General features: G+C 41.4%; 3 protein-coding genes across 3 annotated transcripts in view; 1 reads left to right on the top strand and 2 right to left on the bottom strand.

Annotated features, from left to right (window-relative positions):
- Positions 1-7,657, top strand: part of LOC134624093 (histone deacetylase 11-like) — a 15,695-nt gene extending 8,038 nt beyond the window's left edge. Inside the window, exon 4 of the mRNA XM_063469074.1 lies at positions 7,415-7,657. Coding sequence (XP_063325144.1) covers positions 7,415-7,657 — 243 coding nt within the window. The remainder of the gene's footprint in view (positions 1-7,414) is intronic.
- Positions 7,658-35,458: 27,801 nt separating this feature from the next.
- LOC134624092 (uncharacterized) lies at positions 35,459-36,820 on the bottom strand. The gene is made up of 5 exons (XM_063469073.1): positions 36,778-36,820; positions 36,270-36,614; positions 36,048-36,158; positions 35,928-35,962; positions 35,459-35,611 (listed from the first exon to the last, which is right to left on the bottom strand). The coding sequence occupies exons 1-5, from the start codon at positions 36,818-36,820 to the stop codon at positions 35,459-35,461; spliced, it is 687 nt and encodes a 228-aa protein (XP_063325143.1).
- A 17,146-nt stretch (positions 36,821-53,966) lies between these two features.
- LOC134624091 (uncharacterized) lies at positions 53,967-55,264 on the bottom strand. The gene is made up of 5 exons (XM_063469072.1): positions 55,231-55,264; positions 54,739-55,071; positions 54,543-54,653; positions 54,427-54,461; positions 53,967-54,086 (listed from the first exon to the last, which is right to left on the bottom strand). Exons 1-5 carry the CDS (start codon positions 55,262-55,264, stop codon positions 53,967-53,969), a joined length of 633 nt encoding a protein of 210 aa, XP_063325142.1.
- Between the last annotated feature and the right edge of the window lie 16,825 nt (positions 55,265-72,089).

Genomic DNA, 72,089 nt, shown 5'->3' with positions numbered 1-72,089 from the left:
CAATGCAACACAGAGAATGAATGAAGCAGTTAAAAGATGTGAGGGTTAAAGCTAAAAATCATATTCATCTGGGCGCAGCATTTCTGTGTATCCCACCGTTTCTTAGAACCAGTTTATTAGAGCATCCAGCTGCCAATTGCATGCCTATCAGATGATTTTGGGACATTACAGGACACACAATGTTAAAAGTCTTTAGGCTCATAATTTTACATTGTATTATGTCTTATTCAGACATTGCGTCCGCTTATCAGATGAACTGTGTAGGTTGCTTTATTAAATAAATAATAATAGCTCTAAACAGCTTTCCTATTCACCACAACTAAGCAAAAGCATGGTTGGGTTTGACACAATTAGGACAACATTCATTGGATACACTACGCAACTTGGAGGTGCAAATTTTTATACAGATTTTCAGCCTCAAATATTTAAGTGTTACTTGCTCTCCCACCATCAGTCCTGTACACTGCCAGCCATAGCAGGGATTATTAGCTGAGACAACCATGACTTGGAGGGAAAACATCAGGATGTGATTAATTTGGGAACAAAAAACAATGAAGATTCAAGTTTCTAAGATTTATTAAGGTCACTGAAACGGTATATAAATTACAAGATGCAAAAACAAAAGGAAAGAAAGAAATTAAATATCTGATGTCATAGAATTTCAACAGCTTTCGTTTGTTTGTTAGGCTGATTTTGGTTTAAAATGGGAAACATACAAACTGTCTTATATGTGAAAAAAATGCGCCACTCAGTCCCTTCTCTCAAACAGGGTTTTCGCTGAGCCTGGATAGTCAGAAGTGACTCTGAGTATGCACTACATTTCACTGAATCGAGTCTCTATTAAATATGCTTGACTATGCTGGCAGTTTAAGTGGATGGGGTGAAGACAAGACAAGAGTCAAGACTGGACCTAGTGTGCTTTATTTGAGCAAAAATAACAATTATGTTTTGGTAAATAATTGTCACGTTAGTTATCCAACATGATTACTCATCAAATAAATAAAAATGCAACGTAAAAGAATATTTACAGATGACTTCCTTAAAACCTAAAGAGCCAAATTCAAAAGAAAATTGAATGGATGAAGAAAAAAAGATGGAGGTGGAGGCATTGTGTTGTATTCCAGGTATTGCTTTTGATGGCTGAATGGCTCTACCTTGCTAGAGAGTAAAACGTTACCTGTTTTTCTGACTAGTTCCACTGGAACATGGTCAACTCAAATGTGCCATTAATCTCAGCTCTGACATTAATAAACTGAGTGAGTTACAGCTTTGAGGGAGGGTTGAAAAAATGCACTGCTGAGAGAAAAAATGTGTACTTAAATTCTAAGACAAAAAGCAAAAGCTTGGTAGTGAAATGATTGCAAACTAATAATCACATTATTCTGATTTCTACTGGCACTGGTCTCTAAACAGCTTGTGTGGGCGTGACAGAAACATCAGGCAGGCACTATGACCAGTTGCTGACTGAAGATATGAAATTATCCATCCATCTTCTTCCACTTATCTGGGGCCTAGTCGCGGGGGCAGCAGCCTAAGCAGAGAAGCTCAGACCTCCCTCTCCCCAGCCAGCTCCGCCAGCTTGTCCAGGGGAACACCAAGGCGTTCCCAGGCCAGCCGAGAGATATAATGTCCTGGGTCTGCCCCGTGGCCTCCTCCCGATGGGACATGCCCAGGACACCTCGCCCAGGACACCTCGCCCAGGAGCCATCCTTGTCAGATGCCCGAACAACCTCAACGGCCTCCTTTCGATGTGGAGAAGCAGCGGCTCTACTCTGAGCCCCTCCCAGATGGCGGACCGATCCCCAGCTACCATGACTGGATATGAAAATATGTCCTACAAAATCCATTTGAAAGGCAGCTTTAGCTGGACAATCTCTGACTGCATTAATGCGTCATTAAGATATGAAGAAAGGATGTACACAGCCAAACGTACTGTATGCATCCTGTAAATGCCTTATTTGGTTTCCCATACTGCAAATCCATTGGAATAGATCCAACATAGACTGAAGCACACATAAAAGAATGAGAGCACGCTGTAGCTGCAGCTGATCACTGAGTATTGTACTTCATTTTGGCAATCAACAATTTGAATTCATGTGCTTGATATTCGTTGCATAGTGTATTAACTTTCCTAGAACCATTTTATTAGTGTATATCATTAAATGTGTGTACAGAGGCTTGTATAACTGTAAATCATTTGTTTTCACCAAGATCAATTTTAAATGCAGATGGAAGCCTTACTAATTTCCTCTAATTACTGAAATAAAAAACATGGTGTCAAGCATGTTTATTTAGTGCTAACTGGTTTATTATTTCTCCTGTCAGACCAGTATCAAGTGGTGTTTGTTAAGGATGTGCGTGGGTGTAGACAGTAAGTGATTAATCAATTAATTAAAAACACGTTTTGGATAGACTGGATGTATTTGCATTTGTTTGAGAGCTTGCATTAAGTCATATTAGAGTAAATGGGGGGCCGAGATACAAAACCAGCTGTTAACTGCTGTGCAGCTGTGTGAAGTTGAGCCGTGTAGCCTGAATCTAAGGTTTCACTGAAATGTATTTTGAAGCAAAGTAGTATTAACATGGTTAATACATGGTTAAACATTAAAGTCATTTTATACGTATTGAGTATGTTTGTCACTTGCACACCATGATGTCAACAGTTGGTTTTGAGCCCCACAATTTGAAGTTTTAGCGTTTGTGTTTTGGCTGCTGACATAATTTATGTGCTAACATTAGCTAGTTAGCAGATGCATTCATAAATCGTGTGGGTGGCACCAATTAGTCAGTATCTATATAAAGAAAAATTGAATTGAATTGTCCAGGTGGGAGGCCAAAACAGGGTTTTACTTTTGTTGTAACATAACACATTGTTACAGAATTTGTTGTTTTGGCCTTGGAGACCCCTGCATCTGTTCGCTTCCTTGTGTTCATTTTGCCTTTATGAATTTGCTATCTAACTATCAGAAAAAAAACTGTGAAAAAAATGATATGCCCCTGATCCAGGGCTTGTTTAATAGTTTTTGATTTAAGATCTGGGTTTGCTAGTATCTTTTAAGTTAGGCCTTGTGTACTGTAAGGCAGCGGTCCCCAACCTTTTTTGTGCCACGGACCGGTTTAATGTCAGACAATATTTTCACGGACCGGCAGGTGTCACGGATAAATACAACAAAATAAAATGATACGACCAAAACAAAAACTGTGGTATTTTGTAAATATAATATTACACGCGAATTCACTGTGTAATTGTGTAACTTTATTAGCAGCGTCCTCCTGAAATGCACCAACAACACTGAGAGTAACAGCCTCCTCTCTCCCCCTTAATACTCTGGTTGCTATGGTAACGCGTAAACATTTCTTTCAAAATAGGACACACAACTACAAAACAAATATAAAAGTACAAGAAAATATATAACTCACCATAACGCTCAATCAGTGAGAGCCCTGTACTTGTTTCTCTGCAACGAGACGGTCCCACCTGGGCGTAATGGGGGACAATGACACCCGAAGTGTGTTGCTTATGTTCAGTCTGCTCCTCAATTTTGTTTTCGTCGCTGTTACTGCAGAAAACCCCGCTTCACACAGATATGATGTTGGAAACGGCAACAGGGTTTTTAGTGCTTTTGTGGCAATCTCGGGGTATTCCGCCATGACTTTTCTCCTAAAAATTTTGTACCTAGTGTTATGGAAAACTTGGGTCCACTTGCTACATTTGCAAAACCGTCTATTAGGAGCCTTGGTGTTAGTATTGACTCAGCTCTGACTTTGGATGCCCATGTAAAATCTCTGGTTCGCTCCTGTTTTTGTCACTTGAGAAACATTGCTAAGCTGAGTCCCATTGTATCGCGCTCCGAATTAGAAATTGTCATTCATGCATTTGTTTCATCTCGTCTGGACTATTGTAATTCTTTGTTTACTTGTTTATGTAAAGCCTCTTTGGAGCATCTGCAAGTTGTTCAGAACGCTGCTGCAAAGCTTCTGACCAAGTCCTCCAAGTACTCCCATGTCACACCCCTGCTGATTCAGCTGCACTGGCTCCCCGTTAAATTCAGAATCCAGTTTAAGGTTTTGACCTTGACTTTCAGGGCTCTGCATGGACAAGCACCAACATATATAAGTGAACTTTTACATCCATACATTCCCAGCAGGTCCCTGAGGTCATGTGACCAGGGCTTGCTGGCTGTCCAGCATACGAGGCTGAAAACAAAAGGCGACAAAGCTTTTATAACTGTGGCCCCCAGATTGTGGAACTCTCTCCCTTTGAGCCTGAGATATGTGGACTCAGTGGTCGCTTTTAAAAAACAGCTAAAAACTCATCTTTTTAAACTTGCTTTTGGTTGATTTTTATTTTTAGGTTTTAGCTTCTGTGAAGCACTTTGTGATTTTTATCTTGAAAGGTGCTATATAAATAAAGTTTTACTTACTTACTTACTTTTATCCAGAATACCGGCAAAGCTGATGTCTCGAACATACTTTTAAGGCCGCCGTCATTTGTGATTTCCAACAGTTGATCTTCTTCTTGCAAAGACAAGCTAGATTCACCCGGTTTATTAACAAATGGGTCGCGGATCCATTCCTTGTCGGTTCGTGGGTCTTTTGTGATTGGGGAGTAGCGCTCGAACTCTTTTAAAAGCAAAGACAGGTGATCGTGCACTAGCTGGGAGAATGATTGCTCAGGCAGAGTCTCTTCCAAAAATCCAGCCAATGTATGAAACATGTCAAATATGCCTCTGTTTACGCATCGTCTCCACAAGTCCAGTTTGGGTTTAAATGCAGCTACCTTATCTGCCAACTTGAAGACAGTTGTCATTTTCCCCTGAAGGGACAGATTGAGTTCATTTAGTAGGCCGAATACGTCGCATATGTAAGCGAGTTTTGCGACCCACTCCTTGTCACTGAAATGTGCTGCCAGCGGTGACTTCTTTTCTGAGAAAAATCTCTGCAGCGGCTCTCGTAATTCAAAAACTCTGGCGAGTGATCTCCCTCGGGACAACCACCTTATTTTTGTGTGCAAGAGAAGGCGCCTGTGCTCCGCGTTCATCTCCTCACAAAGTTGCTCGAACAGGCGTGAGTTGAGGTCGTGTGCTTTGATGTGGTTAATAACTCCAACAACATCATTCAATACGCTGTGAAGTTCTGGTGGCATTTTTCTGCTTGCCAGCATTTCTCTGTGAATGACACAATGTGTAGATTCACATTCAGGTGCAACCTCCTTAATCCGAGTAGTCAAACCAGGCAGCCGTCCGGTCATGGCAGCAGCTCCGTCTGTGCATATGCCGACACAAAAAGACCATTTAAGTTTTCCTGATACATAATCATCCAGTGACCTGAATAGTTCTGCAGCTGTGGTTTTGGTTGTCAACGATAGTGCACACAACATATCCTCATGCACATCCTCCTGATAAAGGTATCGCACATAAACAAGTAGTATTGCCTTATTGTCCACATCTGTAGACTCATCAACCTGCAAAGCGTACCATGGTGATGTATTAATTCTCTCCAACAACTGTGTCTCAATGTCCTCTGCTATTTCATCAATGCGACGAGTAACGGTGCTAGCCGACAGAGGCACCTGTGCTATCTTTTCAGCCGCCACCTCCCCAAAAAGTTCACAGCAAATGTCTTTAGTGGCAGGAAGGATCAATTCTTCACCAATAATGAATGACCTTTTAGCCTTAGCAATACGGTTAGCCACCAAGTATGATGCTCTCAGTGCACCTGTATTTGTTGTTGTGGAGGCCCTCAGTAATTGCTTCTGTCCCTGTTGTTCCCGCTTTTTTCTTTCAAAATACTCCAAAGGCTTGTTTTTTAATGTTGGGTGCTTGGTCTCCAAGTGACAAAGCAGTTTTGAAGGCTTCATTGCCTCATTGGAGAGCCGGTCGCCGCATATTATGCAGAGCGGGCTTGGTGCGTGGGAATCGCCTGTCGCGATAAATCCATATTTCAAGTAGGTATTTTGGTATTGTCTGTTAATGCAGCTTTCTTTTTCTTAGTGGTGGTCATACACTCTTCTTCTATCTCCTCACTGGGTTGTCCTTGGGTTCAGATCAGGACTCTGGACTAGACATGTCGATGTCATCAGCATGTTTTATCAAATCTTTTACCAATGAGATGCACTGTCTTGCATAAAAAGTGGTAGCTGCTTGTTCCTATTCTGATATCAGCTTCCAGTGTGTTACTGAAGGAAGTTCTAATAAACATTAGTGTTCTGTGTTGGGTAGCTAAACTTATAATCACAGTTATCCTGGTTAGCAGTTGTAATGTTGAACAAAGCACAACTATTTGTTAACTTGAAAACCACCAAAGCAAGAGGACCTAGTTAAAATAATTGCACAAAAATGCATTTTTTCACATTTATTCTGTTTTCATAATTGCTGGAGGCCAAAATTGTCACTCAAGTTTGCCTTTGAAATGTAATTGCCAAGTCCTAGTTCACCCTGCCATGGAGGTTTGTCAGAGGCCAGGCCTTGCACTCTTTGCACAGATTGACTGTGAACATCATGGCTCAGCTAAATTAAATTTACTGTCATCACTTAAGGGAACTTTGGCCTGGGTGTTTTTGGTCCACACACCAGGCTCCCCAACATATTTTATTCTAGTCTTCTGTCTGTTTACGCTTTGAAGCTTGATCACTGCAGGTCATGCTTTTACTCATTTGCTTAAACAGAACCTTTTACCATTCAGCACAGAATTGGCAGGCAGTTTTAGCTACAGTGTTGAGTAGATTACCCCGTCATTATCTCCATATCATCCTGTTCATTGCACATTCGTCTTGCATGGGCATTTTTATGAGTATTTAAGTCGAACAAATCACATTTGCCACATTAATTTATTACAGTCATATACTAGAGTACAAGTTTGGTGTTTAGGTTCATTACTCCTGGCAAATATGACACAGAAGTTTAGGATTGATGAGTAAATATGAGTTGGGAGCTACAGGTGGAGGATGGGCAGCAGTGATGCAGGGCAGTGGCACAGGGAGATTTTATGGCTTATGTACACCTCCAAAGTGGACGGGAGGAGTATGAGGCATATGTGTGACACAGTGCTTCTTGAGTTCCATGCCTGCTCCATTAGCGTGATTGTAATGCTTCAATATTCTACAAATGAGGCTCTGGGACACTCATCGTCCTTTTGACCTTCACCTTAACATGTTGGTAGTTAAATAGCCTTTGTAAGATTCTTCCTGAAAGTGGCAAAAGATGGGAGAGTATCACCAATAACAAAAAACTCCACAAGTGTAGTTTTGTTTGCAGCTCTTTGTCTGTTCATGTTAGCGTGTGGTTTTGGGCCAGATCTTCCTGTTCTCTCAGGAGAAAAGAAGTCCAGAGAATCCAGAGAAGGTAGTGCTTGAAAGCATGGAGAGGCTGCCTCTTCTTCTACTTCTTACTTTCTTCTCCTTCTTCTCTGCCAGGGCATTATAAAGAGAGATGAGCTCGTGTTCAGGGCTGCGAAGCGTCGGGGGATCCCCGTACTCATGATGACATCTGGAGGATATCAGAAGAAAACAGCCCACATAATCGCCGACTCCATCCTCAACCTGCACCGGCAAGGTCTAATAGAAGGCAATGCCGCGGAAGGAGAGGGATCGACACCGCTGACGACCCACATGACGTCCACCTCTGGATCGGCGGGGTCAACATCCACAGCTGTCTGAGGAGCCTTAATCCTGGAGCTAACACTAACATAACTGACTTTAAAGCACTAAGTAACTTTATATTGTGCTGTGATCGTGTGACAGCTGTTGTAACATTCAACACTTGTCTAAACTCAGATTATGTAACAAGAAGTTTGCACATGTACACTTAAATATTCATAAGCTTTGGTAACATTTTCGCATTTGTTATGTGCAGGTTGACACATACTGAAAGGGAATAATCATTCAGAGGAAAAAAGCTGTCTTTAAACAACCGTGTTTTCACAGCTACGACTTTCATATGGCACAAAAGAGCTTTTTAAATGTTTAATCAGTAGGAGAGTTATGGGTTTTATGTGTAATGTGTGATCAGGTCAGCGTTTTGGCTAAAGGTAGTTTTTAATCTCAGGAAATGCAAAACTAATAATAACATATGAAGCATATGCTATATTAAGGCTTGATGTACTTAAATAATATACTTTGAATGTGTGTGTAAATAATGTCTCAAGTTATAAATATAAAACACATATAATATAAAAACAAACATAACCGCACATGAAAGTGTAATTATCTTAATCAGAAGTAATCTTTGGGTGAATTTTAACATTGAAAGAAGATCAAATCTATATATATAAGTAACTAGTGTCTTAATCGAGATGAGTTTTGTGCTTTAAATCCAATCTAATATGTACTGTTAATGTTTAAAGTTATTACAGGTACTAATTGTCCCTGTAACTGAAAAGATTTGAGACACTAAAACTTTTGACTGAGCACTTAAACTGCTTAAGAAACTCAAGTCCCCCAACATTTTAGACTCCTGAAATTCAGTCTGCTTGTTCCAGCGTTTTTTCCACCATGTCTAGATTTAAGTCTAAAACCCAGAGTGTTCAGTGATTAATGAGAAAGCCTGTACAGTAGGGTTTCCAGTGGCTTTCACTTTTGATTGGTTGTTTATAGTTAGACACAGAGCTTCCCTAATGATGTTTACACATGCAGAAACTTTGTAAAAGGAGCCACAAAAACACTCAGATCAATATGATTAATGCAGCAGCTGAAACAATATCACCGCTTCCAAAAGATACTAAAGACATCATCTGACACATACTGAATACAAGCTGTGTGCTGGGGTGTAATGATCACTACAACATTTTACTATAAATCCTATTAAAAACATTCAACTGAAGACTGATTCCACACACTTATATAAAAACAAATTAAGGTGCAATATGGAAATTATGGACCATGCTGGGCAGCCTCTGCACACGGCCATAAACAACCAGAGGAGTCTGTTCAGTGACAGGTTGCTTCTCCCAAAGTCAAGGACCAGCAGACTTAAAAAGTCCTTTGTCCCACACGCCATCAAACTGTTTAACTCCTCGCTGGAGGGGAAACGGGGACAGAGGAGGGGGGAACAAGTAGCTGTAGTGCCTTTTCACTGTGCAGTAGTTTTTGTTAATATCCAACGGTGTAATAGACTCACAATACTTAAAATGTGCTGTTCCCTTGTATTCTTATTCCTATTTATTCTATTTATCCCTTTTGTATTCTCTGCATTTATAAATGTGTATATTTGGCATATTTCTGCTCACATTCTGTAACTTTTCAATTCAATTCAATTCAATTTTATTTATATAGCGCCAAATCACAACAAAAGTCGCCTCAAGGCGCTTTATATTGTACAGTAGATCGCACAATAATAAATACAGAGAAAAACCCAACAATCATATGACCCCCTATGAGCAAGCACTTTGGCGACAGTGGGAAGGAAAAACTCCCTTTTAACAGGAAGAAACCTCCGGCAGAACCAGGCTCAGGGAGGGGCGGCCATCTGCTGCGACCCGTTGGGGTGAGAGAAGGAAAACAGGATAAAGACATGCTGTGGAAGAGAGACAGAGATTAATAACAGATATAATTCGATGCAGAGAGGTCTATTAACACATAGTGAGTGAGAAAGGTGACTGGAAAGGAAAAACTCAATGCATCATGGGAATCCCCAGCAGCCTACGTCTATTGCAGCATAACTAAGGGAGGATTCAGGGTCACCTGGTCCAGCCCTAACTATATGCTTTAGCAAAAAGGAAAGTTTTAAGCCTAATCTTGAAAGTAGAGATAGTGTCTGTCTCCCGAATCCAAACTGGAAGCTGGTTCCACAGAAGAGGGGCCTGAAAACTGAAGGCTCTCCCTCCCATTCTACTTTTAAATACTCTAGGAACAGCAAGTAGGCCTGCAGAGCGAGAGCGAAGTGCTCTAATAGGGTGATATGGTACTACAAGGTCATTAAGATAAGATGGCGCCTGATTATTTAAGACCTTGTATGTGAGGAGCAGGATTTTGAATTCAATTCTGGATTTAACAGGAAGCCAATGAAGGGAAGCCAAAACAGGAGAAATATGCTCTCTCTTTCTAGTCCCTGTCAGTACCATTGCTGCAGCATTTTGGATTAGCTGAAGACTTTTCAGTGAAGTTTTAGGACATCCTGATAATAGTGAATTACAGTAGTCCAGCCTGGAAGTAATAAATGCATGAACTAGTTTTTCAGCATCACTCTGAGACAGGATATTTCTAATTTTAGAGATGTTGCGCAAATGGAAGAAAGCAGTCTTACATATTTGTTTAATATGTGCGTTGAAGGACATGTCCTGGTCAAAAATGACTCCAAGGTTCCTCACAGCGTTACTGGAGGCCAAGGTAATGCCATCCAGAGTAAGAATCTGGTTAGATACCATATTTCTAAGATTTTCAGGGCCGAGTACAATAACCTCAGTTTTATCTGAATTAAGAAGCAGAAAGTTAGCGGCCATCCAGGTCTTTATGTCTTTAAGACATTCCTGCAGTTTAACTAATTTGTGTGTGTTACCTGGCTTCATGGATAGATAGAGCTGCGTATCATCTGCATAGCAGTGAAAATTTATGCTATGTCTTCTAATGATGCTGCCTAGGGGAAGCATGTATAATGTAAATAGAATTGGTCCTAGGACTGAACCCTGTGGAACACCATAATTGACCTTAGTGTGTGAAGAGGACTCTCCATTTACATGTACAAATTGGAGTCTATTAGATAGATATGATTTAAACCACTGCAGCACAGTACCTGTAATACCTACAGCATGTTCTAATCGCTCTAATAGGATATTATGGTCAACAGTATCGAACGCTGCACTAAGGTCTAGCAGGACAAGCACAGGGATGAGTCCACTGTCAGAGGCCATAAGAAGATCATTTGTAACCTTCACTAAAGCTGTTTCTGTGCTGTGATGAGCTCTGAAACCTGACTGAAACTCTTCAAATAAGCCATTCCTCTGCAGATGATCTGTTAGCTGTTTGACAACTACTCTTTCAAGGATTTTTGATATGAAAGGAAGTTTGGAGATTGGCCTATAATTAGCTAAGACAGCTGGGTCTAGAGATGGCTTTTTGAGTAAAGGTTTAACTACAGCCACCTTGAAGGCCTGTGGTACATAGCCGATTATTAGAGATAGGTTGATCATATTTAAGATTGAAGAATTAATTAATGGCAGGACTTCTTTGAGCAGTTTTGTAGGAATAAGGTCTAAAAGACACGTTGATGGTTTGGAGGAAGTAATTATTGAAGTTAACTCAGAAAGATCAATTGGAGAAAAAGAGTCTAACTTAACAGTGATGGTACTAAAAGTAGCTGTAGATAGTATTACATCTGTGGGATGATTATTGGTAATTTTTTCTCTAATGATAAAATTTTTATTTGTGAAGAAGTTCATGAAGTCATTACTAGTTAACGTTAAAGGGATTGTTGGCTCAACAGTGCTCTGACTTTTTGTCAGCCTGGCTACAGTGCTGAAGAGAAACCTGGGGTTGTTCTTATTTTCTTCAATCAGTGACGAATAGTAAGATGTTCTGGCTTTGCGGAGGGCTTTCTTATAAAGCAGCAAACTATTTCTCCAGGCTAAATGATGATCCTCTAAATTTGTGACACGCCATTTCCTCTCCAGCTTACGAGTTACCTGCTTTAGGCTACGTGTTTGAGAATTATATCACGGAGTCAGGTACTTCGGATTTGAGACCTTAGTTTTCACAGGAGCTACAGTATCCAGAGTTGTTTCTGGGACACCACTCAGACAGCCAGCAATTTAAGGAGAAAATGCGGCTAAACATGTCACTCCTGGTCTGATTGGGGAGGGGACCAGAGAAAACTACAGAGTCCGACATTGTTTTGGCAAAGTTGCACACCGATTCAATATTGATTTTAGTGACCTCCGATTGGCGTAACCGGGTGTCATTACTGCCGACGTGAATTATGATCTTACTGTATTTACGTTTACCCTTAGCCAGCAGTTTTAAATTTCCTTCAATGTCGCCTGCTCTGGTCCCTGGAAGACAATTGACTATGGTTGCCGGTGTCTCTAGCTTCACGTGTCTGAGAACAGAATCACCAATTACCAGAGTTTGACCCCCGGCGGGTGTGTCGCCGAGTGGGGAAAAACGGTTAGACACATGAACAGGTTGGTGGTGTACCTGGGGCTTCTGTTTAAGACTATGCTTCCTCCTCACCGTCACCCACCCACTGTGTTTGAGCAGGAACAGGAAGTGATACTCTACCACAAAGCGAGCGAACACCACGTGACAGCGCCACCAAGAGTCAGGCAAAAACCCCAAAACTTTCCTAGACCCGGCCCTGCACAGTTACCAGCTGTCAGCTACTTAGAAAAGGATCCTGATGTTATTTGTCTCTCAGAAACAGTTCATAACTTCCCTTCAAATCATTCATGTCACCTAAAAGGTAAACCCGTTTCTCCATCACCTGTTCAGCTCTGATGATTCAGTAAGGACATCTCCTGGTTTCATCTTCATTTTTTTCCTCTCACCACATATCCAAACCAACATCATGACCAGCAGCTTTTATAGCTGTGGCTCCAGCAAACATCAGCTGATACTAGAAATTACTATTAAATAAATTCTAACAACAGCTGATCAAGCTTAAACATGCTGCTGTTGTTTAGCATTTATCCGCTGGTTTCCTCTTCCTGGCGCAAAGTGGGCAATAAATAAACAAGAGAGAAAAGCCGATCAGCTGATCATTGATCAGTTTCATGATTGAAGTAGGAACAGGAGAGGGAGGGGAGAGAATGAGAGAAGAAGAGGCAGCTGTGCAGCATAACGACAGAATAAATCCAGCTTTGTGTCTTTTTTTCATTCTAGCTGAAGTACGGGACAAACTGCATCTCTTCTCAGCTCAATACGAAACGCGTAATATTTTCTCTGAATGAGGGACCGTTCCATTTTTTAAGGAGCCGTTGGTAACTCTACTAACTAACCTTATGAATAAAATAAAGTTCACTATCAATAACATCATAGCACCCACCCAGCTGTATAGAAACTCCGTCATGCTAGCTAGTACGCAGTACAAGTTATTGTAACTGACTGTAAAAAGTCAGCACAACGAAAATAAACTCCACCTAAACTTGGTTTATATCTGACCCAGATAGACTGCAGGTCATAACTTCTTATCTGAAGTTCAGTTCACCTGACACTCGGACCGGCGGCTCCTTCGGGTCTCTCCTCCTCCTGCCTCCCCGTTCCCTGATCCACCTGCTGGCCTTTATGGAAGCCATAGCCACCACCAAACAACTGAGTTATTTTTACACATCGGCCAGAATATGGACAATCCACCACCTCTCATTGTTCATGCCATTACAAAAAAAAAATAAATTCATCAGCCCACCGGGCAAATGCCCGGTATGCCCGGTGGCCAGTCCAGCTATGTTAACCTGTTAATCTTCACCGAAAAATTGTTTTCTTAAACTATATCCCACTTTTAAAGAAAGTAGAAGGCGATCTGGCTAGGTGGAAATGTCTACCCATATCACTCATGGGAAGGGTTGCCGCTATAAAAATGATGGTCTTACCAAAAATAAATTATTTATTCTCAATGATCCCAACTAAACCGCCACAAGATTGGTTCAGATCTCTAGATTCATATATGTCCAAATTCCTTTGGAAAAATAAGCCCCCACGTATAAGCTTAAAAACACTACAAAAGACCAAGGATAAAGGAGGATTAGAACTACCTAACTTTCAGCACTACTTCTTAGCCAACAGGCTCCAATTTATCTCAGGATGGCTAAAACATACCCTCTTAGATGAACCTTGGCTAGATGTAGAACAAGCACTTTGCAATAATCTAGAGATTTCAGATCTACCATTTATCAGCTCAAACATTCAACGACATGAATGCTTCAAAAGCGTCAACATTAGCTCCTCTCTGACAGCATGGTGGGAGTTTTTGAAGTTGACAGAGTCTTCATTAATCCCATGCAAACGTACACCTATCTGGAACAACCCTGACATATTACAAAACAATAATATGATAAACTTTTCAGATTGGAGTGGTAAAGGAATCAAATATTTAGAACATATACTAGAAGGAACAGAATTTATTTCAGACTAGTTACACAATATGGGATCAACAAGAAAAGATTTTTAGAATATCAACAAATTAAATCCATAGTAAAAAAGAAATTTAAACCGGGTCAAGTTGAACTACAAACACCACCAAGTGTGGTTCAATTTCTTACTCTTAAAACCCCCAAATTACTATCCAAAATATACAGAATGCTTTCTAAAATAGATGAATCAATATCACTTCCTATTGCAAAATGGGAAGCGGATTTATCAGTTAACTTAGACCAAAACTTTTGGTCTCAGATTTGCTTAAAAACCTTTCATCTAATTAGAAATCCCAGTCTTCAATTAATTCAATACAAAATACTACATAGAGTGCACTATACAGGTCATCGGATGTTCAAGATGGGCTTTACGTCTACCAACAACTGCTCACACTGCCAAACCAATTCACCGGACAATTATATCCACGCTCTTTGGTTCTGTCCACCAGTTCAGAAGTTTTGGCGCGAGATATGTGAAGACTTATCGAAGTGTCTGAAATGTAACATTCCAACTTCCCCTTTAGTGTGTTTGTTGGGCAGCTTAGATAATGTCACTTCAGAAAAGAATATAGCCCACATGGTTTTCACTGCCCTATGCATAGCCAAGAAAACAGTCCTCATGAACTGGAAAAATAAAAATAATCTTAATTCTAACCAGTATAGAAATTATCTATTAGATTACATTAGTCTTGATACAGCCTCTGCCACCACATCAGATCAATTGCTCTGGGCTCCTTTGATCAGCTCCATCACCTAGTGGGGGTGGGGGGTCATAGTTTGGTCCCACCTTCACTGTTGTGATTGGTGTGGGGGTAGGGACAGGCTTAGGGCGTCGGGGGGTTCCCCAGGAGCATCTTCCTTGGGGGGCTCAACCCGGGGTAGCGGTCATGGCCAATTAGGGGCTCTGTTGGCTCTTAGGTGACAGTTTCCTCATGGCTGCGTGCAGCGGGGCTAGGGGAGGGTCTGTGCTGACGGACGTGGGTTACTGACCTGGTAGCCTGGCTGCCCCTGGGTGGGTCCGGGACAGGCGTGAGGTTCTGGGGGCGCTCCGTCTCTGGGCTGGGGCCCTGGCCGGGCCTCGGGGGCTCGGGTCCTGGTTGGTGTGTTGCTGGGGTTGTGGGCGGGTGGGTATATGGGGGCCCAGTCCTGGCGCAGGGCGCCGCCGGTGCATCGAGCCACCTGGGGGACTCTTCAACTGGTGGGGGAGGTTGTCACATCTTGCAGGAGCTTTCCTCTCCTCAGGAATTCTCTCTGCAGGAGGGGGAGATATAGGAGAGGTGGAGGAACATCTCAGCCTGGGCGTCTATTGTCTTGTGTAGTCTGGAAGATGAGTGGATGATGGGGTGGGTGCAGTTTTCTCTGTAGTGGGGTCGGGTGGGCTGTCCCGGGCTCTGTGGGGCCGGGCGGCGCTGCTGCACTGGGCCCTGGTCCGGATGGGCCTGGGCCCCCTTTCCCTGGCGGGTTGCAGAGCATGGGGGTGCCTACTGGGGTCAGCGGGGGAGCTGGCCCCAGGGAGGGGTCACTTGCCCCTCCCTTTCTTCCCTCCCCATCTCCAGCTGCCTCCCTCTTCCCGCTCCACCACAATCACCCACACATGCAGGGCCTTGGGGTAGGGGTGTGTCACCAGGGTGCAGAGGAGGCATCCCCCCCCTCTGTCCCCTTCTGGCTGCCTCTGCCTCAATTTTATCTCACAACTTAGACATTCACATTACTCACACTCTCATAACACATACATATAGGATCTTGGGGGTGGGCTCACAACACGGACTCCAAATTACCATCAGGGTGTACACCGCACCCCTGGCGTCGTTGCCCACCTCTCAATTTTAAATACACGTAGACATTGAGGGCTATCAGGAGGGGCTATGCGCTTACCTGCTGCTCTCTGGCAGGTAGCTCCATGCCCTCCTGGGTTTTAATTGCACCTTAGAACACATATACATCAACACTACATATGAGCGGGTAGAGGGAGGTTTGGAGTCTTCTCACACCCCCGGTCTCTGCGGCCTGCTGGAGCGGGGGGGCTAGGAGGAGGAGTTGGCCGTCCGACTGGGGTCTGGTGTGTGGGGCCTCCCTGCTGCTGCGGAGTCGGGGCAGTCTGCTTCTCCCCACTGCAGGGAAAAGGGTAACACCACCTGGGTCTGGGTGCAGTTTCCCCCTCCAGGGGCAAGGGTACCTAGACCCGGTTCTTAGAGTACGCTTGGGGAGTGTGATTGTGTGTACAGCGTCTCTTTATGTCTGTCTCCACGTTGGTTGAGTGTGGAGTAATTGCCTATGAGAGCATGAGGGTGGGAATGGATGTTTGTATTTGAGTGTGCCTGTATGTCTGTGTCTATATGTCAGGTTGGGTATCAGACGCCACCTCTCTGGGGACATCTCAGGCCCTCCAAGGTTTGGAGGCCTATCTCCCCCCACCACTTCCCCTGCCGGTGGCAGACGCCCTCAGACATCGATGCGTTGGTGGTTCTTTGTGTCCGGGGGTGGGCGTCCGGGTACACACCGGCTCACTCCTTGGTGGCTGCTTATCCGGGCCTGGAACCTGGGGCTCGCTCAGGCCACTTCGGGGGTGGGGTGCCCTCGGCCTCTCGGCCTGGGGCTCGGTCACTCAGGCACAGCTGGCTGCCGGCGGAGCTCACGGGCACGTCACTGCAACCCCCCCTGGCTTCTGCTCCGCGGCTGCTGAGTGATCCCTCATCTGGGACTCTCCTCAGCTCTTTCTGGGACAGTGGCGCGGCTGCCCCTCTGTTGGTCTTCCTTGGTCTCTTGTGTTCTGGGGGCCTCTGGATGTCTGGAGTTTTGATCTCCTCCATACCTGCTTCATGCCCTGGAGGATGGGACTGTGGCCCCCCACACCCTCTAGCAGATCATTACATTAAGGAACCTTTTAAATACAAGCGCGCTCATGCTCACAGGTGTACACACAGGTGATCACACACACAAACTACACCCTTTTTGGCTCCTACCTCAAAGCACACTGTGCGCTGTCGATCTTACGTGCTGCACAATAATGTTTAATATTAAGTATTTAGTGTTATATTCCCATATATCATTGTGATGTTGTTTATTCTATTACTCTCGTTTTCTTCTGCTTGTTTTCTTTTTTCTTTCTCAACAGGTGATCCAGGTGATCGATATATGTATTTTTTGTCTGCTTATTTTGTTGCTTTTTGTTTTTTGCCCTTTATCCCCGTCCCTCTTCTCCGCTGTTTTTTTTTGTGTTGTTTTGTTTTGTTTTTTCCCCCCTCTTTCTTTCTCCCTTTTCTTTTCCCCTGTCCCGTATCTAGCAAGTAAAAAAAATAAAATAAAATAAAATAAAATAAACAATAAAAGGTAAATCAAATGGACCATTACGGCAAGGCTGGGATGGTCCATTTGGTAAAGTAAATCCGTTGGGCATCTTTCTTCGCCTTTAGACAATAATTCTGATGGCAAAAGAACCAAACGGGACAGGTTTAAAAAAAAAAAGAAAAAAAAAAAAAGAAAAAAGAAAAATTGTTTTCTGCGGTGCCGTCTTTCGTGCTTGGCTCTCCTACCTTTGCTAACGTGATGCTCATAGTGCAGAAGCCCATGCTGCATTCACTTACACTCGGATATCTGAGCTTCACTGTGAAAACATAATCGTACATTTGATGTTTCATTAATTTTTATTGTTTTAGCTTCGGGGTGGCACCTGGGGTGGCCAGTCTGGTTGGGGGGGTGGCCTGTGACCCCCCCCCCCCCCCCCCCCCCCAGGCCACCCCGCTGGACACGCCACTGTACGTGACTTCCTGCCAGTCATAAAAGTAATCCCCTTACCCAAGCTACACCAAATTCCTTTAGACCACATACAAAACAGAGTTAACAAACAGACTAAAAGCACACAGGAGGTGATCAGGGGTAGTGGAAAGTGTTGGAGTCAAATTGTTAAATGTTGCCATTATTGAACTTAAATTTGTAAGTCTTGGTTCAAACTATATGATCAAAGACATTCCTTTGTTTCTGACCCAGTCCCCGGCCTGTTGAATGGTAGGGGAGGCTGTAGTGTTTTATTATAGGCACGTCCTATTCTGTTTTCTTGTTTAGTAAACTTCCTGCCTTTATGACCCTTTTGGTGAGCAGGAGGTCACACAAACGCACCCCCAAAAACACACACACACAAGTGCACATGCATACACGCACACATACACACACGGATGCTCGCACATGCGTATACACACACACACACACACACACACACACACACACACACACACACACACACACACACACACACACAGTGTTTTAACCTTTTGTGACAATAGGGAGGTTTTACAACGGGCAGTTTTTGCTTCTCCTCTACTCAGTTATGGTACATTACAAGTCATATATCTTTAATAGCTCATATTTTAATTATCAGTGGTCAACACTTGAAGATTCCCCCATCTCTTCTGAACAAAACGGTCTAACGGTGTTTTCACACCGAGCGCGATAGACGCGACCAGAGCGTCAGGTTTACATATAAAGTCAATGGAAAAACGGGATGACGCGCAATTGCGGGTCCAGCGAAAATTCAGAAGCAGATTTGCGTCGCGAAAACGTGTCAAACGTATGTCAAAGTAGCGTGTCTGGCACGAATAAAAATATGCGCGTCAGTTTTTGCGTTGCATTTTGTGCATTCGCGCGTAGCGCATCTACCGCTCGAGTTGGAAAAATCTGAACTCCAGTGTCAATTCGCACCGCGACAACCAATCAGGAGCCTGGTGACGTGGCTCTGACCAAGGTCAAAGGGGCAGGTCCAGCCAAAGCCCTTCATACTTCATTCAATATGGAGGAAAAGCTAATCAACGCCATAGCAAACCACCCAGAGCTGTACGACACCAGCTGCTTTCTGTACTGAGACAGGAAAAAAAAGGACAGAGCTTGGAGGAAGATATCTGAAGCTGGCAACCTGGTAAGTTCATTCATTTCGCTTTTGAAATTTTTGATTGACCCGGGGAAGCCGGTTACACTACTTCTGCTAAGTTATGTTATGCTAAGTTATTTCATTTCTGATAAGTCTTAGCTTCTGGTAAACTACAATATTTCTGGTAAATTGTTGTGTTTCTTCTAAGTTATTGCATTTCTGCTAAGTTATTAAAGCTCCCCCCCCCCTTTATTTACTTATTTGATTGTTTAACTTTTCTTTTATGTTGTTTCTGTAGTTACTTGTTTTACTTTTTTCAACTTATGTAACAAAATAAAAAAAACCAACTGAATTTATCCTTTGAGTATTTTTCATCTAATCTTTACAGAATTAAGCTCTGTCTTTTATTTGCTTGTTAAAACTCCATAAATGGCAGGGACTAAACACAATCACAGACTTTAGAGGGAAAACCAGCACACCGCAGACCACGGCCTCTCTGTGTGAGGATCTAAACGTATTCTACGCTAGATTCGACACAGCGAACACCACGAGACCGGACAGTGTGCGCACCGCGGATGACGTCAGTGCGCACACTGTGTCTGAGGAGGATGTGCGGAAGTGCTTCAGGAGGGTGAACGCACGCAAAGCTACTGGTCCGGACGGGATTCCCGGCCGCGTCCTCAAGTCATGCGCGGCTCAGCTGGCTGGAGTGTTTACACACATCTTCAACCTTTCCCTCTCTCTGTCTGTAGTCCCAGCCTGCTTCAAAATGGCCACCATCGTCCCTGTACCCAAATCCTCCACCATCTCCTCATTGAACGACTGGCGACCTGTAGCCCTGACCCCCATCGTGAGCAAATGCTTCGAGAAGCTGGTCAGGGACTTCATCTGCTCTGCACTACCCGACTCACTGGACCCTCTACAGTTCGCATACCGCCACAACAGGTCCACTGATGATGCCATAGCCCTGACACTCCATGCTGCCCTGTCACACCTGGAGAAGAGAGACACGTATGTGAGAATGCTGTTTGTAGATTACAGCTCAGCATTCAACACCATCGTTCCCTCGAAGCTGGACAGGAAACTGCAGGATCTAGGACTGAGCAGCTCCCTCTGCAGCTGGATCCTTAACTTCCTGTCTGACAGACGCCAAGTGGTCAGACTGGGCAGCACCACCTCATCCCCCATCACACTGAACACTGGTGCTCCACAGGGGTGTGTACTGAGCCCTCTCCTGTACTCACTCTACACCTACGACTGCACGGCCACTAGAAACTCCAACATCATTGTGAAGTTTGCGGACGACACTACAGTGGTGGGTCTTATTACCAACGGGGATGAGACGGCCTACAGGGAGGAGGTCAGCGCCCTGACCCACTGGTGTCAAGACAACCATCTCACCCTCAACGTCGCAAAGACAAAGGAGTTGATAGTGGACTTCCGGAGGTGCAGAGGAGTACACACCCCCATCACCATCAACGGCGCCGCTGTGGAGAGAGTGAGCAGCTTCCGCTTCCTTGGTGTACATCTGGCTGAGGATCTTACGTGGTCAGTACACATAAACAAAACAGTGAAGAAGGCGCAGCAGCGCCTCTTCTTTCTCAGGAGACTGAAAAGATTCGGCATGAGCCCCCGCATCCTCAGGACCTTCTATCGCTGTGCCATTGAGAGCATCCTCACTGGATGCATCACCACCTGGTACGGCAACAGCACCGCTCACAACCGCAAAGCTCTCCAGAGAGTAGTGCGGTGTGCTGAACGGATAATTGGAGGTGAGCTTCCCTCCCTCCAAGACATCTACAGGAAGCGGTGCCTGAGGAAAGCGGGGAGGATCATCAAGGACTCCAGTCACCCCAGCCATAAACTGTTCAGACTACTACCATCAGGAAGGAGGTTCTGCAGCATCCGGTCTCGTACCAGCAGACTGAGAGACAGCTTTTTCCATCAGGCCATCAGACTGCTGAACACTTCATAGACACCTCACCCTCACTACTGGAACTTCAACATTATGCACTCCATACTGTATATAAATACCACTGTTTTGCACATACCAACCTCTGTATATTTTATATATCTTATTTTATTGTTTACTTTATTTCATTTGTAAAACATGTATATACATACTATATACACACTCAAACACACACACGTAGAAAAACATATTTAGTATACACATTCAGTAATGTATATACCTTTACATATTGTACATATATTTATTACTTTTTAGATTAGCCATTTTTATATTTTGCTTGTTTTACATTATTGTATTTTGCACAACTCTGTTGCTTGTGAAGCTCGCACACAAGAATTTCACTCACATGTACTGTACCAGTGTACCTGCACATGTGATGTGACAATAAAAGTGATTTGATTTGATTTGATTTGATTTAAATGATGAGGTAAAAACCCTGGGATATGGTTTAAAACATTGAAATAGACTAACCAACTAGTCTAAAACTAAGAAACACTTAAATATTACGTTAAATTGAAAACAGTTAAAAAGAAATATCCCCATTCAAAAATGTCATGTGATAATCTCATTGGCTTATGGAGTAGCCATTCAATAAGCCTGATAGAAGGGTACAAAGAAAAGGGCAAGGCAAACTGATGCAAAACTAAACTTTAACCTAAACTGGGTGAAAAAATACAACAAAAAAAACCCTGACATGAACATGAACAAACCTGGACATGAGACATACATGAGACCTGGAAACATGGTGTGAAACAACAGACGACCTGATAAGGAACGAATGAAAACACAGACTAAAAGCACTGTTATGAAATCAGTTTCACCCTGGTTCTTTTGATTCCTCTGGCATCCAGAGACGGCACCGGAACTCAGTAGTCATTTCACAAAACCTTTATTCATCTTCATTCATCTTCATTTAAGCAGGCATCTTCTAGAAGGGGAGATGTGCAAGGCCGGTGTCCCTCTGCAGATCTTCCACCTCTTTGTTAGTTACAGCCCGCTTTATAGAAGTGACCCCATCATAAAACCCCCATGGTGTGCTGCAAAATCTGTGTGTCTGTGTGTGTATGCACGAGCATGTGAGTGCCTGTGTGTGCGCGTACCCGTGTGTCTATGTGAGTGCACGTGAGTGACTGTGTGCGCATACCTGTGTGTATGTGTGTGTATGTGAGTGAGTGTGCATGTAGGTGTGGGCAGTGGCGTGCACAGACATTTTGGGGGGCAAGTGCTCCAAGGGGAAAAAAGGGCACTTTTTGCATATGTGGAAAACCTTTTCTTTTTATAATAAAAAAATTGCACAGGTTAAATGCAATTTGACTTTTATTTCAAAACATTCTCTAAAAATCAAAAATCACACCACAAAAAGATAAAATCTGTATCCAACTCTAAACTATATACATACATATTCTCAAGTGTCCATTAAATGGAGTGTACTGCTCTAAAGAAGCATCCTTCTTGGTGCCATGTCTTTGTAGATGTTGATGACCTCGTTGTAATTGATCTCCACATCTTTCTCAATGGCCAACAAGAGGAGATCAGACAACCTTTCTTCTCCACACAAACTTCTTAGTTTATTTTTGATTATTTTTAGCTTTGAAAAGGATCTTTCAACTGTCGCAGTTGTCACTGGTAGTGTTGCGTAGATCTGAATCATTTTGACAAAGGCAGGAAAGATCAGCTGGCCATTGTTTTCCCTCAGTATCAGAAATATTTCTCTGAGGTCTTTTGAACTAAAGCTGGAGTGGAAGACCTTTAATTCTGTTTTGAGCTGGTCCTCATCTTCTCCATAGAACAGAGGATGTGGACAGCTTCAATGGCTTCTGGGTTTGGTGGGCCTACCCAGTTAGCATGCACAGTTAAGGGCTGGAAGGACTGAATGATTCTGGCCGTTGGGCTTCCAGTATTGTCCCCTTTGAACCTCCTGTTCAGTTCCCCAGTCATGATGTCCAGAAAGGTGAAATATACACCACTCCTGAAATATGCCTCCACTGACTCAAACTGAGCACCTACTTGAGACACTGTGGTGCTGTGTTGGAAACGCACTGGAACTTTCCGCTTTCTCTCCTGACCAGGCACCACGGTAGGTACTGGAATGTTGAAACTCTCTGCCTTCTCTGATGCACATCTAAATATCTCTCCAAATTTCTCCTCAGACCTCATGGTTTGCAATGTGTGAAGCACACCATCAATTACCTTGTAGGCAGTGGAATGGTCCAACCCTTCTTCCTGCAGAGAATCTGATGCCAAAGCAGTGACTTCGAATACTGGTGTGGTGATTTCCATGCAGAGAATGAACATAAAATTAATGGCATTTCTGTACATCTGAGCATCACCTTGGGCCAAGTTAGGTGGGTCACTGTCACTGATGTCATCAAGGAGCATCAAAATGGCTTTCAAATTTCTCTGAAGTGCCTTCAGTGCTTTTTCCCTGCAAGCCCATCGAGTATCTGACAGCTGCTGGAGCTCCATAACACGTTGTCCAGGAAAGAGAGACTCCTGAAATTTGACCAAGGCAGCATGACGCTTTGGGGAGCCTGAGCAAAAGGCATACAATTTCTCCACCAAGTTGAAAAATGTCACAAAATGCTTGCTGGACTTTGATGCCTCCACTAGTACCAAATTGAGGCAATGGGCTTTGCAGTGCACATAGAGGGCCTTCTCATTGTGTGCACGGATTCTAGCTTGGAGACCTTTATACATGCCACTCATGTTGGCTGCTCCATCATAGCCTTGACCATACATGTTCTTCATCTCTAGGCCATTCTTTTGCAGAAGCAAGAACACTGTATTCTCCAGCTCCTGGCCTGTAGTTGTATCAACATTGCACACTTCGATGAATCTCTCCTTTATTTGCATATGATGAAAATATCGCACAACAAATGACACTTGCTCTTTGTGTGAAACATCAGAGGTTTCATCAAGTAGAATGGAATACATTTCAGCCTCTTTTATTTCACGTTGTATCTCCTTCCTGATGTAAGTTCCTAGTGCTGCAATGATGTCATTTTGACTTCTGTTGGAAAGCAGTGACACCTGGGGCCTTGTCTTGGTGGCTTTAACTGTGGCAATTTTTTCCAAATGCATTTTCAGCACACTATCGTAGCGGGAAAATACATTGACTAATTCACGAAAATTGCCACGGTTATCACTGGACTCACTCTCATCATGACCTCGGAATGCTTGTCCCTGACGTGCAAGATACACTGTTAGGTCAATTAATCTTGTCAGGATTTCTTTGTTTGTCTGCCTCTCTCGCTCTCTAACTTCCACCCCTTTTACGTCTGAAACATCAAATGCAGACTGAAGGGCCTTTTTCTGGAAATTGATCCATCTAACCATGCTTGTCATGTGCATCTCTGCGCTGGAGTGTTGTTTGATTTTTTCAAGAGCAGTACTCCACTTTCTGATGCCATCAGTTGTCCAGGCTGTTCTGCTTTTATATTTTTCATCCGAGAGGAAAAGCCGACAACTAAAACAATGCATTGAATTAGCAGTGGGTGAGTATTCCAGCCACACATTAGCAGAAAACCACTGTTTCTGGAATGATCTCCCCTCAATTTTTGGGTAAGGTATATCAGGCTGACATGGGCCCACGTTGCAGCACATTGAAACGTATCTGTCATTGCGCTTTATTTTAAATGTATGGATGTGTGTTGGATCTGTTGGGTATTGTAAAGCTGCTAACTTTGACATTATGTGATCGATCTGTTCTTCCTCATTGTGGTCTTCAGAGAGCACTACATCAGTGTCTGTAGGCCTAACTGAACCTGTTGCTGCATTGGTCGCGGCTTCATCTGTTTCTATATCTCCCTCTTCTGCTATGCTGGTAGATGGCATAGAGCTGCTTCCCTGCTGTGACTGACTACAATGGAACAATAATAATAATAATAGTATTATTATTTATCATAATAATAAGCTTAAACAGATAGTTTTAATAATAACCCATACTGCAAGTCTTGTAACATAGAAATAACTTTCGTAGGTACAAAATAATAGTTAGCTCAATGCCTGCTGATTAAGTTCATTAAAAACTAAGTGTGAACAGCTTTTAAGATTTTTCAATAGAATTAACTGCAAGGAGCAGGTTACATTAAAACATTAAAATGGAACCTGACTCTGCCCTTGACTCTGACCTTTCATCTTCATTTTCCTTTGCTTTCATCCAGGAGAGCAGAGAACTGCTTCCCTGGGCTGCCTGTTGTAGATCCCTTTCTTTCTCCTTTCTCAGCCTCTCTTTCCTAGGCATTATGCTTGCTGAAATTAGTAAATAAATAGACCAAAATGTATGAGAACGAATAAGACTGACTGTGGTCATTACAAGAACAGGGCAGAATGGTCGTTTTCACAGGCAATTGGGAACTGCCTATTTTTCCTTTAGCAAATTAATGTGTTAATGTTGCCAATATGTTACACCAAAAAAAATTAACATGTCTAACCAGTGCTTCTCAAAACTTTTAACATGCACCACCCCCAACACCGTACCCTTCAAACTACCAATAACAACGTCACTGTTCTGTCACAATCAGGTCACAACACAGTGCGTAAATGTCTGCGAGCATCGCTGAGTCAGTAACAACCAGTTAGGCTAAAGACTGCATCTTTAGACAGTTGGACGGTGTTCTAACTTTCTCACAGGAGACACCTACTAAAGACAGTCAAAGACATTAATTTCAATCTTACCAAAGTAGGACAGTAGTTGACGTTAGTTATGGAAAGGCTAATCCACAAAAACGGAGAAACGTCCATAATTCTATTATTCATAATCATGTCAAGGTTTTAGGTTTTTCTGCAGTTCCATCTCTAAAAAGTGTGATGTCTTCCCGTCACTGACTTCAGTTTGAAAACTTTGTATTTATTCACAGATTTCCGTGAGATCATCCTAAAATTTGTAACGAAAAATGGGCTCAAAAGAGCCCTCTGCCTAACGGCATGTAGCCTATAGCATAACGTGATATTTTCAATAGTGTATGCAAAAAGGTCGGAATTGATGGAGAGTGGGGTTGCCTAAATGGTTTAGGTTACATTTTAAATGTGTCGTTTTTTTGTTTATCCATATGGATGGATGGAGGGGGCAAGCTGGCAAAGTTTGTCATGTGCAGTTTCTGACAGGCTACTTCACAACAAAACAATTGCAGGTTGGTCTTAGAGGGCAAACAGAATAATTTCACTCGATTCATGGGTTACCTGACTGGTTGGGAAGGGAAAGAGCTGCCGTGTTGTCCGCCGTGGCTCCCAGTCGCTATAGTTAGCCTACTATGCCTACTCCAAGTAGTCCTATGTCATGCCGCTGCTACACGCCTCACAACAAATGAACTGCAAGCGTGTTCACGTGACACGGTGACAGTGAAAAAGCGACAGGGTTCGGGTGTCTTTGAAGAAGGGGCACAAATCAAGCCATTATTTTCACACCTTTTTAAATCGCGCAGCTTTAAAAAAAAAAATAAAAATCACGTCTTTCAAAAGGGCACTTTTTTGGACTGAGGGCAAAAGGGCAAGTGCTTCAGCACCACCTCGTCTCTATCTGTGCACGCCAGTGGGTGTGGGTGTGTCGTAACAGTCAAAGCACTGTTTGTGTGTGTCTCTGTATACGTGACCAGTGGCGTGTCTAGAAAATTTTTGTTGGGGGGGCCAGGTAGGGGCACAGATTTGGAGAAGGGTGGCAGATGTATTTGGCAGATAATGTTAAAAAAAAATTCTACCAACCGTTAACCATAATTCAATAACCCTATAAACCTAATAACCGAATGTGCTTTTAACTCTTGTTAAAATGAGATTTTAACCAGTACAGTGCAAAGTTTTTAGATACTGTGTTGATAAAGTACAAGAGATACAATCAGTGCTTTGTCAGTGTTTAGGCAGCAATCAAGGACAGCAATATTTGCATAGTATTTTTACTAACATATAGTGCACATATGTTTTGGGCAAAAACATTTTTGAATATTAAAACACGAACATTTTTAACATACAATTGGCAAATTAGCCAGTGCCAATGCAAAACTTTATCTGCCTATTAAAAAAAGAAGATAATCTTCTCACAAACTGGTGTTTGATTTTGAAACAGGAAAAAAGTGGGGAAAGAAATAAAAACACTAACATTTGAATAAAATCTGAAAGCAAGTAAATACTTTCTATGCTGCCTTATGGTAAACTTTGGTAATATTGATGTATAAAGAACAACACTGGCATACAGTCAGCTGGCATGGTGACACTGCCAGTATTAACCTGCAGGGCTGGACTGGGACAAAAAAATTGGGCATTTTGACTAGAGACCGGCCCACCAGGTATTAAAGCCATAAAGCCTTTGAATGAAAACAACCTTGGACCTCTACATTTGTTGCTTCAACAATAACTGGTTGGTAGCTCATTCGGAATCCACAGAAATAGAGTCCAGAGTCCAATAAATCCACTTATTTGATTTTGAGAAACACAGTTGATATATTGGTGCTCATTTGAAATTTCCCACTTTGAAATCCAGCGCAGAATGAAGCAGGTTCATGAGGCTTGAACATCGAGGCAATACAGGTGAGTTTGGCTCTCTTGGTCACTCTGAACCAGGATATCTGTGTGGGAGAACTGGAAAAGTTGGAGCACAGCAGCGTGACTTCTTCTCCAGACTTTACCTCTAAAGTCTGAGAATCAGAAACAGAGAACCAGCCTAAAAACAAACAGAAGATGGGTTTTTTGGTGGGCAAATTAATAAACAGAATCCTAAACAACAACTTTTTAAAAATGTAGTCAGTTCTGTGTTAATGAATTTCACTTACCAAGGCTGAAGAGAAGTAAACCTGTTACAAATGTGACGTTCCTCATTCTGCACACAAATGACACCTATAAATGGCGCTCTACAACAGTCAGTGCTTATAAGTGGTTTTGAAGAGGCGGGCTTTCAGCGTGTAGCTTCTGTCTATGTTGGGTTTTTGTCTAGGCACAAACCCCACTGGAACACAAAACCATCAACTACACGGCAAACCAGAAGGCGCTTTCTGTGTTTTCGAAGTCAGCCAAGGTCAAGGAAAAGATCTCTTCACCTGAACTGCTATTTTTATTCTCAACAAGCAGTCATACATGAATATGCAATTACCAATACACGCGACAGTCTTAAGCAGGCGTGTGTGTGAGCAATATCAGTGTCTGTATTCTGTGTGGGTGTGTGTAGGTGCATGTGTGTCTGTGTGTTTTCAGCCATACCATACATAGACATACAACCTTTCAATGAACTTAACTGGTGTGTATGAGGTATGCTCAAAACCAGAAATAAGCGTCTTGCTAAACTATAAAAACACGGACTTGTAATAGGTCATATCTCAAATGAACATTCAAAGGTGTAGAACAGTCTGATTTCTAAAGTTATAATTATAACGTCGAGGCTGCTTCCTCTCATCTCATGGTACACAAGTGCACACAGAATCTTATCAGACCTAATAAGGATAAGATATTTTATCAGCATACAAATGATTATATATTTCTAAGAATAAATGACAATCTTAAATTATTAATTCTGAAGTTCTATACACTGCAGAAAAAAAATCTGCTTGTCCAATATGAAGAAACCCTAACCCCAAATGACAGGGCCAAATGTCAGTATTGTTCCACAAATCACTGCTTCAAATTCACATGCATTGATAAAACACAATGCTCCTGAATATCTTATGTATAAAATCCTGTGCAAATGTTCTGATATTCGTAATGTTGGGCAAATCTTTTGATCCATCCTTTATTTCTCTATATTTTGCTTCCAAATAGCCAAGCTTTCTGAAAGTCTTTCAAACTTATTTTGGACGTTGGCTGTTTTTCTCTCATTTTCAGTCAATAATTGTACCTGACAATTTTCAGAGGAGTGCTTTGCTTGTCAAGCCACTGAGCTATGAATTATTCAAATGCAAAAAGGCACCTACAGTCAGGTCCATAAATATTGGGACATCGACACAATTCTAACATTTTTGGCTCCATACACCACCACAGTGGATCCCAAATGAAACGAACAAGACATGCTTTAACTGCAGACTGTCAGCTTTTATTTGAGGGTATTTACATCCAAATCAGGTGAACGGTGTAGGAATTACAACAGTTTGCAAATGTGCCTCCCACTTCGTAAGGGACCAAAAGTAATGGGACAGAATAAGAACCATAAATCAAACATTCATTTTTTAATACTTGGTTGCAAATCCGTTGCAGTCAATCACAGCCTGAAGTCTGGAACATATAGACATCTCCAGACGCCGGGTTTCATCCCTGGTGATGCTTTGCCAGGCCTCTACTGCAACAGTCTTCAGTTCCTGCTTGTTCTTGGGGCATTTTCCCTTCAGTTTTGTCTTCAGCAAGTGAAATGCATGCTCAATCGGATTCAGGTCGGGTGATTGACTTGGCCATTGCAAAACAGTCCACTTCTTTCCTTTCAAAAACTCTTTGGTTGTTTTTGCAGTATGCTTTGGGTCGTTGTCCACCTGCACTGTGAAGCGCCGTCCAATGAGTTTTGAAGCATTTGGCTGAATATGAGAAGATAATATTGCACGAAACACTTCAGAATTCATTGTGCTGCTTTTGTCAGCAGTCACATCATCAATAAATACAAGAGAACCAGTTCCACTGGCAGCCATACATGCCCACGCCATGACACTTCCACCACAATGCTTCACTGATGAGGTGGTATGCTTAGGATCATGAGCAGTTCCTTTCCTTCTCCATACTCTTCTCTTCCCATCACTCTGGTACAAGTTGATGTTGGTCTCATCTGTCTATAGGATGTTGTTCCAGAACTGTGAAGGCTTTTTTAGATGTCGTTTGGCAAACTCTAATCTGGCCTTCCTGTTTTTGGGGCTCACCAAAGGTTTACATCTTGTGGTGAACCCTCTGTATTCACACTGGTGGAGTCTTCTCTTGATTGTTGACTCTGATGCACATACACCTGCCTCCTAGAGAGTGTTCTTGATCTGGCCAACTGTTGTGAAGGGTGTTTTCTTCACCAGGGAAAGGATTCTTCGGTCATCCACCACAGTTGTTTTCCGTGGTCTTCCGGGTCTTTTGGTGTTGCTGAGCTCACCGGTGCGTTCCTTCTTTTTAAGAATTTTCCAAACAGTTGTTTTGACCACGCCTAATGTTTTTGCAATCTCTCTGATGGGTTTGTTTTGTTTTTTCAGCCTAATCATGGCTTGCTTCACTGATAGTGACAGCTCTTTGGATTTCATCTTGACAGTTGACAGCAACAGGTTCCAAATGCAAACAGCACACTTGAAATGAACTCTGGACCTTTTATTTGTTCATTGTAATTGGGGTAATGAGGGAATAACACACACCTGGCCATGGAACAGCTGAGAAGCCAATTGTCCCATTACTTTTGGTCCCTTAAGAAGTTGGAGGCACATATACAAACTGTTGTAATTCCTACACCGTTCACCTGATTTGGATGTAAATACCCTCAAATAAAAGCTGACAGTCTGCAGTTAAAGCACATCTTGTTCGTTTCATTTGGAATCCATTGTGGTTGTGTATAGAGCCAAAAATGTTAGAATTGTGTCGATGTCCCAATATTTATGGACCTGACTGTAATTCAAGGGATGAACCAGTGTTTGTCGTGTAACATATAACATACATGCCATAGATAATTCAGCCAAGAACCAATTTAAAGGGTGACTGTCAAGAAGCCAGTACAGAAGAACTGGACAGAAAATCAGTGGCAACAGGTCTTGTGGAGTTGTCTTCTTCTGTCTGCTGCTTAAGTGCCACCACAGCAGATCATTTGCATGAATCTGACCCCATTCCTAGCATCCTCCCCTTTCACATCAGCCCTCTGGATGTCAGTCAGAGGTTGGGTGAATAGACACATTTATTTAAACTTATGTTACAAACTCACACCATCTCCTTCATCTAGGCTACCACAATCCCCATTTGATAAAATAACATAAAGACCACTGTAATGTATATTACCATAGAACAAAAGAGATATATAATTCCCAAACAAATGCTTTAAAGCAGATAACTCTAAGCCCACCATAAATCTATGACATCTTACTCAAACACGTGACTTCATGAATTTCTTCACAAATTAAACTTAACCCTTAGAGAAAAATAATTATTAACTGCATGCCATTACATACATCAACTTTAATAATTGCCTGTATTGACTTAGACCGTTTGTCTCCAATAAATCTTTCCAAGTTAACTTCATTAATTACTTTCTCTATGCCACTAACATGTCTGTTACACTCCATTCCTACAAGAATGCTCAAAACCTATTATCATTTACTGCTTTAATTTTAAATATCTCTTTCAAGACATAATGGAGGAATGGTTCATTGGAATATTTTTATTCTGAGTTTTAGAGTGAATCATTGCACAGAAACAGCAGCGAAGGTTACTAATGACCTTGTTATGGCCTCTGCCAGGTGGCTCATCTTTGTGCTTGTCCTGTTGGACGTCAGTCCAGTATTCAATACTACTGATCGCAAAATCTTATTACAAAGACTAGAACACACTTCATTGGTTTGAATAATTTGAATATCTGATAGATTCCAATTTCTGCATGTAAATGGGGAGTCACACAAAAGGTTCATCTTTTTAATGTCTTTAAAACAAAATCAGCACACAGCACGTTTGACATCAGTTTTGTTTGATTTGAAGAAGGTGGGGGCAGCGCACTTCACTCACGTCTGTTAGACCTGTTTTATTTGACCCACACAAAATGTGACAGAATTAGAAACAGCTAAAAACCAAAAAAAAAAACCCATGTCTGGAGCAATCCACTTATCAAATACATTGAAAGATTGTGTGCCAGTAAAGGTTCCCAAGGCAGTCTGAAGCCACATATAGATAGCTTCTTATGTGAAGCAGCAGCTTATAGGCAGACTGTGTACTTGTGCACCCGCACCTTTGCTGTGGCTATCACCCTGGTACAGACCGGAGAATATAATCTGAGGCTGTGCAACTGCCACGCCACATCTCACACTTATAGACAGGTTAAATAACAACAGGAAGTCCACCAAAAGATACAGCGGCTTGCTGTATGTGGCTGTGACTCAGGCAGCTGAAGACCTGATTCAAGATATAGATAGAAATACCGCACTGGTGTGAATGTTACCACAGAGTAAATGCAATAATGGACAGGTGAGGTCATATGCAAAAAATAGATAATGTCTTACAAAAGCAAAAATGTTACACACTGGATAAAAGGTCAATAAATGCTCATTTATACACAGAAATCTCAATAGGAGTTTAATCTGAAAGATTAATGGTTTATTCCTGAGCTGCAGTTACATTTATGGTGGAAAATAAATAATGGATGAAAAATAATGACTGTAGGGAAAAAAGAAACAATTAATCTATTCTGGTCCCCAAACAGACTTTGTGTATCTTTTACCACTATCTTAGATATGTTTTAATTGCTGTGACCACTAGAGGGTGATATTTGTACAACTAGTAACTATATAAGTTGTAATTAAAGAGCAATTTCTGGGGCTGGAAAATGAAACCAACTAGTAAAGAGCTAAAAACTGCAGTTCTAATGTCCTCTTAAATATGGCTCTAAAAGGAGTCATTTCCCCAAGACTCCCTCATCCATTTAGACATTCGTAAGGCTTAAAATGATGGACTTGGTTACTTTGATTGACAGGTATGTCAGTGTAGGCAGCTGTAGCTGCTAGCTGACTGCTAGGCCTCATGTAACAGTACTAAACTCGACTTGTCCATGATGTTCATCTTGTTGGAACATATTCAATATAATTTGAATTTCAATATAATTATCCAATAAATAACATAGCAGCTAGTTAACAGAGCCAGCTAGCGTTATGTGAGAAATAGCACACAGTGCTTTCTCACCTCAGATGCTAAAACCCCAACGTGGTGACCCACAGAATGCAAATGCTCAGGCGTTAAAATACAGAAACCAATGGGATGGCAACTTTTTTATAGACTTATCTATAGCTGTAATAACTTTCCTAACAATGTAAGGCATACATCAAACATACAAATCACCCACCAAGGGGTCCAATCTAGAACAGTGTATGAATCTCAAATAAACATTGCATACATCATTTCCTGGATTGTTGTTAAACTTTTATTATTATTATCATTATATTATTATTATTATTATTGTTAATATTTGGTCTAAGAATCACTGTGTTGCAGCATCAGAATAATTGTCCAAACCCTTATTGTTTTTTGTTTTGTAAACTTTTTTGTTTTTTTCATTACACCAGCGTTACACATGCTCTGTCATAGCATACTGAAGACAGGTGGTTCTGTTGAGAAACAAAGAAAGTGTATTTGTTTACATCACAACTTTGTCTTTTGCTTTGAGTCATCAAATGACTATAATGATATTAAACTGATAAGTGCAATTTTTGTGCTGAGATACTGGAATTTCATATCCGGTTGGTTGTCTCACTAAATCTTTTACTTACATACATTTTCATTTACTTAAATAAAGAAATAGGTTATTTTTCAGAGGTTTGCACTGTAATAAATAAGACTTCTGTAAACCACGGTGCACATGAAAATGTTTTTTATTCAGAAAAAAACCCCAAACAAGACAACAACAGACAAACAAGAGACAGATATTTGATGTGACAGACCTCATGATCTCAAAGTCAGTTTTGCTCAGACCACACCGAGTTATTGTTTCCTGTTGCTCATGATGTATATCTCACTCTCTCCTCGACTGCTGCAAACCTCCATCTAACTCTCAGTGTAAGAAACACTTGACAGTCTTTAATGTCCTGACTTATGTCCTTCAACATCAAAATTAATAAAGACAACAATATCTTGTTCATCATATTTATTACAAGCTTAACTTTTTAATCACAATGCAGAAGCGATCTTATTTTTTTGGGACAGACACAACGTATCAACGCTATCTTAAAAAGTTAGTTCTGTTCAGGCTGTCTGGTCACAGCATGGATAACACGAGTTTCTTATTTCTCCCCTGTTGCATGCCTCCTGGTTTGATTGTTCCATGCAGATGAAGTGTTGCATCCTGATGATCATCAGAGTCTAGATCAAGAGCTGAGTCATAAGAGTCAAACACGATTTCACTTTATGAGATGCAACTAAACAACAGAGCTTTTTAGCTCTCAGAAGAGAGCATTTAAGCTCATCATCATAAAGTTATTCTTGGCAACTACTGAAGCAGTTTTCATGATTTCCTTTTAAACTAATCCTCCTGGTGCCCTCACTGTCCTTTTACGTTAGCTTTCTATTGATTGGCTGCCCTTCATAAACAGTAGATTTTGACGACTTTTGTCCTCGCAACCAGACCTGTGTAGGTGAGATTAGTTATATCTGTGACATCAAACTGATGCAAGGGTTTAATGACTAAATTTATCTCTGAACATCAGCCGTCGGTACTTATGACTCACGGGGGTTATTCGTACATAAGACGACCTCATTATCTGAAACTTTGGCCATCTTTAATATGAACACACACAAATGTACCAGTACATGTGTGACAGATTGTAAGGAGATTTATGAAAGGTCTTCTTTAAAGATAAGCATTAATTTATTTAAAATGTATGTGTTTGCTATACTGTGTCACCTGTTTATTCACATCTCTACATTGTTTGTTAAGATTCTTATTTCCACCTAAATGATAAAAATGATGCGCCCAATTTATTACTTACTACAGCCATTATCACATTAATACTTTGAATACTTTGTTGAATGTATATATAAATGTTGCTAAAATAAATCTGAGCACGTAGGTCAGACAAATAGGACTGCTTCTGTTTATGTATTTAAGGTAGAATATCTGAGAAGAAGTTTGCAGTAGAGCAGTTTGAATTCTTCACCAAACTGAACTGCTTGGGCTGAAACAAACAAAAGAGACATAAATTCTTTGGATAATAAAGAAAAAAAAATCAGCAAAAGAAGAGAAGAATAATGAATAAAATCAGTGATTTGTAGGTATTTCAGTTCCAGGACTTACAGACGCTGAAGAGAAGTCACAGTGTGTGAAACAGTGGTTGCTTGTTACGCTTGATTTCTCAGACAAGTCGTGTGTGTCAAATTAGGATATAACAAATTCAGTTTGCTATTTGCTTAATTAGTAGAAATATATTTTTAGTTTAAAAAAGAATATATATTTCATTTTACCTTTTTACGTTGTTCCTTATTACCTTAGAATAATACTTTGGAATAAAAATTTATACAAATTAATATTATTATATAATATTATAATAATATACATGCAAATAGAAACTGAATTTTCAGATAGTGCTCAAAAGGTATTTTCTCAGTTACAGTTACAACTAGAAAGTTGTGAAAATGGCCCAAAATTGGGTTGCTCTTTCTTTCTTTTTGATAAATAAAGCTTGAAAAGTGTAAATAATATTATCATTATTGTGTTATACAGTTATAATATAATATATAATATAATATAATATAATATAATATAATATAATATAATATAATATAATATAATATAATCATATGTTATATATTATAATCCTTGAGATATTCATGTTCATCCGTTCAGTTCATCAGATTTTAATACTCAAAAAACAGGACTGAATATATGCGTGTGTGTATGTGTCCATACACTAAAGGTGCAAATCCCTCACAAGAGATCAGTGTGACAGCTTTCACTCTTTGCTGATGTTCCTGTTGTTTTTCAAGTGTTTTGTAGAAGCATACACCACATTTGTGTCCAGCTCACTCTGTGGTACAGGCCTTCTGATTTTAGCTTTGGGATGGAAATTCAGTGCTGCATAGTTCATGTCATCAGTATCCACATTCTGTAAACGAAAATGTTCAAAGTCACTAATCCTGCACATTACTTGTTAACCTCCTAACATCCAGAAGGTCACAGGGAACCCATCTACTGTTGGGGTCCAGCTACTGAACTTTCATCATTAAAATGAAAGAGCTTTAGACAGAAAAACTGCAATGCCAAAATGAATATGTGAGACTTAATTTGGATGGGCATATTCAGGCATGGTACGGTCAGGCATGGCCTCCAAAGGTTACCCTAAATGGGTTCGAAGTTTAATATATCGTTTGGTGAGAACAAATTTTAATCTAAAGTCAAAATCTAACATCAAAACAGATTACCTCACTCTGTTGTGGATTCTGTCCATCATCTTGAGCTAAATGACAGGAACAATCCATCTGTCAGTAATTCGCTTCTGCTTTTGTATTTGCACTTTAAATGAAATCAAATCATATAAATACCTGAATGAAATTTCCTAATTTGGACAGCCAGACCAATGATGACCAGTAGAAGGAGAACAATTAAACTGCCCAGCATCACCGGCATCACATTTGTTAATCCATCAAACACATCTACAAAATGGACAATTGAAATAAAACTTTGTGTAATATACTGCCTATGACTGTAAAAAGTCATGCAAAATGACAAGATTTAAATGACAGAAAACATAATTACACTCTTACCTTGCACCTTTAAATATGTTCCACTTGAAATTACCGTCTTTTCATCTTTGTACTCTCCACAGAAATACAAGCCAGAGTCAGATAAATCCAGGTGTTTGATCATTAGAAACAGCACAGAGGTGTTGGACGTCATGTTAAATTTGTCAGCTTGAAGACCATCTTGGAGAGAAGCATTTCTTTCAGCACTGACCATAGACGAGATCCTGCTAGCGTTGGGTCTGTTGGTCATTTTGAACCAGGATATGTGACCAGGATGTCTGCTAAAGTTGGAGCACTCCAGTGTGACTTCTTCACCAGCCTGAACCTCCACAGCATAAAACTGTGTGACTATGGAAGAGATCCAACCTGAACCAAACAACAAAATAAACTTCAAACTCCACCAAAACCAAACAACCAAACAATGCCTATGAACTACACTGTCCATTCAGTGTCTCAAGATTCAGTTCGCTTCGATTACTCAACAAAAGGTAATTCTTTTATGAGGAAAAAAAGTGATAGGTCTACTTACTGAAGGTGTAGAGTAAAACTGCAATCCACTTAAATTTCAGCATTGTGTGTATGACCACTGCAATGTTGCTAACTGAACTGTGCTCCAGTAAAAGTGATCTCTTTGTAAAGAGGCGGGCTGCTCTTTTATATGTACCGTTCCTCAGCCTGACGGTGCCACCAGATTTAGGAAAATGGTGCAAACCTACAGCTTTAGGAAGAACAGAATATCAGTATTTTATTGTTTGACAGCATTTCAGATGATGTTGTTCAATAGGTAATATTTAATAGATGATGTATTTTGAAAAGTTTAAAATACAACTACAAAAGCAGTCAGTCTGTATAATTTTGATATATTAGATATTTGTTGTCTTTACCATTAGATGTTTTAAATAAGACTTAGCACTAGTGGTTACGCAGCTCTTTGAAAAGGTTTAACTCTACATTTTTATGCTCAGTATCAGATGTGTCAGTAATAATACGTGACAAATAATCCTGATATCAAGCACTCGATGAGGTTCTCTATTGATTCTGTAACTGCTAACATTGCATGAAGCAGACTACTGGCCCCACACTAAATAAAGTATTAATACTATAATCAAGTATGTTTTTTCATCATGTGTGATTATATTATGTTAGCAAGGCTTAGTAGGTTCAAGTGCATCTCAGTGTGGAGCCTTTAGCTAGTGTGGGTTTGAAACGTGCAGCCTGTGGAGGAGTAAACCCTTTGATATGAGGCTGTGCAAGTGTCACCCTGCTACAGCAGAGGGTAGTGATGTGAGTTTGTGCGAATAACAGCGTGAGATTGATTTACCACGAAGATGTGTCCTGATCTAGATTTGTTTAGCATGCAGCAACACAAATGCTCTTCGAGTGAACTGACTGAATCAGTCCTGAATAAATTAGCAACTTAGTGAAGGTCCTTGTTGATCACAAAGAGCTCAGTTGTCACGTCATCTGGTGCTTGTGGCACTCATCATTTGCTTTTTCGAACCAACAGGTCCTGTTTGTCCAGTCTGACAAAATTTGGGTAAAAATTTATTTAATCAGCTTCAACTTGGAATGACTGTTGGTACTAAACTCACTCATCTAAAACTTATGAAACTGCTGATCATTGTTAACTTTTGCATAGTGATGATTAGAGCTCACTCAGAAAGATGCGACCAATATAAAACATTTGGCGTCTGGGTCTGTCTGAGGGATTTATTTCCTCCTCTTGATGCTTTTTTCCAATCAGAAGCAGAAGTCACTTTCAAAGTCCTTTCAGAGAGCAAAGATCCAACCAGGTAAGTCATTTAATGATGGAAGTGATGTTTCAGTCATAACACCTGTCGGTTTTTCAGCATTATTTAATGTCCAAGTGTTATGATACATCATAGCAGTTTCTTTAGCTGACAGATTACCTATAAACTATTTTCAGACATTCATATGATGCATTCAGTCCACTGCAGTGCGTTTAATGAATAATTTTATTGGAAATGGAAAAAAAGCCACTTCAAACATGCAGTATGAAAAATGTCTCAACATAATAAAATAACATGTTATTAACCTTTTTGTGCTGACTGTCAAGTCTACTTCATATAACAACAGAAGCTGACCAAAGTGCTTTAAACACAGATTTGCATCACAGGTCTCCAAACAGGCATTTTCACAATGAAACTGAAAGGCGTGTTTTGTTGTCTTAACTCTGGAAAGTAAAAGTCACAGAGATTCAGTTGTCATTAAAATGTCTTCAGATTTGGCAAACTGATGATCTCATCAGTCATGACAGACCAGCCTCCCCTACATAAGCTGCCTTTATAAGTTGGAAGTATTGGAAGTACACAGTCTGCCCATTAGGAATAAGACACATTGGAATATTCTCATTGTTTAACATAAATGACAGAATGTTACATAAATGTTATAAAAATTAGCTTATATACAAAACTGTAACTGTTGTGCACCACTACAACCCTAGTTCATAGCAATGAATCGTTGGCTGCCCTCTGCCACCCCTGGAAGCCATCGCTAGATCCTCTTGTTTCAGGAAAATCAGGGCCACAGGTGTCCTCATGTCAGCGCCTCACATCAATCAGGTCCCAAACCTTCAAACTCACAAACTGGCCCATGTGTGGATTACCTCTGGCAAAGTAGATCTGGGCCACAAAAGGGCCGTCATTTTTTGTGGTATGTGGGCCATGTGTAAGTTGTGTGCAGCCACGGGCCAGTTGCAGACACACTGCTGGACCTGTTTCAGCTCTGGCCCCAGATGTCAGCCTAATGTGTACCTTAATCAAGCCATATAATAACAACATGTGCTGGAACATAATAGTGCAAAGGTAACATGACGAAACTTTATTCAGATAGTGAATGGACTGATTCTTATATAGCGCTTTTCTACTCTCATGGATTACTCATAGTGCTCTATACAGCACGCCACATTCACCCAATCACACACTTTCTCTAAACTGAGTGCTTCCTAACTACATTCATACACATTCACACTCTTGACATGCAGACTGGAGGAGCTAGAGATCGAACCACTAACCTTCCGATTAGTAGGTGACCTACTCCTGAGCTACAGCCAGGAGTAAACATGAGTAAACCCTCACTCGGTTTTGGATAAAGTGTACACTCACAAACCTGTCAAACCTGCATTGGCTGGCAAATGTTGGCTGCCATAGCAGTATAGTATTGCAACATGGCATTTGGGTCTTCTAACTAAAATAGAGATTGACAGACCACGTGACTTTCGCGCATTGCATGCCGGGAACTGGTGGCAAAACAATCCAAGTACCGCATCAAATGCACGCATTTGCAGCACCGCAAAACGTTCATTTGCCGGTTTCAGTGCCTTCTTGCTTTTTCTTTGCTCCCCAAAAAAGGAATGTACAAAACGAAGGAGAACAATGCCGGTCCGTACAAAGACAGACTCGACGAAAAGGCAAAGAAAAGATACGAGGAAAAAATCAAAGGAGTGAAAGGGTTAGACCCTTACGAGCACACAGAGTGGACAAAAGACGTCAGCGTGCTGCTCAACTTTCACCGCGCTCATATTTATAATTATACAGTTCTTGGAGTGAGTGCATACACTCATGAAGTTTTTAGTAACTTCAGGTCACTGCAGCAAGCCCAGGTACAGTTTACCGACGGATGGGTACAGGACCTTGAAATGCACTGTGTAGAACACAAGACCATCGTACGAACAAAGGTAAGTTTACCAGTCTCACAAATCGTCTTCATAAATACACATTCGTTAACCGTTTATTAATAGGAACTTTGAGCTCAACGGGAATTAATTAGTAGTGGAAATAATTTCTGGTACGCATTACAGAAATGTAGCAGTGACAATAATATTGTATGCTGTAACCGTACTGGGCAATTAGTGATACAAAAAAACTGTTTTATCCTGTGAATAAAAGTATATGTTTTTGTCAATGTACCGTGGTAATAACAGAAGCGAAACTCAATATTCTGTCAGGACAATTCACTATTTATTCAAAGCTGAATATTTACTGTCCAGGCCATCCGTCGCCTCTTCTTGACTTCGGAGACATGGCTTGGACAATTTCTCTTCCACGCCGGAATCTGATAAAAACCAATCGCTTTACCCATCGGCTTCACGCGGCTGTCGTTCGCCCGGCTTGTGCAGTTAATAATACAACAGCTTCTTGCCATTTTTTGTTTCTTTTTATCGCTGTGTAACTGATTTCAATTGAAAGCCTGCTTGCGCTAGTACCTCTTGCCACGGATACCCACAATGCTTTGCGGTTTTACCCCTCAATGACGTCACATTTTCAATCTCTATAGGAAAATAGGAACATAAACAGTGCCATCATTGCCAGACCTGGCCCACATCTGGTTGACATACACCCTGCCATGCCAGACCTGGCCATGATCCGGGCCAGACCTGTTTTCTATGAGCCTGGGCCACATACACCAATCCACAATCGGGCCAGATGTGGCATGCCATCACATAAACAGTGCCATCATTGCCAGACCTGGCCCATATCTGGATGAAATACCACTTACCTATTAATCTCTTTCTCTCTTCCACAGCATGTCTTTATCCTGTTTTCCTTCTCTCACCCCAACCGGTCGCAGCAGATGGCCCCGCCCCTCCCTGAGCCTGGTTCTGCTGGAGGTTTCTTCCTGTTAAAAGGGAGTTTTTCCTTCCCACTGTGGCCAAAGTGCTTGCTCATAGGGGGTCATATGATTGTTGGGTTTTTCCTCTGTATCTATTATTATAGGATATACTGTAAAATATAAAGCGCCTTGAGGTGACTGTTGTTGTGATTTGGCGCTATATAAATAAAATTGAATTGAATTGAATTTAATTGAATTACCAAAAGTAACTGTACACCATCTGTGAATGTGCTATTGGATTAGTTCATCATTTTGGTACAACGTAAATAGATCTAACCGTAGTCTTCATCAAGTACCTATCTGAAATCTCCAGAGTTTTACAGCCATAGCAGTGATAACGGGGATGAGAACAACAGTCACAACAACCAGTTTCAGTTTCATTTGGCATGCTGGCAAGCTGAATTTAGCACATCAGACTTACAATTATCTCCTCCCAGTCTGCCAGTCAGCAAGAGTTTGTGGGTCACATTCATAATGCAACTTTGTCTTCTGATTCTTCCAACACTGAAGACATAGCTCAAACCAGAGTTGTGGTAACATCTGCAAAGTCAGTTCATTTTTATTTTGGAACTATGTTTTTAACCATGACAAACAAAACATGAATGTCAGCTAATGGCTATTCAGAACTATGTGTCATGGTTCTGGGTCATTTGTCCGACCATTTTGAGAGCGCGTTTTTGTGATTTATTTGTGTTGTAATGTAATTTCTGGTTTATGTTCTCTTGTTTGTTAGGTCCATTTTGTGCCTTTGTCTTTGTGTCTCCCTCTCTTGTAGTCTGTGTTTATGTGTCTGTATCGCTCCTCGCACTTCTGTGTGTCTTAGACGGGTCGTTGCATTTCTTTTCCTTTTTCTGTTCACATTTCCCTCCTTGTGTTTCATTCCATCTTTCCCCTTCCGTCATGTGCATTCATGTGTCCCTCTCCCACAGTGTCTCGTCTCCCTTAACTGTTTCTGTGTCTCCCTCTTTGTGTCTCCTCCCTTTGTCTCCCCGGTCTGTCTTGTTTTTCCATGTGCGTTTCTTCCTCCCGGCCTCAGAGTCTGAACCAAAAGTTTGGTGCAGAAACCTGTGGTCGGGGCTGTGCAGAGCTTGCAGCAGGCTCTGGATGCTGCGGCTGGAGCTCGCGTTGAGGGCTTAGCCGTCTATTCCTGGGAACCGGAATGGGTGGAGGAACTGGCCAAACCCCATCCATTACCACCCGAGAAACATGTACGGGTGCAGGGAAAGGTTCAGGTCCTGGCCACCCTCACCCTAGGAGCAGGTGCAGGCGCGGGAGCTAGCTGGATACCAGCCACCCCCACCCAAGGAACACATACAAGTGCAGGAGTGGACTGAGTGTCAGCTCCCTTTGCCCTGGGAACCACTGTGGGTACAGGAGCCTGCTAGACACCGGCTACCCTCACGCAAGGAACTGGTACAGGCCCAGAGGTGGACTGGCCTCACCCTAGGAGCAGGCAACGATGGACACCAGCTGCCCCCACCTGAGGAACTGGTATGGATGCGGGGACACACTGGGCCCTAGCTGCTCTAGGAACCAGGACAGGGACCGTCTGGGCCCTGGCCACCATCACCTGAAGAACTGGAATGGGTACAAGGTGGCCCAAGCTGCTCTGCAAGCAGGAATGCAAACAGGAACAGGAGGAGGGACCACAACGGGTGCAGGGGAAGGCAGGGTCCAAGTCACACTGCGAGCAGGAACAGGGTGAGCGACATGTCTTGATGCATGCTCAGTCATCCAGGTAAGTAAATCCATAAAAGTTGATTCCATTCATCTGGACATATTGTTTTCAGTGGGAGAAACATTTCATCACTGATCCAAGTGACTTCTTCTGTCTCAGCTGACTGCAGGTTTCCCCAGACTTATAAACACAACATTTGCACAATGACTGAAACTAGCACCACCGAATGAACAATGGGCTGTGAGGTCAGTTCCTTGATCATTAATATGCAAATTGTCATGGCCACTGATCAATGGCCGCGAGCACCATCCACAGAGAGTTGGGAAATGGCTGCATTTTAAGATGGGGAATAATGTACCCATAGGCCTCCTCCTCGATTCAGAGATGGTCTTTCCCTTTTCACGTAAACGGCCTCCTTGATTCCGCGCTCAAACCAGCGTTCCTCCCTGTCCAGGATGTGTACATCCTCATCATTGAAAGAGTGTCCACTGGCCTGTAGGTGTAAATAGACTGGGAGTCCTGGCCTGACGAGTTAGCTCTTCAAACATGTTTACCATTGAAACCGCTGAGAGGCTGAGAGACAGGTTCTGGATAAACACAGGACAGAAATGATCAGTTTCAGAAACATAATGGTCTGTAATTAGAGTCTCAGATGGCAGAATAGTTTTTATGGAAGCAGGGTGAATACGACCAGTCTTCTGACAGCCCAGCACGGGATAGTCATTAACCCTTTTGCAGAGCGAACAGGAGTTTTTGACTGATGGTGAGCAGGAGGAAAAAAGTGAGTCTAACTCACCACAGGAAACTGCTCTAAATTGTTCTTCCTGTGCTACTTCTGTCTCATTGGTGTGTATGAATACTGGTAGTGTGGTGTGTGTTAACCTCACCTTTGTGTTTCAGGGGCGGGACCTTTCCTGGGTTTCCACCCTCTACATCCACACACTTTGAGGTAACAAGTTCACCAATTGAAAATCTTATTTTCAGCCATTACTTAAGATTAAGGAATTCCTTCAGTCAATACTGGATTGTTGAACTAACTGCTTTCGTGAAGCTGGTTCTTGTTGCTTGAATGTTTGCTCAGTATTTGACCTGTGAATTATTCACCCTTTTTTTTCTCTTCTGCACAGAAATCCTAGAGTTTTGTCTGAGACAGAGGCAGAGATTGATGAAAGAAGGTCATACAGAGAAAATGATTTGTGGTTTATTGCTGTGCTGTAAATAAACTTTTATTGAGTTGCATCTGCATTTCAGAACTACAGTTATGATTCAGTGTGTTTCTTTCAAGAACGAGACAATTGACATACATGTAGCACTACAATTTTACTTGTAACTTAAATAAGAATATTCTCATAGCATTTGGTCTGTTGTGGTTTGAGCCAAGTAATTATCATAAAAATGAGTAAAATATGAATGTGTATTTTATTGGGATGTCTTAAAAAAAGCTCTACCTTAAACCGTTAAATATGTTGCACGGAATATTAGTGTTAAATTCACCAAAGAAATACAATAAGTCAAATGAGTCCAGCTGTTTGATCTTAACAAACAGCACAGTGGACATCATGTTATATTTGCCAATTTGAAAACCAACAAGGAGAGAAGCATTGATATCAGCACTGCATATAAACAAGATGCAGCTCATGTTGGGTCTGTTGATCATTTTGAACCAGAATATGTGACCAGGCGTTGGAGCACTCCAGTGTGACTTCTTCACCAGCCTGAAACTCCACAGCATGAAACTGTGTGACTATGGAAGAGATCCAACCTGAACCAAACAACAAGTTTTCATAAACTTCAAATTCCACAGGAACCAAACAATGCCCATAAATTGTTGTCCAAAAAGTATCTAATGATTCAGTTCTCTCGAAATACTCAACAAAAAGTAATTCTTTCATGAGGAAAAAAGTGATAGGTCTACTTACTTAAGGTGTAGAGTAAAACTGCAATCCACTTAACTTCCAGCATCGTGTGTATGACCACTGCAATGTTGCTAACTGAACTGTGCTCCACTAAAAGTGATCTCTTTGTAAAGAGGCGGGCTGCTTTGTTATATGTACAGTTCCTCATACTCACAGTGCCACCAGTTTAAAGTAAACTGGCAGCTTTAGGAACATAGGAATATAATAATTTTTTGACAGCATTTTAGATAATCTAGATAATATCCTTTTAGAAGTTTACATACATGAAAAAGCTGTCGGTCTGTATAATTTTACCCAGCATTTGTTGTCGTCACCATTAGATGTCAAACATTTTTTTTAATAAAAATGTACACTAGTTGTTACACAAGTCTTTGCAGAGTTTTAACTCTATTTTATGCCAGAAATAATAATCTGATATCAAGCACTCGCTGAGGTTGTCTGTTGATTTTGTAATTGCTAACACTGCGTGAAGCTGACTATTGGCCCCACACTAAAAAACAAATGAAACATGTTTTTTCACCATGCTTGATTATATTATGTTAGCAAGGCTTAGTAGGATCAAGTGCATGCTAGTGTGGACCCTTCACCTAGTGTGGCTTTGGTGTGCAGCACGTGGACGAGTAACCACATTGATTTGAGGTTACTGCTTCTCACTACCCTCTGAGAAGCAGAGGGTAGTGATGTGACTTTGTATGAATAACAGCGTGAAGTTGACTTACAGTGAAGATGTGTCCTAATTTAGGTTTTGTTAGCAAACAGAAACACAAATGCTCTTGATTTCTTCCAACTGACTGAAGCAGTCCTCACTCTCTGAACAAATTAGCAGCTTTTAACAGTGAAGCTCCTTGTTGATTATAAAGAGCTCCATTGTCACATCGTCTGGTGCTCAGAGCACACTCACCATGTACATTTTTTAATCAACTATTCATTTTTCTATATATCCATTATCAAGTCAGATTAAGTCAGATTTCTAAGATTAAAGGGTTGCATATATACATATCATATATACATATATAGTCTCTCTCATAGATTCTGGTATAATGGTGAATGTTAAATATTGGCCACAAAACTCAAATAATTTGTCTACAAGGGACCTTAGAAAAATGATCTAAAACAGACTGAATCAGACAGAACACGAATGAAGTACATATATGTTGAGAGATAATATATAATTCTATAAATTTACTTTTATTAGCAGTAACATTTACAGATTTTATGATAGCAGTTAAAATATTCAGTTTTGAATGTGCAGTGAATAACATGAATATTCTCAGCTGGTGTTTACTGCTTCCTTTTCAGGTCTGACTTTTGCTCTTACAGTCCTCATTCTCCTCACTTCAGTTGTGTTCGACCACACCATGTTGCCTCTTCCTGTCAAACACTCATTTCAGCCCTACTGCAAACTCCCCTCTAATGCTGACTTCTGACTCACTGCTTACTCATATGATTTGCATGTCCCGCATTGAAACACAAAACAGACAAAATTAATTAGAATAAACACAAATAGAGACAGGTAAGATCAAAAGCTGCTGCTGCTATAAAAATCATCTCTACTTCTCCTCCTGCTACAGATCTCCTGCTTCTTATTATGGAATTGGGCATGCTCAGTGCTTTCAGGTTATTGGAGTCTAGGTTTTGTAAATAAAGTACATGCACTAAATAACTGAGTTGATGTAATTATACAAGACTGAAAGCACTACATTGAAAGAATATTATGTTAAAACATATGCAATAGATTAATCTTTATGATGCATGAAACTGTCTGCGAGTCTTTCCCTTGTGTGGAAGGGAAATTCTGTGGATGGGAAAACCAGCAAAATAACATCAGGACTTTTATAAAGATGCAAATTGACACCCGGCAAGTTGGTCATGATGTTGTCAGTATTGCTGACTGATACTGATACTCATCAATGTACTGTTGATGCGACTGTCCACATATTTATAAAGAAAGACATGAAAAATAGCTCACCAATGATGTTTTTCATTTCCTCCTTGTATTAAGCAAATGTTTGGTAATGTACGTCTCATTTCAACAGCTGTAGTTAACTGTAGCTGTAGATGAAAAATATTAACACCTACAAGCAATTAACTATAACAAAGTTACTTGTCTCTAGTTTTCAGTGTATAAAATACAAAATCTCAGTTCCATAAAAGTTGTGATTCTATATAAAATGAAAATAAAACTGCTTACAATGATTTGCAGTTTCATAAGCCCATATTTTATTAGCAGCAGAACACAGAAAACATCTAAATTTTTAAACTGACACATTTTATTGTTTAATTAAAACTATTAGCTCATTTTAAGTTGAGTACAGCAGCACGTGTCAAAAAAGTTGAGAGAAGGTAAAAAAGGTTGGAAAAGTATGGAGAAATATTTCACAACTAATTATGTTAATTGATTAGTAACATGACTATCCAGTCAAAACGAGCATCTTAGAGAGGGAGAAGATGAACAGAGTCTCACCAGTCACTCTCCCTCTACCCCTCCAAAACTATAACTGTTTCTATAAATTGTTGAATACTTTAAGAATCATTTTTGAGTATCTCATTATCTACAGTACATAATATTATGATAACATTAAGGGAATATGGAAAATTCTCTGTGCAGAAGGGACCAGTCCAAAAATCAGTATTGGATATCCATCATCCTGAGACCCTCGGGGCATGATTCTGTCATGGAAATCACTGTAGTGGCTCAGAAACACTTTCAGAAGTCATTATTTATTTAACCTTTATTTATACAGGTAGTTCAATTGAGACTTTGTGTCTCATTTACAATAGACCTGTTTCAGACATATATATTCAGACAAACATATTAAAAAAGGAAACAATTAAATAGTTAAGATTGTCTAATGTTTACACAGACATATCAGAAACAGGAAGAAGTTCCCAGTAATTATTTCACAAGGTCATTTGTACATCTTTTAAAGTCTGGAAGTGAAAGCAGTCCAGAGAACTTCAACCTCCGTAATGTATTCTATGAGGACGGAGGTCTGATGGAGCGGTGAATCCAAGGAATTCCAGAGATCTCACACTATAAATAAAATGTTTATGTAACATCTAACATCTGTGAACACAGTTAAAGTTGGGAATTGTGGGGCAAAAAACATCTGGAGCCTCAAAATGGTCTTAATCATTTCAGTTTGATTAAGACCAAGTTTCCTCTTCTGTTTTGCTCGATGACAATCAATACTCGGGACTCAATTCGGATTCTGTAAGGAAGAGCCAGATTTTTTATCCCCTAAAACAGTACAATATATCTTCCACTGAATATTACATTCAATATTGAATATTACAAACAGATTATCTGGTTGATCAGTTATTTAGGCACAGACAAATTTGTTATTTGTCTTTAAATTGAACTTATGCCCCTCTTCGATGTGCTGAAGAAAAAAATGGAACAGATATTAACAAGTCCTTGAGCAGTACCTGTCTGAAGCCTCATTTTCACTACAAGGCAAATGATGACCTTAGTGAGAACGACAGTCGCAGCACTCAGGATCAGGGTTGTCAGGTTTGTTGTTTCACCAGCTTCCTCTAGAAGAAACGTGCCTACACTTGATGTCATGAATCATATGTTTTGTTGCAAAGATTGGCAAAATTCTTCAAATGTGATCCAAACTCTTTACATTACCACATTTCAATCTGACTGTGGTGAAATAAGATACGTATCTCATTCTCTTTGTTAGCTCTTATCTCACCATTCTTACCTTGAACCTGTAGATCCGTTGAATTAACAATCACTGGGAGTCCGTTTGTGTAATATCCACAAAAATAAAACCCAGCGTCAGACAAATCCACATGTTTGATTTTGAGGAAGATCGTCGAAAAGTTGGATGTCACTTCAAATTTTTCCTGATCAACTCCGTCGCAGAATGATGGTGGCTCAATAGAATTGTAAATGCTAATGCAACAAGGCTGGGTTCTGTTCACTAGTCTGAACCAGACTGTGTGAGTAGGAAAACTTGAAAGTTTGGAGCACAGCAGTGTGGCATTTTCTCCAGGCTGGACTTCCACAGTCGAGGACTCTGAGCGGGAGATCCAGCCTGAAACAAATGGCAAAGAAATGTATTTTTGATCCAGTAAAACCAAAACAGAAACTAATGCCCTTAAAGGTTTTGGTAGCTTTGAAATTCAGGTTTATTCCTGGTTATTAGGTTAAACACACCTTTATCACAGACATTTTGAGATAAAATGAGGCCTGTTACTTACCGAGGCTGCAGACCAGCACAGCAGTTCTTATAGTAAAGCTCATCACTGTTGATATGAAATCACAGAGCTTCACTAAGGAAGGTTCAGTATAGAAGAAGGTTCCTATTTTTACCCCGCTGCTCAGACACACAGCAGCTCTAAAATCACTCCCACGTTACGCGCCACAAGTACCAAAATGAGCCAGGGGTCGTGAGGTGCACCTTTCCTGTCTGGTATTATGAGTAACCAGTGTTTTCAGCACTTCACAATTTTCCTTTTTTTGTTGTTGTTTTTTCTCCGAAGCAAAAAACAAAGAAATAAAAAAGATAAAAACTGTACATTAGTTTGGTAAAGGAGGAAATCATTTGAGATTCAATTCCGTTTTTTCAAGGCCGTTTGATTAGGTATACCCTGATGGTATCGAGCTGGACCAGATGCTTTAGTTTAGACACAGCAAGGGGCTGAAAACATTCCTCAGAGACTGTCATTTCTGTAGAACTGATGACAGGACGTTCATTTAGCAAATCTTCAGTTCCATCACATCCCCAAAAGATGTGATAGGTTGAGATATACTCACCTTACTAACCATTTGACAACAAAAAGACATGTTGACGAGAGCATTCTGAAATGATATAAGCTTTGTGACACGTTGCATTGTTGCATGCTGCAGTGGTTCTCAGACTATGGGGTGGACCCCTTTGATAGGGGCGCAGTGTGGATGACAGAGTGAAAAATACAAAGTGAAGGCAAAATAAACAAATGTAACTTTGCTGTTCTCCTGTTCATAAAAATGCATTTTAAACCTTTTTTTAATTGCTAATAATTAACAAGTTGTGGGGTCTGCTTCTGAATATAGCAAGAGGTGAAACCTCCTAAAAATGAAGGCCATTGTAGGAGTGCTCAAAACTGCTGTTTTTGAAGCAAATGCTGCACGGAAAGCACTGCAGCATTTGTTGCATGGGGTTTTATTGCAGAGCTAAATGCTTGTCTTTCTGTGGGTTTCAAGTTGGGTGACACATAGTGTTGTCACGGCGATGGAAAATGACAGTAGGAGAGGGCGCAAAAAATGTTTCTTGCCCACAAAGCTGCCCCCATTTTCTTTCGTATATATATATTCAATATTTCAGGTTACAATAAAAAAAAATGAAAAGGGCAGTGTATACACCATTCATCCATCCTAAGTAAAATCATCTGTATGTGTATGTTCTAAAACTTTACTTACTTTACTAAAACATCCCTTTTGGTGTAGATTCCATAATTTCATTTTTTTAAGAAGATTCTTGTTCTTTATTCCTCATATATATAAGCAGAACAGTAATGAGATAACTTTCAATTTTTAAGGTGGCGTCACTGCCAGTCATTCGCTGGATGACATGCAACTGATAACTATAAGACTTTTTATCCATTATTGCAAGTTTTCTGATATATTTACACTTTCACGCCTCTGAAACATACACATTCTGAATACATATTGTAGATTGTAGCAGATGTTCACAAATCTTTTACAGGTTTACAGATGTATTTATACATTTACAAATCTACAAACATGCATGTGATGCATGATATGCACAAATGGATCTCAGTGCACAGCATCTTGATACACACACACTAATTATAATATGCACACTCACAGATAGTTTTGTTATAAAAATAGACTCCTATTCTTCTTGTGCACCTTGAAAATTGAATAATTTACAGAAATACCTGAACTTAAACATGCTCTGTTGGTGAATTTTAAATCACCATGATGGTGACTGAAAGTGCGCAGTACAGCACTTTCCATGCCTTTCATGATATATCCGGTCTTTAAGTGATGACGTGATGAATCCTGCTTCTGGGCCCAAACTACTCCGTGTTTAATAAGGCTTTTGTGTTTTTTACATGTTTTAATGCTTTGTATCTTGTTCTATTTAATCTCAACAAGCCCCTAAAAACAGTCAGTGATCACTGTTGGCCTCTCTCAGTTTTTATTACCGCCATTCATTTTAAATCTCATTTTTGTAAAACCGTACGATGTAACTACACCCCAGCAGTATATTAATGACTAACCTCGTATTGTGGATGGATTATTGTCCCTAACCCTCGGGAACCCCCACATTAACTTTTGGAGTGGAAAAAGGTTAGCATTCATCCTGCAGCTTCACTGTTTATATTATGCTAACATAGCTGTTTTGCGGTCACGTAGCACATTATTATATGCCAGCTAGCCAAACTTCAGTAACCCTACAAACGTCACTGCTGTTTACTTTCCTGTCTTCATTTATGTCGGAAGTGATAGCAGAGCTGTACGTCTTAATTTTTTCAGAAATCTCTCAGTCAGAACATGGTATATTATATTTAGATGAAAACTAGCGAGCTAACTTCCTGCTAACTTCTAACTCCATTAAATTTCATGAATTCCATTTCATGGATGCCTGGATGTTAAACTTAACTGTTACACCAGGTAGAGCAGCCACACTGATCATTTTATTACAGATGCAAGAATTTAGACAGTTTTTAACTCTCAGTGATCATGTGACTTAGGGATCTGCTGCGGAGTTTGGGCCCAGACATGGCTAATGACGTCAGACTTAAAGACCGGATTACTTGATAAAGTTTCATGACATTTTTTTTCCAAGGTAAACTTTGACCTGCTACGCTAACAGTGAAACTCAAGGTCAAGTGCATAAGCCAACCTAGGTACTCATGTCCCCTAAGGCCTAGTATTTTGGTGAGAACTTTGAAGAATATCTAGAAAAAATTGTGGGTAATATGAACTTTTCACTGATTTTCACATTTTGGACTTTCACATTTTGGACTGATGGTATTTGGGAGCAGAGAAGTTGGAGAAGAGAATGAAGATGCCTTGACTACAACACACTCTCTGTGTGGATATAATACAGTGGGAAAAGAGGCACTGCAAACCCATTAGTGGAAGGAAACTGCTGCCTTGGACAAGTTAAATGCATGATATGCAAATAAAGCTTCTCTGCTTTTATATGCAAAACATTTGTGCTCTAGCTTATTTGGTTGCCATTTTACCAAGATTTAAAAATAGTTACGCAAATGTGATCTCAGCTCATCCCCTCGGTTTTTAGGGGTTAAATGTGTTACCATATTCTTTAACAGTGTATTTCAAGTCCTCAGGCTCCGACACTGGAGTTGGACCTATCAGAAGCACTCCTCTGGTTTCTGGATTTATATCCTGTGACTGAACAAAATGGATCACCCTTGGACACAAACTATTGTCTACTGTAACACAATATAATCAATAAACAATATAACAAAAACAGTAAACCACTGGTGGTAATCAGAGTTTGCTTTAGAAGTCAACATGCTTTTCATTTTTTTTAAATTACAAGTTAATATCTATTAGTTATGTTCTTAAAGCCTTTATTTGTTGGTTTCGGGGATTTATTACGCATGTTTTCACATGGACTTAGTACAGTTTCCTTTTAGCATAATAAACATGGTTAAATCACCATGAAAGTACCAAGGAATACTGGTTTAGATTTACAGTGTGATGTACTGATGTTGCTGAGTTACTGTCCTGTGGTTCAGAGCGAGGGTTCAGGCGTGAACTAACAGTCCCATTTTACTGCCAACCGTAGGACAAACCGAGTGAGAAGACACTTCTGAAATGTGGACAGAATGTCTGTCAACTATCTAGCTAATGCTAATGTTAGCTCAGCACACTGATCAGTAAATTTATGTTGGATAGGTAGTTAGCTAGCACCATTACCATTAGCTAGAGTGATTGTTCACTCTGGTTTTTGCTGCTGGTCCTAATGAGGAATGAGGGATTTCTGTGTCTGTGTTAATTCCCTCATTAAACAAAGTGCTAAAAAAGCCTGGAATAGACAGCCTTAACGACTATGGAGCTATAGCCCTTACGTTTGTAGTCATGACGTTTTTGAGTGGATGGTGTCCCAGCAAATCAGAGATTGCCTACCATTCTCTCTCGACACCTACCAGGTTGCTTACAAAGAAAATCGGTCCATGGAGGGTGTCATAACCTTCACGCTTTGCAAAGCACTGAGCCATTTGGAGAAGAGGAAGAGCTACGTGAGGATGCACTTCGTGGACTATATTTCAGTGTTCAACACCATAATCCCAGACATCCTCACCACCAAACTGGACCACCTTAAGATTCCACCTGCTCCTGGATCAAAGATTTCCAGACTAACTGGCCCCAGTCAGTCAGACTCAGCCCCCCCCCCCCCCATTGTCACTCAGCAACTGATCCCCACAGGGCTGCGTTCTCGACCCCCGACACCCCGTACAATATGACTGTACACAAATCCATCCAACCAACATCATCTTTAAGAATGCTGATGACACCACCGTGGTTGGGCTGATGTCCAATGGAGATGAGACAGCGTACAGGGCCGAGGTAGAGAATTTGTCCAACCGGTGCTCAGAAAACAACCTGAAACTGAACATCCTTAAAACGAAAGAAGCTATCATGGACTGGAGGAGACACAGAGAGGTCCACTCCCCTCTCAAATGGAGAAAGAGTGTAATCTGTCTCCACCTTCAGGTTACTGGGCACCCAGATCTCTGCTTGTCTCACCTGGACCCACAATACCAACACCCTGATGAAGAAGGCCCTGCATATTTTTCCTGTAACTGTAAATATAATATAAAACAAGCATATAAAAAAGTTTACACGTGAAAAATACAAGTTCAAATTGTTTCTACACATTCTCACTTTTTATTCTGCAAGCTCTCACATCACATCAAAATATTTACCTTCATAAAAAGTAATTAAAACAATCAGTGCTATGTGAATGTCAATGGAGATCATCATGGTTTGTGGAACAGTGCCTCTGCAATTACTGAGCACCAGAAAAAGTTTTTCATTCTTGAGACTTGAGCTTCTGTTTTTCTTTTGTTTTTACTCTGTCATTCAACTTTTTGAACTTGTTCGAATAAACCAGAATGAATGAATTAATAATTTGTTTTTAATTTATAATGTAGTAATGTTGTAGTGGTGGATGTTCATACTAAACATGGCCAACATTTTAAGCGGGCTGCTCCAAGATTCAACAAGGAGAAAAAGCTTATTTTCAATTATGATTCATGCACATCTATTCAGATAAAACTGTAATACAAACTGTGAATGTAAGAGACAATTTGATAATATTAATAGCTGATATATAAAAAATAATAACAGTGCACTAGTATTTATACCCCCCCCCCCCCCAAAAAAAACAAAAACAAAAAAAAAACACAAAACCTAACAAACACACCAAATGCAGATACCCCACAAACTCAAAAAACACATCAATTTCAGAGCTACTGTTTCTCTGCTCTGTCAGTCTATCGTGTAGCAGCATACACTACATTCATCTCCAGCTCTCTCGGTGGTACAGGCCTTCTGTAGTTTGCTTTTCGATGGAAACTCAGAGCTGCATAATTCATGGCATCAGAGGTCACAATCTGTTAAAGAAAATGATTAAAGTCACTAATAACAAAGCATTAGATGTTAATATGTTAACATTCACCAGAATGGGACAAAGCCATCTAAGGTTAGAGGCAGGGTTTGAGTTAGATAAATGTCCACCGCTTGCGATTTGAATTGAATTTTCACCTGTTTTTGAGCAAATGGGAAAAAAAAAAACTGGTGACGGAAAAACTGTAATTTCAAAATAAATATACAGTATGTGACTTAATTTGAAAGGTAATATTATCCTAAGCCTTGATAACTTTATTCTCTCTTTAAAAATCTTAATTCAAAGTTATAATTTGATATGAAAATACCTGAAAATAATAAAATTACCTCACTGTGTTGTGGATTTTTTTCATCATCTTGAGCTAAAAGAGAGAAACAGTACATCCTTAAGTTATGAGGAGAATACCTTTGCATCTGCTATTTAAATTAAATCATATGTATACCTGTAGGAAATTTCCTGATTTTGACAACTAGAACAATGATGACCAGCAGAAGGAAAACAATTAGCCCACTCAGGATAATACTTAACGGATTTGTTAATCCATCAGATAATTCTAAAAAATAGAAAATAGAAAATTATAGTATACTACCTATTTTAACTAAACACACATATAAAAAGACAGAAACAGCGTTATTTACCTTGAACCTTTAAATATGTTCCGGTTACAATTACTGGCTTGTCATTGAGTTTCTCTCCACAGAAATACAGCCCAGAGTCAGATGAATTTACTTGTTTGATCTTGAGAAATACCACAGAGGTGTTGGATGACGTGCAAAATTTTTTTCCATCACAGGAAAAAACATTTTCAGAGGTCAACAAAGACGAGATGCAACTGATGTTGGGACTGCTGGTCATTTTAAACCAAAATATGCGGGAGTGAAATCTGCTGAAATTGGAGCACTTCACTGTGACTTCTTCACCAGGCTGAACCTCCACAGTGTAAAACTGTGCGACCGAGGACCAGATCCAACCTAAAACAAACAAGGAATCCTAAACTTGAAATTCAAGAGGAACCAAACATCGAATTACACCATCCATGAAGTGTCTGCACGATTCTTTTTGGCTCGATTATCGTACAGAATCAAGGGTTGAAACTGTACTGAGAAAAAAGTGAAAAGTGTACTTACTAAAGAGCAAAAGTGGCATCAAGGTAAAGTTCATCATTGTGCGTACCACCACTACAATGTCTGTAAGTGAACTGTGCTCCAGTAAAAGTTATCTCTATGTAAAGAGGCGGGGTGCTCTTTCATATGGGCGGCTGCTCAGTGGTAACGCTTTTTTAGCAAATGGTGAAAACTGACAGCTGAAAACAAAAAGCAGAATATCATTATTGTATGACAGATTTTATATAATGTAGATAATATTTTTGCTGAAGCTTACATGTCTACAAAAGATATGTCACTCTACATATTTTTATACATTTTGTCTTCACCTGATATAAACACTATGTTTAGTGAGGTTCTGTCTTTATTGTGTAACTACTAACATGGCATGAAGCAAAATACTGATCTCATAATTGTACTATATTATATATGCTTGATCGGGTTGCAATTTATCTTTTGCACCAGACAGTCTGCGAGTCTGCATTTTCCTTTGTAATTTAGAACAACTACTTGTGCAGTGATGTGTTAATTATAGAAGTTATTAGCTCCATGGAATGAACACTGGTATGAATGCGTGTCATTCAAATTGATGACATGTTCACGAAAACCAGCAGAAGTCTAACCTGGTCAATGACAGCTACAAGAATAATGTCCACAAGGCTTAGTAGATTCAAATGTGTGTTAGCATGGAAACGTCAGCTGATGTGGTGGTGTCATAGCTTGAAATGTGCAACCTTTTAAGGAATACATGCTTTTGGCTGTTTGTCACCTTGCTGCACTGGTTACCGTGGTGAACAGTGATGTGAGTTATTGATAGTAAGACAGTAAAGTGTAACCAAAAGCATAAACTTGATTTAAAACAAGGATTTGACTGGATATATGTCCGTCTAGCACACAGAAGCAAAAAAGACACAAAAAAGACGCTTTTACCAGTGGAGCTCCGTACAAAATACAGGCTTCACTGTCTGGTCAACTTGTACTGACAGCACACCCACAATACTTATCAGAAACAAATGTAGACCTTCCTGTTTTTGCATTAATACAACTACTCCAGTTATGAAACCGTTGATCATTGTAAACATCTGCAAAGCAGTCATGAAAGTTAACTCAGGATGACGTGACCAACAAAAAACATAAACTAAGCAACAGCTTTGTCAGTCATCTGCTGACATCCTGTGGATGGGCACAAGGTGACCTTTGTGACTGATGCCTTAATGTAAGAACTATGGTAATAGTTGACACTTAAAGATAACAATTCTCATTTCAGTAATTACTAAGTCAATATCAGAAGAATGGCAGTGGAGCAAGTAAAAAAGTTTTAATTATTTTTATTATTATTATTATTTTGTTTAAACAGGTCCTTTCAGATTAAAAACGATTTTTTCAAATAGTACTATTTGTATGTGAAAATTCCTGTCCTTATATTGAAGTATGTCAAAATCATTCAGAATTCGGGCATGTGTTTCTTGTCTGCGTGTTTCATGTTGTCAAGCTTGTCTATGTCTCTCCATTTTTCCTCTTTTATTTTGAAAGTCTTCCATGTTCAGTGTGTTTAGTTTTACTTCCCGTGTGGTGTCATCATGTTCATTCGTATCAGCTGTTTCCCCATGTGTTTCCACTTCCCCTTGATCACCTGCTGTGTGTATTTAGCCTCTGAGTTTTCATTCATTTTTGTCGTCCGATCGTCTGCTATTCTGCCATGCTCACGCCATGTTTTCAAGATCTTTATGTACTCATCCCAAGTCTTCACATTTCATGTTTTTCTGAGCCAGGTTTCCATATCCATGTTCATGTTCCAGGTTGTTTTTATGTTTTGCCTTAGTTCTCCCAGTTTTGTCACGGTTCGGCATGGCAGACCGTGGGGATGTGGGGAAAGGAGGACCCAAAACGCAGACTCTGCGGTGCAAACAGTGCACTTTATTTACAGTGAAGGCTGTAACAGATGCACAATAAACCCCCTTTGCTCCCTAGACTCCCGTGTGTGTTCCCCTCTGACGTCCGTGCTCGTGCTCTCGGCAGTTGTGTTTCTGCACACCCTGTGCGTGCTGCCCTTCTGGTCCCTCGTTCCACCTGCAGGACAGAAGCAGCCGTTAACACTGACCCCGCGCGTACACACGATCCGTACTTCCAAATGCTACACACACTGACTTGAAGTCTAGCTTAATGATCCCGCGCCGGTGGGAGCTCCAACACTCTCCTAAATAGCTCCCCCGACGAGCCCTGATCAGCAGCAGGTGTGTGGCAGGGACTTCAGGTGTGGCCAGTCCTCCAGCAGGGCCACACCCATCAGGCCTGCAGGTGGCTGTCCTCCATCCTACAGCCACACCTATACATCCACACCCTGCCTATACATATAACGAGTGGACCACAGAATAACACAGCATTGTGCAGACAAACACACATCCCCAAATAATAACCATAACAATAATAATAATAATAATAATAATAATAATAACAATAAAGGTCCATCCTGCTCACGGACCCCGAGTCCTCCAGAGCCGGGTCCGTGACAGTACCCCCCCTCTAAGGGTCGGCTCCCGACGACCCTAAAACAAAAACACAAAACAAAACAGCACAACCAACCCAGGGCGGGCGGTGGGGGGGTCCAGGACGGAGGGCCCCAAAACCTCTCCGCTAAACAGCCACCACAAAACAACAAACAGTTCGATAGTCCAACCCCCGGTCCAGTGGCAGCAACCATAGTTCTGGTGGCCGACCCGGTGGGCGGCAAAACAAGCTGGACCCGCTGTGGGTTAGGCAGTGGCGGCAAAACAGTTCAGGGGGCCTACCTCCAGTGCAATGACGGCAACGTTGCAGCTCCGGCGGACGGCCATGGGTCCGGCAGCAGCAGCAAAACAGTTCTGGGGGCCTGCCACTGATCCAGTGGCGGCGAAGCTGCAACTCAGGTGGCCTGCCACAGGTCCGGTAGCAGTGGCGAAACGGTTCCGGTGGCCTGCCCCGGGTCCAGTGACGGTGACGGCGGCGCTGCTGCCCCTCCGGCGGCTTGCCCCGGCTCCAGTGACGGCGACGGCGGCGCTGCTGCCCCTCCGGCGGCTTGCCCCGGCTCCAGTGACGGCGGCGGTGCTGCTCCTCCGGTGGCTTGCCCCGGGTCCGACGGCAATGACGCTGCCCCGGTGAGCAACGGCGAGCAGCAGTGTAATGCGCTGGTCGCTGAAGTGGACGCGCCGGACGTCGATGGCGTCGAGAGAGCGCTAGATGTGGACGGCGTGGAGGGCGCGCTGGACGTGGAGGTCCCTCCGGCACACCGACCTCCAGTTCCGGCTGAGCGGGTCCCTCCAGACCTCCGAGCTCCTGCTCCGGCTCGCCGAGCTCCCCCGGCTGCGGCGCGGGCTCCTCCCGCTCATCGAGCTCCTCGGCTGTCAACGCCGGTCGCTCCGGCTCGTTGAGGTCCTCCAGCAGCGGCGCTGGCTCCTCAGCTGGTGGCTCGCTGAGCTGCTCCCGCTCTCCGAGCTCCTGCTCTCCGAGCTCCTGCTCCGGCTCGCAGGGCTCCAGCCCCGGCTCCTGCTCACTGAGCTCCTCCAGCAGCGGCACGGGCTCCTCAGCTGGTGACGCGAGCCCCTCCCGCTCGCCGAGCTCCTCCGGCTCGCCGAGCTCCTCTGCTGGCGACGCGAGCTCCTCCAGCTCCTTGGCTGGCAGCACAGGCTCCTCCGGCTCGCCGAGCTCCTCCGGCTCGCCGAGCTCCTGCTCCGGCTCCTTGGCTGGCAGCGCAGGCTCCTCCGGCTCGCCGAGCTGCTCCTCCGGCTGCGGTGTGGCTACAGACGGTTGCTCCGGAGGCGAAGATGGTAATGCGGTAGCTGCGGGTGGAGTATAAGGTGGCTCGCTGAGCTGCTGCGGCGCTGGCTCCCCAGCTGGCGGCACGAGCTCCTCCGGCTCGCTGAGCTCCGGCTCTTGCTCCTCGAGCTCCGGCTGCGGCACGAGCTCCTCCGGCTCGCTGAGCTCCGGCTCTTGCTCCTCGAGCTCCGGCTCCGGCTCTTGCTCCTCGAGCTCCGGCTCCGGCTCTTGCTCCTCGAGCTCCGGCTCCGGCTCTTGCTCCTCGAGCTCCGGCTCCGGCTCTTGCTCCTCGAGCTCCGGCTCCGGCTCATGCTCCCCGAGCTCCGGCATGTTGGGTTCCTCCAGCGGCTTGCTGAGCTGCTCCTGCTCGGGCAGCGCGAGCTCCAGCGGCTTGCTGAGCTGCTCCTGCTCGGGCAGCGCGAGCTCCTCCGGCTTGCTGAGCTGCTCCTGCTCGGGCAGCGCGAGCTCCTCCCGCTCGCTGAGCTCCTGCTCGGGCAGCGCGAGCTCCTCCCGCTCGCTGAGCTCCTGCTCGGGCAGCGCGAGCTCCTCCCGCTCGCTGAGCTCCTGCTCGGGCAGCGCGAGCTCCTCCCGCTCGCTGAGCTCCTGCTCGGGCAGGGCAGGTCCGGGTGGTGACGTAGCAGCCGGTGAAGAAGATGGCAGAATGGTGGCTGCAGGCAGATGAGACGACAGCGGTGCTACAGCTGCAGATGGTAAAGCGGCGAGTGGTGTGGAGACCTCTGACCGAGGTGATGTTACCTGCGCTGTCGGCTTGTCCACTGCAGACACAAACACAGATGGTGAGGGAAATGGAAAATTGTCCGTACTACTCACCACAGCCGGCTCTTGAGATGTCCGTGGGTTAGGCTGCGGTAAGGAACGCCGGCGGCGCGAACGTCGTTTCCGGGTAGACGTCGGGGCCGGCGTATCAGGCTGCGAATCCCCCAGCTCGCCGGGCTGGTGGGCAGCCTGAGTAGGAGAGTGGAGGTGGAGGGTAGAGAGCAGGAAGTCCAGGACTACTGAATTAAGGGAGTCCACCAGCCAGGGGAATTTAACAAGTGTCTCCTGCAGCCGCTTCTCCACGGCGCGACGCAACACTTCCGCGGGCTTCTCCCACCATAACTCACACAGTCTATAAACTCTGTCCATTACCTCCCTCCTAAGCCTCTCCTCAGAGACCGCTGGGTCCATGTCTGGCGGGATCATTCTGTCACGGTTCGGCATGGCAGACCGTGGGGATGTGGGGAAAGGAGGACCCAAAACGCAGACTCTGCGGTGCAAACAGTGCACTTTATTTACAGTGAAGGCTGTAACAGATGCACAATAAACCCCCTTTGCTCCCTAGACTCCCGTGTGTGTTCCCCTCTGACGTCCGTGCTCGTGCTCTCGGCAGTTGTGTTTCTGCACACCCTGTGCGTGCTGCCCTTCTGGTCCCTCGTTCCACCTGCAGGACAGAAGCAGCCGTTAACACTGACCCCGCGCGTACACACGATCCGTACTTCCAAATGCTACACACACTGACTTGAAGTCTAGCTTAATGATCCCGCGCCGGTGGGAGCTCCAACACTCTCCTAAATAGCTCCCCCGACGAGCCCTGATCAGCAGCAGGTGTGTGGCAGGGACTTCAGGTGTGGCCAGTCCTCCAGCAGGGCCACACCCATCAGGCCTGCAGGTGGCTGTCCTCCATCCTACAGCCACACCTATACATCCACACCCTGCCTATACATATAACGAGTGGACCACAGAATAACACAGCATTGTGCAGACAAACACACATCCCCAAATAATAACCATAACAATAATAATAATAATAATAATAATAATAATAACAATAAAGGTCCATCCTGCTCACGGACCCCGAGTCCTCCAGAGCCGGGTCCGTGACAAGTTTAGGTTATTGCTTAGTTTCACTTTTGCCCTTTTGTTTTGTACTGTTAACCAGCCTTAAATAAACGGCTCGCCTTCTGATAAGATTTAGATCTGTTTTGTTTTTCGCCTGTCAGCACTTGGGTCCTCATTCTCACACCACACAGCCAGCTTCCGCCAACTGTGACAAAAGCTGGTTTATCCGTTGGACTGCTGCTGAAATGTCGCAACATTCTGGTTTAAGTAGATAACTATTCAAATTTCTGTTCTCTGCTGAGCCCAAAAAGTGAAACAATTGTTTACCTTGAAATGTACTGCATCATCATGATTATAGCCACTTCAAGTAACAACAGTTATGTAATGTGCACTTCACTTACCCTCTCACTGCTGCTGACTTCCATAAAACTTCCCATAAAATGTCAGCAGATGCATCCTTTAAGTCTGTATCAAATATAAGGAGAAACAAACAGACCCAGGTAGAAAGAAGATGGATGTTTCTTTCAATGTTCATCAAGTTATCCATGACTACTTTGTAATGTTCATGGTGTATATTAGGACTGGGCGACCAAAATTCATATCTCGATATTTTTTAGCTGGATGGCAATAAAGGATATATATCTCGATATTTTTTTAATCCCATAAAGTAAGAACAAAAAGAGAGTTCTTGGTCAAAGGTACTTGTCCTAGATGTCACACAGGCACTTTTATTAACATACAACTGTAGATGTACATGAAAAAAAGTCAAAAATAAATTGTCAGCATTTATTAAATAATAATGCTTCATTTTTTTCTTTTCATGCATAACAAAAAGCTAAAAATTGTAAACTAAATGTAAAATGTAAACTAAAAAGATGCAGATAGAAAAATAACAAAGGCAACTTGCTCTTTAAGAAGTGCTTACACTCAAGTAAAGTTTTCTAAAGTGCTTCTTTGTGTGTATTCCTGAACAATCATCTGGTACTTTCTGAAAAAAACCAAAACATGTAAACAGATTGAATGAAATTAACAAAATTCCATTCTTTGGTCAGTGGGTCTCCAATGACAATAAAAATATAGAAAGAACACAACAATTGGCAAGGCCAACTACTGTACAGCTTACAGATTTTGTGCCAGGAAACCTAATCTGTCAACAGTGTCAGGCTTCAAGGATGCCCTGTGGCAGGTTACAATGTTTCCACTGCAACTAAAAATCCTTTAAGAAGGGGAGCTGGTAGCTGGCACACAAAGGTATTTCTTGGCCAGGAGCCTCAGTGCTGGATAGGCAACTTCATGTTCCTTCCACCATTTGAGAGGGTCAGCATCACTCTCTACACAAACTGACAACAGGTAGCTAGAAAATTCATTTTCGATTGCCTCCCTCTGTGGGAGGCAAGCTTCTTCTCTGCTGGAAGAAGCTTGCCAGTGATCTCTTTTTTTAGCTGTGTATCCTACTGCTGCTTCTTCACGGTCTGCAGACTCAGGCATGGCTGGATCAGGCAGCTCAGACAAACACGTACCCTGATAGCTGCCTACAAGATGAGTTTATGTTTTAGTGCATTAATTTTCTCACTTGGGATGTATTTCGCCCTGAACCGTGGATCCACAAAAGAAGCAATGTCCAACAGGTCACTGGTAGATGGATCTGCATATTTATTGTTGAGGTTATCCACAATGGTCTTGATGGATTTACACAGCTCACTATCCTCCTCTCCAGGTGCCAGGAGACTAGTGTTAAACAGGTGTAGCACAGGTCTGACATATGACAGGGTCACATACTTTTCTCCTGAAAGTGCATCAGTGACGTCCTGACAGGGTTTGAGAGCTTTCTGAACTGGACCTCTATGTCCTGCCAAGTAGGGACTAAAGGTCTGGTTTTCATGTCGACAGAGAGGACTTTAGAAAGTGCTCTTTCCTGCTCCAGAACCCTCTCTATCATGAGAAGCCTTGATCCCCAGCGAGTTGTTGCCTCTGTGATTAGCTGGTGACTTGGAAGACCCAGCTGTATTTGCACTTCAGCCAGCTCTCTTTTCTTCCTCCAACTGTAGGAGAAGCTGCTGACGACTTTCTTACACAGAGTAATAGCCCGGGTAATGCGGGCATCATCCATACCATGTCCTGTACCACACAAAATACAAACTTTTAAAATCACTTTAATTGTTATGTTAAGAGGCAAATCACTCAAAGGCAAATTTACATCCATCTCAGTTGTATAGAATGTGATGCATAAGACTTAACAATATTTGCAAAAATGTGCCGTGTAATGTATAGCCTAGAAATGGTTCTAGTTAAACTATCTTGGTAAAATCACCAGCAAATCACCAGCAAAAAAATGCAACATAGACTATATCGATATAAACGATATTGTCACATCTTATGTCTTGTATAAAAGTATATCGATATTTTTTAAAAAAATTGATTGAATAGTAAGAGTCCATTTTTCTTTTAAGCACACTCTGGATGTGACTACAGCCTCCTTATTTAATGTCTCCTGATATATGTTATGTATCTCAGCGGCAAAGTTGTTCAGATTTTAGCACTTGTGGTAAATGGGTTGGTTCTTATATAGCGTTTTTCTACTATATCTGAGCACTAAATGTGCTATTATGTTATTTCTATGCCCCTTTTCAGTGCTTTTTAGCATTAACATGCATTCACATTCCAATGGATGGATTGGAGAGCAACTGCCAAGGATATTTGTCATGCAGACTGGAGCAGACGGGGATTGAAACACCAGCCTTGTAATTATTAGGTGACCTGCTCTACCAAATGAGCTACAGCCACCCCATTGTGACTGACAGGAAGGCTCTATATTCAAAGCTTTGTGGGACTTTTCTACCTCCTGTGCTTACTGAGTTTTCTCCAAGTACTTTAGCTTCTTCCATCTCCCAGGAGCTCAGCAGCTAGAAGGTCATCTACCAACCGGAAGGTTGGTGGTTCAATCCCTGGCTGCTCTAAATATCCTTGGGCAAGATACTAACCCCAGATTGACCTCTAATGCATCCATTAGATTATGAATGTGTGTGAATGTTTAAACAGAAAGCACTTAAGCATAGAAAAAAGTGCTTGTATGAGTGGGTGAATGAAGGTGAGTAAAGTTCTTTGAGTGTTCACAGAGAATAGAAAAGCAGAGACTGTATAAGGACCAGTCTCTCTCACAGCCCAAAGACATGCACAGTTAACTACACATTCTAAACTGGATGCAGGTGTCAATAAATAAATAAAGTTTTAACTTCTTAGCATCAGCCAGATCTTCAGGTATCTATTTAAGGTTTGGTTATGTTTTGGATGTGTTTACTGTATCTGAGTGTCAAACACATGAAAATTCCACACATAAAAACACAGAAAGAGAGGTACGGTCAACCTCACACCTATTTCTTTCTCAGTGAATAATTGGTGGATGTTATGAAGTTGGCAATATTTGAGAATAGTGGTCAGTAATACTAGAAAAATACCTGAAAGTATAAAACATCTGAAGCACAAGTTGTTGTGTTAACAAGGTATTTGATCTAAGAATGAGCACATAAAAATGGATTTCATGCGTGAGTGTAGAGTTGTTGGAAAGCCTCATGGATGTAATTGGACTGACCCAAAGAAATTCATATAACTATAATCTAATATATATTGTTGGAATAATTGAATGTACTGTGAGGGGAGTGCATGTCACAGGGGAGATGGACTGCAGCTGCACCCGCTGCAGCTTTCCTTTGATCTGTTACTGCTGGAACATTCACAGTGTGGACCAGAGTGAGTGGTTTCAGATGAGGCTGAAAACGTTTCACGCTGCTTTAAGCACTTCACAAGTTCACAAGTTTTATGGACGCTTATACACATTGAATCAAGTTACTGTAAACCTGTTAGACTTTAACACATATACATCTGACTAATGCAGACAGTGCCGAGTGTTACAACTGTCAAAATGCAACAGCAAGCTTGTGTCATTCATTTGATCTTTTTAAAATTCTGTGCATATTCACAGCTGCAGATTATGCAGCTGTGACAATTGTGTTCGCACATTTCACCCTAAGGAGACTTCAGCCCCATATTCTTCTTTCTTCAAATAAAAGTTTTATTTTTCAAACAATTTAAGGCCTCAAAACCCAAAATAAAAAGCCAGGGTAACAACTACCACAACAGCTTTCTGAAAAAGAGCAGAGTAAAGGCACAGCTCCACTCTGAGCTGAGGTTCAGCTGCTTCCTGAACTGGTGGCAGGGTACCAAACATTTGGCTCAGGGTCTCCAGAGTTTTAGTCCAAAAGTCACTGTGCCATAGTTCATGTCATCGGAGAGTAGGGGACAGTCAATTGTATCAAGTCTGTTATCCTCCATGAACTGCCTGCATACTCGCATTGTCGTGCACCAAGCGGAACCCAGGACCCACTGCACCAGCGTAGAGTCAGAGGATCCAAGCATTTCATCCTGATACCTAATGGCACTCAAGATGCTGCTGCCTGGCCTGTAGACATCTGTGTATGTGTGTATCCATGAATATGCCTCTCCAGACTGTCACTGACCCACCACCAAACCAGGGTAATGTTCTCCAGGGGTTCTCCAGACCCTTTCATGTCTGTCACATGTGCTCAGGGTGAACCTGCTGTCATCTGTAAAAAGAACATGTATGGAGCCTTTTCACTTAACACTGCAGTTTTAGGAATCAGCAGGTGTAATTAAAAATATATATAATTGAAAGTTGACTGATTTAAATTTTAAAAGCTTTTTAAAGTTTAAAAACTATTCAGTTAGACTTTAGAGAGGGGGGGTCTGATGAATATTATTGTGCTCTCACTTTTATCAAACACTGGCTCATATTTACTTTAGGTTGTTCCATTAACTGGGTAGCCATGGCTAGCTATAGGACAGAAAGAAATCATATCAGTCCTCTTTTAAACAGCAGCACAGTCCACACTGGAGTTCTGAGGGGTGGCAGTGGATTAAGTCAGATAAAGCTGTTTGTTGCTATTCTTGAGAACATGTTTTTTCAGCTGGTTTTTACTGCTTCCTTGTAGGTTTGGCTTTTGCTCTTACAGGCCTCATTCTCTTCACTCCATTTGTGTTCAAACCACACAGGGTTGCCTCTTCCTGTTAGACACTCACTTCGCCACTGCTGCAAACTCACATCAAACTCTTACTTTTGACTTACAACTTGCTTTTATGACTTCCTTGCTCATCATGTAAAATGCAAAAATAAGAACAGAACATCGTTAAGAAAAGGCACAACAGCAGATGAGGTGGATCAGCTGCCATCGTTCAAAAAATGTCTAAACTTTTGCTCCACCTACAGGCCTCCACCTTTGAAGTCCAGTTTTTGTCAACAAGAGCCCACACATTATACAACTAAGGTGCCATAATTATACAACCTGGAAACCAGTACATTTAAACTCTGAAACATATCACAAACTTTAAAATGGATTATTTTTTTGATGCATGAAACAGACCTCAAGTCTTTCTCTTGTGTGGACTTGTGATTTTTAGTGTTTCCTGAATGTGTGGATGGGATCATTTGTATAGACACCCAGCAAGTTAATCCAAAGCACACCAGTAATTTCTCAGACAGACACAATAATGATTAATGGCTATTCTTCACACTCACCTATACTATGTGAGCCTCATACTAAGTACGTGTGCAAGTGTTTGGTAATGGGCCTCTTGTTTCAGCAGAGCAGATTTCAAATGTGAAGACCAGTCAGGTGGTATAAATTAAGTTAAACACAGTGGTTGACTGTTACAGAGAGTGTTAAAGGTAAAGTAACTTTTTAAGCATCATCTGCCAGGCCCTTGATGTGTGTGGTTACAGGTACAAACCAGTCTTCCTGTGGTTTGGACTATTCCATTACTATTTGTTGCCTTCTTAGTTTGTGCACTTCTTTTTCTTCCCCAGATCATTTGCACAGATATAGACACATTTTATGAAATACTTTCTCTTTCATTTTAGCTATGCACATGTCTGACTTTAGTCATGCGCGGTTTTTACATTAGCTTTGCTCGACACACAAAGTGTCAAATGATTCATAAAGAAAAGGGGAAAAAAGGGAAAAAAGCATCATAAAGAAAAAGATGCAGCTTTTACCACAACATCATGACCACATCACAGCTTTTAGGCAAGAAAAAGGGTGACAACAAATGAGCAAAATCTATACTGATACTTGCTGTTTTAAGTGTGCGTGTGCGTTCAATCATTTGTGTACACTGTTAACCTTTGCTGTATTTTTCACAGTAAAATACCACAAAATGCCCAGTAACTTACCTGAAAACATTTCTACAGTTAATTACTGTAATTTGCTTTGCATTATGGGTATATTAGGGTTATTTACATTTACTTACTGTATTTTTTAAAATTGTGGTAGTAGTTATACCTACCGTTAACACATTAGCAGTAGTGCTACTGTATTATGTGATTTGAATGGTTCATCATACTGTTTGTGTATTTTTACTCTTTCAGTGGTTGGTTGCAATAGTGCATTACATTTTAACTCTTTCACTGCCAACCATTTCCAGATTTTCCTCCAACCTATGCCATTTGTCAGTATGATACCAGTGAAAGTATTATGGTTTTGACTTTTTAGGGGACTTGCCTGTGTGTAAGGTTCAAGAATTCTGACCATCTAATCTGCTGCATGCAGTTGTATGCACATGCACAGCTGCTGCAAATGTGTGCTTGCCACTGTGTTGCCATAGAGATCAATTCAAGTGACAGCTGCTCCTGGGGAGAGGGAAAAGAATGCAGAAAGGCCTCCTTGTAGGGAAATTTTATAAAGCAAGGTTATCCAAATCTCTCCCAAAATTCTGTGTTTTCTTAATTGACTTCCATTCATATGTAAAGACTATAAGGTTAACTACAAATAAAAAAAGCAGAATTCACATTGCTGCATCTCCCTCACTTATCTCTGATTAACCCTGAACAAGATTCACACTTACTTTTGTTAATTTTTTTACTTGCCACTATTCTGTTGTTGGATTTCACTTAGGTTGTTGCTGCTGTCTGTTTTTGTGTAATTTTGTACTTGTGACAAGTAGTGAATAAAGTTATTTAAAAAAGACGCAGAAAGGCGAACTTCAGTCAGTGGAGAATATTGCAATAATTTGGTGGAGGCTTCTCAGTCGAGCAGTAACTGAATTGCTCATTTACTGAACGTGCAACATGTACAGAACTCTTCTGGGAACTAGTCAACCCAACTTAGTGAAACACACACTGAATGCATGCTTGCCCCGCCCACCCACCTACCTACCTCTACCAACCACCTACCTACCTCTACCCAGTGATTGGCAGGAGAGGAAAGACAGGCCAACTTTGTTAACTCTTCGTTAAGATATGCTCGAGAGGACAAAAGATTTTGCACCTCGTTATTGTTGGACCTCTGTGTGGAAACTGCAAACAGGATGTCATAAGGTAATGCAAAGGACTCTCCCCTATGGGCAGAAATCTGTGCCATCAGAAACTGAATTTGAATAAGTTAAATTTGAATCTGAATTGTAACTTGAATAAAAGCTTTTGAAAACTGAATTTGAATTAGTCTAATTTGAAATTGAATTTATGGTTTGAAAATGATCATCACTAAATTGAAATTGAATTTTATATATTGAAAATGAATTCATTTGCTTTGAAACTGCATTTTATCCTTTAAAAATTCAGCTCTCGAATAATTTCAGTTTCACTCTCACCATTCAGTTTCAGTTCTACAATTCAATTTCAGTTCCAAAATTCAGTTTTTTGGAACTTACTTCCGGTTCCGGTTCAAGAGTAAACGAGCGCAGATTAATAGAACTACGTTTTACCAGTGGGCCGAAAGTGTTACTGACGGGAATCTACAGCGTCTTGAGCTGAATTAAGACTTCAGAAGTCATTCGTCATGTCGAATGACCAGCGGATAAACTCTCAGGTTGGTAATAAATGTATTACATGTATAAGAACAAGCGTCATGTTAACAATTGATAGCCATACAATAACTTTTATGCTTATTGTAGCTGTTAGCTAAAAACGCTAATTTAGCCTAGTTTGCCCTGAATTCAGCTTTGACAAATATGATCGACTGTTTCTAGTAGAATTCCAAAGTTGTCATCTTGTACCCTGTCAGAGCCCTGTATGCTTGCAGAGACCCCTACAGTAGGGAAACATGCAAAACAGCGTCCAAACCTTTGTATTTTAGCTTTATTTATGTCTTACACAGCATCCCAACTCTTTAGCTAACTTAATAACTTTAGCTAAAGTGAATAGTTAGTCTAATTCATTAGTGCAGCATTACTGGATCACCTGTTTGAAGTGATATAATATGATATACAACTATCACTGAAGCAGCAAACTTTGTAAATAAACAACACTTCTCATTCTCTAAACGTTTGGCCACAGCTGTAGATTATACTATCAGTGCTTTTTCACTCTTGACAATAATTACATTTCTAAATTCTCTTTGTGCATTTACAGGTAAACAATATCTAATATTTTATCTAAATGACTGCTTTGTCTTTGAAAAGGTGAAGAGCCTGAGGCCGGTGACAGTCCAGTTCTACTCCAAGTACATCCTTACGGTGGCTCACAGGACAAGGCTACATTCCTGTCCTGCCAGAAGAGAAGAGAAACTTCAGAGTCTTCATGCAGTTCAACCACACCTGTCATATTCCATATGACAAGGGTCTCAAACTCCAGTCCTCGAGGGATGCATGCAACTTTTCCATGTGTCCCTGGTGCAACACACCTGAATACAATTAGTAGGTAGGTCATTAGCAAGAGTATAGAACTTGACTTCATGCTGAGGTGGCAACCCCTAACCCTACCTACTCAAGTAAATTTAAGTAAATATATGTATTTGGAAACATATACTTCTAAAATACTTTTATTGCACCATGTTCATTCACTCATGAGCTGCTGTAACGTGAATCAAATGGCTGAATTGCTAACTCAGCATGCATTCAAGTTCTATACTCTTGCTAATGACCTACTAGGTGTGTTGCAACAGGGACACATGGAAAAGTTGCAGGACAGCGGTCCTCGAGGACTGGAGTTTGAGACCCCTGCCGTATGGTGTTCATGCAGTTTTCTACCCCGCAGTTACAGCATGTCTGACTGCCTGTTCAGCATATGCAAAAATATATGAGTTTAAGCATGTGATGACAAAGGCCTTCCATTATGGTGTTTGTCATCACATGTCACAGACATCTGGATGATCATTTGGAATAAATAAAAAACTTGTTACTTCATCTTTTATCTTTATTATTATTATTATTGTTCTTATTTTACATTTTTCATTGTTAGGCATTAGGTTTATTTATAGTAGTCCTTTCCAACTTCTTTCCCTCTTCCATGTTACTGTGTCAGCATCTGTTTGGGGTTGGGAGTGGAACAGAAAGTAAGGAAATCCAAAGTGCCATTAAAACCAGGAGAGGTTCTTATATTTCAGAAGAAGGGATTAATTCAAAAGAAATGACCTCAATGCCATATTTTATTTAGGAACCCTAGAGAGCACTTTACAAAATAACACATTCTTATAATTTCACCCTCAGATGAGCCAAGCTACGACTGTCAGGGAAGGTAATGTAGGTACAGAGCATGTGAGAGTGGTTAAGTTGATGTCTCTTGTCTAGATGAAGGCACAAGAGGGATCAATGGCAATGCGTAGAGATTCAGTATCTTCAGTCTTCAGTGGACACTCCATTTCTGGCACAAAACACCTGTAAAAGACGGTCGATTTAGGAGGTGACCTGACAACTTCAGCCTGTCAAACATAGCAATGGAGCAGTATGTTTTTAAAAAAAAAACTAAGCATGCACTCAGTACCCTAAGAATTATTATGGTAGTTAAACACAGTGATAGTCACATATCATATCACTTCAAACGGAGGTGATCCAGTAATGCTGCACTAATGAATTAGACTAACTATTCACTTTAGCTAAAGTTATTAAGTTAGCTAAAGAGTTGGGATGCTGTGTAAGACATAAATAAAGCTAAAATACAAAGGTTTGGACGCTGTTTTGCATGTTTCCCTACTGTAGGGGTCTCTGCAAGCATACAAGGCTCTGACAGGGTACAAGATGACAACTTTGGAATTCTACTAGAAACAGTCGATCATATTTGTCAAAGCTAAATCCAGGGCAAACTAGGCTAAATTAGCGTTTTTAGCTAACAGCTACAATAAGCATAAAAGTTATTGTACAGCTATCAATTGTTAATATGACGCTTGTTCTTATACATGTAATACATTTATTACCAACCTGAGAGTTTATCCGCTGGTCATTCGACATGAGGAATGACTTCTAAAGTCTTAATTCAGCTCAAGACGCTGTAGATTCCCGTCAGTAACACTTTCGGCCCACTGGTAAAACGTAGTTCTATTAATCTGCGCTCGTTTACTCTTGAACCGGAACCGGAAGTAAGTTCCAAAAAACTGAATTTTGGAACTGAAATTGAATTGTAGAACTGAAACTGAATGGTGAGAGTGAAACTGAAATTATTCGAGAGCTGAACTTTTAAAGGATAAAATGCAGTTTCAAAGCAAATGAATTCATTTTCAATATATAAAATTCAATTTCAATTTAGTGATGATCATTTTCAAACCATAAATTCAATTTCAAATTAGACTAATTCAAATTCAGTTTTCAAAAGCTTTTATGCAAGTTACAATTCAAATTCAAATTTAACTTATTCAAATTCAGTTTCTGATGGCACAGATTTCTGCCCATACCCTAACATACTCGTTTATTAATTTTTAAGAGCATATATATTTTTTGTGTGTGTGGCAGGGAGGGGGGGCTTAAAATCGGTGTTAGCTTGGTCGAAATAGCACATTAGCTGAATTATTCTGGAAAAAATAGGTTGTGTGTGTTTTTTTCTTTTCTTATTTAAATATATATTTAGATATATATTTTCCACGGGGAGGGGCGAGGAACACAGGCGCAACGACAGTCTTTGTCTTTTTCCCGCCGAGTGTGGTGCATTGTCCTCCTGCGCTTCTGTTCTATGACTATTGAGAAGCTGGCCATGCTAACAGTGGGACATTTAACTTCAGCTCTTTGAAAGACAAGACAAAGCAGCAGGCTATTTCACATTTAATGAGAATAAAGAAAGACAACTTTTTTTTTGGAAATTTAGAGACTGCTAAAACAATCTTATCCAGTTTTGAGCTTGCTCATGTAGGTTAGCCTGCTTTATTTAATTTTGTGTGAGCTGCAGTACACAACATTAAAAAGTTAATATAACATTAGGTTGGTGGCGCGAGGAACTCCAACCTAAGTTTAATATTTATTATTTTTTTAAGTGGGAAGGG

Source organism: Pelmatolapia mariae, linkage group LG3_W (genome assembly GCF_036321145.2).
Source record: "Pelmatolapia mariae isolate MD_Pm_ZW linkage group LG3_W, Pm_UMD_F_2, whole genome shotgun sequence".
NCBI lineage: Eukaryota > Metazoa > Chordata > Actinopteri > Cichliformes > Cichlidae > Pelmatolapia > Pelmatolapia mariae.
This window is presented reverse-complemented; position numbering and strand designations above follow the sequence as displayed.

Coding starts and splice junctions, on each gene's coding strand:
- LOC134624092 (XM_063469073.1), bottom strand. CDS start 36,820: ATGCTGAAATTTAAGTGGATTGCAGTTTTACTCTACACCTTCA. Junction 35,963..36,047: donor AATTAGGAAATTTCATTCAG/GTATTTATATGA, acceptor CCTGTCATTTAG/CTCAAGATGATGGACAGAAT. Junction 35,612..35,927: donor AGAATCCACAACAGAGTGAG/GTAATCTGTTTT, acceptor TTTCGTTTACAG/AATGTGGATACTGATGACAT.
- LOC134624091 (XM_063469072.1), bottom strand. CDS start 55,264: ATGATGAACTTTACCTTGATGCCACTTTTGCTCT. Junction 55,072..55,230: donor CTTGATGCCACTTTTGCTCT/TTAGTAAGTACA, acceptor TGTTTGTTTTAG/GTTGGATCTGGTCCTCGGTC. Junction 54,087..54,426: donor AAAATCCACAACACAGTGAG/GTAATTTTATTA, acceptor TTTCTTTAACAG/ATTGTGACCTCTGATGCCAT.